Source organism: Macaca mulatta, chromosome 15 (assembly GCF_049350105.2).
Source record: "Macaca mulatta isolate MMU2019108-1 chromosome 15, T2T-MMU8v2.0, whole genome shotgun sequence".
NCBI lineage: Eukaryota > Metazoa > Chordata > Mammalia > Primates > Cercopithecidae > Macaca > Macaca mulatta.
Genome location: NC_133420.1, coordinates 12,682,353 through 12,754,441, shown reverse-complemented (window position 1 = coordinate 12,754,441; position 72,089 = coordinate 12,682,353). Strand labels below are relative to the sequence as shown.

The 72,089-nt window shown below is 49.3% G+C and overlaps 1 protein-coding gene across 1 annotated transcript; it reads right to left on the bottom strand.

Annotated features, from left to right (window-relative positions):
• Positions 1–30,706: 30,706 nt before the first annotated feature.
• Positions 30,707–69,865, bottom strand: LOC106996558 (SH3 domain and tetratricopeptide repeat-containing protein 1-like). The gene is given in 12 exon segments (XM_077966401.1): positions 30,707–31,064; positions 34,268–34,464; positions 35,428–35,584; positions 36,290–36,412; positions 39,465–39,624; positions 40,818–40,867; positions 40,869–40,996; positions 44,600–44,942; positions 44,944–46,256; positions 48,028–48,069; positions 57,145–57,169; positions 69,779–69,865. Coding segments are annotated over 12 exon segments (2,883 nt in total). The 3' UTR covers positions 30,707–30,806.
• Positions 69,866–72,089: the final 2,224 nt, after the last annotated feature.

The window sequence follows — 72,089 nt, the reverse complement described above, 5'->3', positions numbered from 1 at the left end:
AGGATGGTCCTGCGCAGTGGGTGTTTGTTGAACAGATAAGAGACAACAAAAGAGACTAAGAAGAGGTTTGTTCTATGAACCGGGGAATACGAAGCAATCGCAAAGGAGAGTCTCGCCAAAGGGCAATCCTGGGGAAAAGATGGAGAGGCATGGATTTTTCTTGGATGTCTCATCCTGGGGCTCATCCCGCTGAGCATCAAATATTCATTGCAAAAGAGGAAAAAAAAAATATGCTGCGGACAATGCTGGATGGTCTGATCTCTCCCTTGGCCAGAATTAACGGGGAAATTCCTAACCCCTGGTGGTCCTCAGAATCACCTGTCCTATGCACACCCCCACTAAACCACTGAAGTCCAGTTTCTGCCAGCGCAGCCAGGGAATGTATATTTTTAGACAAACCACCTAGGTTACTCTGATGAATGCAAAGTCAGAGAGCGCTGCTCTCATGCACTGAGCCTGAGCATTATTCTATTAAAAAAGGAGAGGAGAATCCTGGGTGTCTTAAGGTGGCAGTTGAGTGGCCTTTGCCTTCTGGCGGGCAGAAGAGCAGACCGAGGCTCTGAGCACCTGCACCCACCGCTGGACTCAGGACCTGTGCTGGAGAATAGAAGGGCTAATTTAATTATTCGTGCCTTTTTAGAGCATATTACATGTGGAGAAGGTAGGGCACACTGAATTTTACTTCAGCCAAATACCCCTTATCTCCTTATACAATTGATATTTTTATATTGAACATTAGGGGATGGGTCATTTGTCATCAAATTGTCTATAACACAGAAAACCATAGACACAACCTAACAGTTCAAACATGATGAGTTAAATAAATGATGGTAAAAATAGACGCTGCAATAATATTTAGTTGCTGTTACCGCTACGAAGATAAGTGTCTACTGAAATGGAAATATGTTCAGGACATACAAATAAGTGAAAAGGCAGGCCTAGACGCAGTGCGAGCCTGTGCGTGCGAGTGTGCGAGTGTGTGTGTGTGTCTGCATATATATGTAAATGTTTCTGAGCATTTTATTTCCTTTCTTTTGCTTAGTATAGGTAATGCCATTTTTTCTCTCCGATGAACAGGTATTGCTTAGGGAATAGAAATAGTTAATTAAGCATAATAAAATTTAGAGTGTCAAGACCCCCAAGGCTACAGATTATGTTCAAAAGTTTGTCTGTGTATAAGGGCTGAGGTCAGGGTGGTCACTGACGGTCCTCACACATCTGTTCTTATGAGTTTGGCCCATTGCTCAGTCAGTCAGGGAATTAACATATATTAATATATACCGGTAGGTAAGATGGAAAAGAATGGCTATGGCTCTTTTTTTTTTTTTTTTTTTTTTTTTTTTTTTTTTTTTTTTTTTTGCAAGTCATGTATTTTAATGGTGCTACAATTAGAGGTTCTCTTTTTTTTAAAATCTTTGGCCTTAGCAATGAATCTTCTAATTCAACTGGAAGATATTGTCATGCTCGTCCCTGCGAAGAGACCACCAAAGAGGTTTTGTGTGAGCAACATGGCTGTTTATTTCACCAGGGCGCAGGTGGGCTGAGTCCGAAAAGAGAGTCAGCAAAGGGAGATAAGGGTGGGACCGTTTTATAGGATTTGGGTAAGTAAAGGAAAATTACAGTCAAAGGGGGGTTGTTCTCTGGCTGGCAGGAGTGGGGGTCACAAGGTGCTCAGTGGGGAAGCTTTTTGAACCAGGATGAGCCAGGAAAAGGAATTTCACAAGATAATATCATGGCTTAAGGCAAGGACCGGCCATTTTCACTTCTTTTGTGGTGGAATGTCATCGGTTAAGGCGAGGCAGGCCATTTGCACTTCTTTTGTGATTCTTCAGTTACTTCAGGCCATCTGGGCCTATACCTGCAAGTCACAGGGGATGCGATGGCTTGGCTTGGGCTCAGAGGCCTGACAGATATTACATGCCGTGCTGACCGTACAGCTTCCACCCAGTAGGACCTGAGGTGTGTGTTTGTTCTTCATTGTCCCTTGACAGGTTACTCCAAACTGTGGCCCACACCAGCACACAGTTATACCCCAGGAATGATTACTCCTTGGGCAGGGAGTTCAGGCTTCACTGGGCCCTCTGCCCCAGGGGCTCTCCGCGGCTGCAGCAGATGTCTGCCCAGGGCTGCTGTGTCTTCTGAAGGCTCAGGCTCATCAGGGGAGGAGCTGCTTCCACGCTCGCTTCTGTGTTGCTGGCAGGATTCTATTGCTTGCAGGCTGTTGGACTGAAGGCCCCAGTCTCTCCGTGGCATCAGCTTAAGGCCTCCCTCTGCCCTGGGCAGGTGACTGGCTATGCCAGAACTAGCACCTATGAAGACCCAGGGGGAGAGTACCAGTGGATGGAACCTGCAGCCCTCCCAATCCAATCTCAGGAGAGATCGCCATCTCTTTTGCCTGCTTCTATTCATTAGAAGTGAGCCGCTGAGTCCAGCCCTCTTCGAGGGTCTGGCTGTGAACACTAGAGGCAGGGGCCAAGGTGAGCCACTTGGGAGGGGAGGTGCTGCCTGGGACCTGCCTAGGACCAGGTGAAGGAGAACATGCATAGGGACAGATGTCCTTCCCGCTTCCCCTCTGTGGTGAGCGCAGGAGATGCCGATGTGCTCTAAAGGAGTTGTGGCATCCCAGGAGGGAAGCAGCTCCCAGCCATGAGGGCACCATGACCCAGTGCCCCAGGATGTCGGGCTGCACGTTCCAGGACTACCTGAGCTGCAGCCTCTTCCCCTTCCCTGCCGTCTCTGCCTGTGCATGGAGTGGGCATCTCAAATCTGCAGGGGCCAAACTGAGCTCAGGCCTCTGCACCCCCGCACAACCCCCCACCACTCAGTCTTCCTCACCTCAGCTCCTGGTGACTCCATCCTCCCAGGGACTCAGGCTGAAGCCTTGCAGTGCTCCTCCGCCCAGGCATCTATGTCCCCCAGGAAAGTCCCTCTTGGCTCTTCATTGAATCTGGAGCCACTGGGGCCAAGTCACTTCCTCTGACCTGGACCGGAACAGGCTCCCTCCCCATCCCCTGCTCTGCCCCCACATCCACCCCACCTCCATGCCTCGGATATGCTCAACTTCAAAGTCAGGGTGCACCTATCAGGAGGTAATTCAGGCATCTTCTCTGCTGACTTGGAGTCACAGGCCCCACACATGGTACACTGGCCTGTCCTCTGGTCCCTTCAGATCCTGGTGTTGCCCAGAGGCCGATGCAGGCACCCGACAACCTCAGGCCCAGCCTGCTCTTTCCTCAGCCCAGGCCCTCCTCTCCCTACCCACTCTGCCCACCTTCCTCAAGTCTGTCCTGCAAGGTCTTCTGCAGTGGTGAGGCGTCCCCAGATCACCCTCTTAGAAATTCTGGGCTCCATGCACACTCCTGTTCCCTCCCTGCTTCTCTTAAAACATCCTCATCAGTGTCACACATGGGGCATTTCACCTATCTACTGGGCTTCTCCAGAGGTCCCCCTGCTGAACTCTGAATGCCGTGGATTCAGAGATCTTTGACTATTCCCTGCTGCAGGCCCAGGGCAACAGCAGAGCCCACGACAGAGTGAACCTGTCACGGATGCTGCTGAATGAATGAATGAAGGAGTGAGTGAGTGAGTGAAGGAGTAAATGAGAGAGTAAATGAGTGGATGGGTGAGTGAGTCAGTCAGTCAGTGAATGAGTGAGTGAGTGGATGAGGGAAGGAGTAAATGAGTGAGTGAGTGGGTACATGAGTGAATGAGTGAACGTGAGTGAGTGAGTGAATTGCTAAGTGAGTGAATGAGTGAAAGAGTGAGTGAGTGAATGGGTGAGTGAATAAGTAAGTGAATGAATGAGCGACTTAGTGAATGAGTGAGTGAATGAGTGAGTGACTGAGGGAATGAGTGATGAGCGAGTGAGTGAATGAATGAGTGAGTGAATGAATGAGTGAGTGAATGGGTGAGTGGGTGAATGAGTGAGTGAACAAACGAGTGGGTGAGTGAGTGAATGGGTGAGGGAAAGAGTGAGTGAATGAGTCAGTGAGTGAACAAGTGAATGAGTGAGTGAAGAAGTGAGTGAGTGAATGAACGAATGAGTGAGTGAATGAGTCAATAAATGAGTGAGTGTGTGAGTAAAGGATGAGTGAATGAGTGAGTGAGTGAGTGAATGAATGAAGAGGTGAATGAGTGAGTGAATGATTGAGTGAGTGAATGATTGAGTGAATGAATGAGGAAATGAGTGAGTAAATGAATGAGTGAGCGAATGAGTGAATGGCTGAGTGAGTGAATGAGGGTATGAATGAGGGAGTGAATGGGTGAGTGAATGAGTGAGTGAATGGGTTAGTGAATAAGTGAATGAGTGAGTGAATGGGTTAGTTAATGAGCGAGTGAATGGGTGAGTGAGTGAATGGGTGAGTGAGTGAATGGGTGAGTGAGTGAATGGGTGAGTGAGTGAATGGGTGAGTGAGTAAGTGAATGGGTTAGTGAATGGGTGATTGAATGAGTAAATGAATGAGTGAGTGAGTAAAACGGTGAGTGGATGAATAAAGGACTGAGTGAGTGAATGAGTGAGTGAGCGAGTGAAGCAGTGAATGAGTGAGTGAGTGAATGAGTTAACGAGTGAGTGAATGAGTGAGTGGGTCGCTCAGCGGAGATGAGGACCGGAGCTGCCTTCTGACTGCTACAGTAGACAGGAGCTGAGGGAGGAGTCTGAATGGTGGGATGTGCCCACTCAGTACATATACCCTACTCCACACATCCCCAAGAAACCCAATCTCACCAGAGTGGTCTCTTGAGAATTATTAGTAATAACCTTTTTTCCCAATGTTTCATATATGCAGGATGATTTCTTACTTTCCTTAAAATGCCAATCGTTTTTTGGACTTGGAATTCTCCACTGCTGGTCCATGCCACTGTATTCTCCCAGAGGGGCATCCCCCGAGTTGGAGAAAGAGTCATTCCCAGGAATGGATAAAAGCCAGAAGGGCATCATCAGATGGGGCACCTTCTCCTATCATCCTCTCCTTCCTGCTTGGGTAACCCTGAGTGACTTGGTTTGGAGGTCTACAAAATGCGGACATACCAAATTTGGATAAAAGCCTAAGCAGTTTAAGAGGTTGCAATGCTAGCAGGAAGGTCTTTGGCTCCCGGCACCCTCCTCCCCTCCAGTCTCTGCTGGACCCAGGACCCTGTCTCTACCTTCGGGCTTGGGAATTTCCTTCCTTCCTTCCCAGCCACTGAGCCGCCTTGGGCTAATCTGCAACCTCAGAGGCGCAGCCCTCCTCCTTTCCTCCCGCCTCTTCCTCCCTTCTCACTTGCCTTCTGCTTCTTTCGGGACTTTGGAAAGTCCAAGAATAAGCAAAACCGTAGACCAAAAAACGCTGCCTTCAGCCCATTCCCCTCCCACAAGCTTCCCTTCAGATTCCTTGATCTTTAAACGTTATTTTGCTTTGTATCTGGATGCTAAACTTTATACAGAAAACAGGTGGAGCTGATTTCTGGCCGGGTACAGTGGCTCACACCTATAATCCCACCGATTTGGAGGCCAAGGCGGAACGATTGCTTGGGGTCACATGTTTGAGACTAGCCTGGGCAACACAGGGAGACCTCGTCTCTACAAAATTAAAAAAAAAAAAATTAGCCTGGAGCGATGGTACATCTGTAGTCCCAGCTACTTGGGAGGCTGAGGCAGGAGGATCACTTGAACTCAGGAGTTTGAGATTACAGTGAGTTATGCTTATATCACTGCACTCCAGCTTGAGTAAGAGAGTGAGACACTATCTCTTAGAAAATAAAAATAAAAAGTGCTGGAGTTCATATCCAAGCCCACAGTCAATTGCGACATGTGGATCTTTTATTTTTATAATCCGCCTCTCTTGTCTAAGTGCCAAATGACACTCACATGGTGTGTAACTACTTCCACCTTTGTCTGGCTTCTATTTCCTTATGTATTAAGAATCAGGTCGCATAGTTCTGAGAAAATAAATAAATAAATCAGCTGTGTGCCGTGGCTCATGTCTATAATCTCAGCGCATTAGGAGGCTGACATAAGTATTGTTTGAGACCAGGAGTTTGAGACCGGCTTTGGCCACATAACAAGATCCTGACTCTACACAAAATAAAACAATAAAAATAAAACATTAGCAGGACATGGTGGCACACCTGCAGTCCCAGCTGCTCAGGTGGTGGAGGCCTGAGGATTGGCTTGAGCCTGGGAGGTTGAGACTGCAGTGAGCTGTGATCACACCACTACACTTTGGCCTGAGTGACAGTGAGACTGTATTTCTAAATAAATAAATAAAATAAAATAAAATAAAATAAAATAAAATAAAAACAGGTGGAAGCTTCCCAAGACTTTGATGCAGAAACAGGTTGCCCTGAACCAATTAATAGTAATATCTAAAAACTGGAAAGAAACGAAAGAAGAAAGTTGCATTATTTCTGTAAAGTATGAGGCCATTACAAGTTTTACTTTCTCTAGGACATTTTCTCAGTGGTGTTAACTGAAGTCCACTTCACAGAATGACTTCATCTCCTGAGCACCTTGGAGAACGATGATTAAAGAGACTTCCTGGCACTCCTGATACTTTTAGTGTCACATGGAAGCAGCAAGAGTCATATGTGTGAAATGGGTGGTATTACAGCGGAAGACATTGGTTTGTTCTTTCACAAACATCATCGGAACATTTCCCTAATGACTAGCGTTATGTCAGAAAATGGGGGAGAGAGATGGTTCTTTATTGGCAAATCAGTTACATAAATTTCCCAGTTAGAAAAACAATCATGATTTTAGCCTTGTCAGATGAGGTCAGATATGCCCTAGGCTTCAGTTATGGAATGTTACCTCTGAATATTGATTGACAGGCATCTTCCACAGACCTGTGACCTGTCGCTGTGTACAAGCTTGAATTCGTAAGTACCAGTCCTTGACGCTTCCTTGCTGCCCACGCTGAACTGAAGTGGCTCCCGACAGAGGCATTCAAGGGAGAACTCACTGAAATATTTGAAACCGCCGCCATGAACAAGAATACTCTTCCTGTGTGCCAGGATGTACACCCACAGTGTTATCTTGTTAGCTGTATATGCCAGCATCCTGCAGGAGCTTTTACCTTTTTTTGGGTGTCAGCATTGAGATTCTCAAGTAAGCCCCACACCTCTTCCTCTGCCTGCAAGCACGCCCACCCACAACCACGTGTTGCCTGGGTTAGAGAACTCCTGAGCCTGTGGCCGCGGCCGCCTACAGGAGGAGGAGTGAAGCCCAGACCAGGGACAGGGTCAGAGCTGCGGTCACTCATCCAGGAATGGACAGCTCTGCATTCTTGGGAGGACCCAGATACCTCTTCTCTTGGAAGGCCAAGCCCAGAGCCTAGGTGATCTTTGAACCCAAATAGACTTTGTGGTCTAGGGAATGAGAGCCCCACTCACCAGGTGAAGAAATTGGGGATCTTGGTCCTGAGTTTGTGGGGCAGACTTTTGCCATTTTCCGCCCCCTTTCCCTGCCATGCCCTATTTGAAAAGAAGTCACTTCCATTTCAGTGAGCCAAGATCAAGCCACTGCAGTCCAACCTGGGCAACAGAGTGAGACTCTGTCTCAAGAAAAAAAAAGAGGTCACTTCAAAACTTCCCTGTTCAAACAGTTGACCCTTGAACAACAGGGTTTAAACCGCGTGGGTCACTTACTTACACTTGGACTTTCTTTCACTTCTGTCACCCCTTAGACAGCAAGACCAATCCTTCCTCCTCTCCTCCCACCTCCTCCTCCTCAGCCTACTCAATGCAAAAATGAGGAGAAGAAACTCTATGATGAGCCACTTAATGAATAGTAAACACATTTTTCCTATGATTTCCTCTAGCTTACTTTACTGTAAGAATACACTATACAATACATACAACACACAAAATGTGCGTTAACCGACTCTCTGCGTGATCACTGAGGCTTCCACCCAAGAATAGGCTATTAGTAAATTCCTTTTGGTATAGCCAAAAGTTATTGTAGAAATTTCAACTGTGTGGCGGCTTGGTGCCGGAATCTCTGCATTGTTCACGGGTCAATTGTATTGCTTAAGAGGTGGTCATTGGAACACTCCTTAGGGGCTATTTTTTTTTTTTTTTTTTGAGACGGAGTCTGGCTTTGTCGCCCAGGCTGGAGTGCAGTGGCCGGATCTCAGCGCACTGCAAGCTCCGCTCCTGGGTTTACACCATTCTCCTGCCTCAGCCTCCCAAGTAGCAGGGACTACAGGCGCCTGCCACCTCGCCCGGCTAGTTTTTTGTATTTTTTTAGTAGAGACGGAGTTTCACCGTGTTAGCCAGGATGGTCTCGATCTCCTGACCTCGTGATCTGCCCGTCTCGGCCTCCCAAAGTGCTGGGATTACAGGCCTGAGACACCGCGCGTGTCCCAAGGGGCTATTTTTTTTGTTAAAAAAGTTTTTGCCACAATGAGCCACTCATTTAAGGCCCTAGGATTCCTCACTTCTGAGCTCCTGCTGCCACAGACCAAGTGCTGGTCATTTTTGTTGCTCAACATACTTGTCACTTCCATCCATCACAGGACCCACTCTGACCTTCCAGGACTGCTCCTTCCACTGCCTGTGATCCTGAGGGTCAGCACGTCCAGCCAGGCCAAGTAGCGAGATCAGTCCTCTCCTCTGCCCCAGTTCATGGATGGGTACAGGATGCGGGTGGTGGGGGTAGTCCACCCGGTTCCTGCTAATACTACTGGATCATCAGGTGGGGAAAGTCAGCTTGCATAGTGAAACCAAAGAGAGCTGCGAGATGGAGAGTGAGAGTGAGAAACCAAGAGAGTGAGACACACACACACGCAGAGAGAGAAAGAAAGAAAGAAAGAAAGAAAGAAAGAAAGAAAGAAAGAAAGAAAGAAAGAAAGAAAGAAAGAAAGAAAGAAAGAAGGAGAGTGAGAGAGACAGAGAGAGAGAGACAGAAAAAGTCAGAGAAGCAGAGACACAGAGAGACATGGAAAGATGGAGAAAGAAATGAGGGGAAGAGAGAGACACAGACACACACAGAGTCTTGAAAAGAGACAAAGAGAGACAGAGCAACCAGGAGAGAGGCACAGAGAGGGAGAAACAGAGACAGACAAAGTGAGAGGCATAGAGAGATGGGGAGAGGGACAGAAAGAGGGAAGCAAAAGCACAACATTCCTTGAATTCCTTCTGCCTGAAGTCATCATTCTATTTCTGCACTTCCAGTTGCCACCAAGAATCTTTCTAAGTCACCTGTCCTCCTTCCTTGCCCATCTTCCTCACACACTCTTACGAAAGCCTCCTGAAATCTGCCTTCCCAATGACAACTCCTCCTTGAAATGTCACCACTGACTTCCAAACAACCAACAAATAAAAAAGGTTTTTAAAACAATTACTTCCACCAGTTTCTCAGTTTAACTAAAGTTATGGTGCTGTTTCTTAATACCTCTCTCAAAAATCTTTCTCTTTGTTTTTTATTTCTTTGCATAAAGTAACATGAAAATAGAGCACAACATATTATAGTGAATATAGACTATAAATGATGTTTTGTGCATATCTTATTATTAGTGATAAACACTGTCTAAGTAATTTATTTTTGCCATTTCTTTCTTACTATGGCTTGAAAGTGTCCCCCAAATTTCAAGTGTTGGAAACTGAATCCCCCATGCAGTAGTGCTGTGGGGAGGGATGTTTAAGGGGTGATCAGGTCATGAGGGTTTCGCCCTGGTGAGTGGACTAATGTTGTTATTGGGGGAGTGGGTTCCTTATCACAAGAATTGGTCTGTTACAAAGGTGAGTTTGACCCCTCTTACTCCTTCATTCTCTCTTGCCCTTCCACCTTCCTGTGGGATGACACAGCACAAAGGTCCTTGTCAGATGCCCACCACCCCTTCACCTTGTACTTCTCACTTCCAGGACTGTGAGAAGTGAATCTCTGTTTTTGTAAATTACCCAGTCTCAGGCACTCTGCTAAGAGAAGCAGAAAACAGGCTAAGACAAAATGTTTTAGGATTCTCTTCCCTCACAGTTGCAGTGAGAAGTTTATAGCTTTGTTTTGCTTTGTGGAAGATAAAATGCTAAATAATAGGCATCATTTTGAAGGTTTCTCCTTCCATCCAAATATTTTATTCATTTTAAAATTTCTATGACACTGAGTTGTTGACCCTTGCTTCTGATGCCTCAGAGATGTCTGGAAGAAAACCACGGAGGAAACCTTGAGTGTCATGTAATCTGTCTTATCTAAGTGCCCTCTGGACTTCAAGAAGGCTCTTTCTGTGAAGCAGAGAGCTAACAATGTAGCCCAGCTCAAGACAGTTTCCTGGAAACGCTTTCAGAAAGCAGCCATTCCTGGGGAGCATCACAGCTTTTAGACTTCACAACAGGCACCAGAGAGCAATCAGAAGACCATGGGACATTTTGCCTGAATTCCTTCCAGCATTTTGTTCCAGGAACCTTGAAACTCCCTCCCCCTGCACTTGGGTCTTAGGTTTCTCTTTCCCAACCCAAACGGACTAGTGTTTAAACAATCCCCAAGAAGACGACGTCTCAGCGTTACATATAATTGAATTGTAAATCTTCTAAATTCAGAAAGAAAAAGTATGGAAATAATTCAGAAGCCTTTGAGTTTTTAGCAAGAAGAATCTGCAGTGAGGGGGAGACTCTTTTTATCCTCCGAATTCCCAGCATGCTTCTTCCACACACGATCCTTGCTTGTGTCTCTCTCCAAGCCTGTCTGTGAATAACCCACTCATCCTTCCAAGCTCAACTAAAACGCCATGTGACAGAAACAGTTGGTTCAACATCCATTTCTTCCTCCTCTTCTGACCAAGGCTCTGCGCTAAATGCTTCGTTTCCCAGCTGTCTTTGTGCACCCATGTGGCCATGTTGGTACATTCTGGCCCATGTGATATAAGTGGAATTGTTGAGTAAGACATCCAAAAGGACTTAAAAGAAGCCAAACTACTGAGTACGACATTGTTTTATTTTTTCTTTTTCCTGCTGCTTTGAATGCAGCTGTGATTGCAGGAACAAAGCTGCTCTCTTGTGGTGTGAGGTGATCTAGAAGATACAACCACCTTCAGTCAAAGTGCCTGAGGGAATGATAGGAGAAGCTGGGCTCTCTGATAAGATCACAGATCCAGTGCACAGGGGAGGACTGCCTGCCTTCAGATTCCTTTCATGTGAAAAGACAGACCTTTCTATGTGTGAGCCTCTGTTAGCTTGTGTCTTCTGTTTTATGCAGCCAAACTTAACCCTAACTGCCACACACCGTCTACTTATATTTTATGACGCTCTCTGTAATCTCTTAGGTAATTGTGTCCCCCCAGAAACCTATGGAGAGCTGAAGGGGTTTTAGGATCATGGAATTCACCCTCCTTCTTTGGTAAAAGAGGACAAAAGCCAGGGAGCTGTGTGATGGCTGAGGCATGCGATTGTAAACCAAAAGGTACCTGAGACCAATCTCAATCCATTTAAAAGGTAATTCTGCCAAGGTTAAGGACATGCTTGGAAGAAAAAAACCCGGAATCGCAGAAACAGTCTGTGGTCTGTGCCTTCCTCCCAAGATGATTTTGAGGGCTTCAGTAGTTAAAGGGGAAGGGTGGTCTGGAGGGAAGGGTGGGCTGGAGGAAAAGGGTGGGCTGGAGGAAAGGGTGGTCTGGAGGGAAGGGTGGGCTAGAGGGAAGGGTGGGCTGGAGGGAAGGGTGGGCTGGAGGAAAAGGGTGGGCTGGAGGAAAAGTGTGGGCTAGAGGAAAAGGGTGGGATGGAGAGGAAGGGTGGGCTGGAGGGGAAGGGTGGGCTGGAGAGGAAGGGTGGGCTGGAGGGGAAAGAGGGAGCCTGTGGTCGTCCTCAGGTTGCAAGAGAAAGAGAGCAGGTGGGGAATGGTCAGTTATGTCTTCATCTCACATGCAGTAAATCAGTCCTTTACATAAGATAAGGTGAACATAGACCAGCTTCCTGTGGAGATATGTAACCCTTTATCTGTAGCTATCCGCTTAGGAACAAAAAGAAAGGCAGTTTCTTGCATGATTCAGCTTCCAGCTTAATGCTTTTTTCTTTTTGGCTGTGAATTGGGGTCCTGAGGCTTCATTTTTCCCTGCACACTATATTGTATGTGAAAATTGTTGTCCAGGACCTAAAGTTGTTTACTTACTCTAGCTACATCCCTTAGCTCAATTTCCATTTGGAGTGGCTTCTGGAAGGCTGGAATTGAAATCCACCAGTGCCCATTTCAAGGTGTTCCCAACATCGCCTGGAAAAAAGGAGCCCAGATACGCTTCCCTGTGGATGCAGGTCAGTCATCATAATGCACAGAAAGAGCATTGACCTCAGCCTGGAGCCATTGTCCTGAAAGGGGATTCTTCCCAGCTCAGGCCTGAGACTGATCCCTGAGAAGCGGCCGCTCCATCCCTGAACCCTTCCTGCTTGTGTCTCCTCACTTCCTAGTGATCACGGCATTCAGGTTCAGAATGCCACAAGCCCATCCCACTGGAAGCTGCCGAGGTGCCTCCTACCACACAGGACACCCGGCACGGCAGCAGCATCAAGGGACGAGCAGGGAAGAGGCTGCAGTGATTTTGGGGAACAGCCTGAAAATCACCTGGAGCCTGGTGGCAGGTGGTCCCACCTCCTCCCCAATATTGGTTCCCAGAGAAAATGGCAATATGAGCAGCTCATGTCGTCATTATTAGCAGAGTCTTTTTATTCTTTCCTTAAATTTTGCCATTAAATTGAGCTCTATAATAGGCCCATTTTCTTTTCTTTTTCTTTTTCTTTTTTTTAAGACAGAGTCTTGTTCTGTTGCCCAGGCTGGAGTGCAGTGAGACAATCTAAGCTCATGGCAAGCTCTGCCTCCTGGGTTCACGCCATTATCCTGCCTCAGCCTCCTGAGTAGCTGGAACTACAGGCGTCCGCCACCATGCCTGGCTAATTTTTTTGTATTTTTAGTAGAGACGGGGTTTCACCGTGTTAGCCAGGATGGTCTCGATCTCCTGACCCCGTGATCCTCCCCCCTTGGCCTCCCAAAGTGCTGGGATTACAGGCGTGAGCCACTCCACCACGCCTATAGGCCCATTTTCTGCTTTTAATGCCACCAATACATGAAATTCCAGAGCTGCTTCTGTAAAAAAAGTTTCATTTTCATTATTTTATTATTCATTACATTAATTCTATTCTTTTATTCTCTTTGTTTTTTTTAGAAGAACTTCAGCGAGAGAGGGGCTATCCCTGCTGCCTTGTGGCTGCAGAAGGAGAGAGAAGGAGCCTCTCCAAAAAAGGGTTTCATGAAAGCCCTGAGGCGAGATACTCACTTCAGAGGGTTCAGGACAAGGACACTCACTTTGTTCTCTGCGGTGTGGAGACACGGGTGAGCGTTCCTCAGTGGCACCAACTGGTTCCCTCTCGTCCTCAGCTGCCAGTGCCCTGGGGCATGTCATTTGGACAGAACACTTTTCCATGTCCTGCCATCCATTCCACGGAGGCCGGAGAAAAGGGTCTGGAGGCAGGAACATAAGGCCGATTCACCCTGACTTCGGAGAACCAAATCAAATGGAAACTCTTGGGCTATGACAGGAAATATCCTCTCCATTTACACAGGACATACACCGAGTACATGTCATTGTAATTGTACTTCCTCCTCTTCATTTACATAGGGTGCACACCAAGTAACCAATGGAAACCTCTAGAGGGGATTCCAACACCAGAGACTTCAGTAACGGGCTCCCTGTGCTCAGGCGCTCCCACCCTGTGGAGTGTGCTTTCCTTTTCCGTCAATCTCTGCTTTGCTGCTTCATTCTTTCCTTGCTCCATTTTTGCGTTGTGTCCAAGTCTTTGTTCAAGGCGGCAAGAACCTGGACACCTTCAACCAAACAAAACTGAATGCATAATACCAAAGATTAATAATTGCACTGATGTCATCATCCATTAGTATCAACTGTCTTGAAAGGCTACAATATGCCCTTCCTTGATCACCTGGGTCTCCCTTCTTCACCCAGACATAGGACTAATGTGTTAATGTTTGTCTTGCTTTTCATAAGGTTTATCATTTCTGTGTATATTATTAAGCAATGTCATATGTTATGGTTTGTGAACTGTATATGGAATAGCAGTGTATTTTTCAGTAATTTCCTTTGTTTACTCTAATTTTTCATTGTTGATGCTTCTAACTGCAGTTCATTTTCACAGCTGTATCATATTCCACAATATGACTATGCCAGCTTTTTTCCTTGATAGAGGTGTGTTTGGATGGCTTTCAGGTGTTTTCTATTTCTACAATCACAGCCTAAATATTCTTGTCCCATACGTGTCTCTTGGAGAAGACAGTGCAAGGGCATTTCTGGGGCAGACATGCCTGACAAGGCAAGTGTGAGGCCACAGAGGGGCGTGTTTACTTTTTTATGAAATACAGTCTCTTAACAGGAGCAACAGCAGTGGATCCTTTGCCAGCAGTTGATCTTTTCCACCTTTTGAATTTTTGTGGCTCTGTTGAATTTGTTTCTTGAATTATTGGATGTATCCACAGTACTTTGTTTACTTAAGTTTTGTAACTTTTTGCACACGGACTTATCTTCCTTGGAATTTTATGTGGGGAGATGTTTTGAGGACAGGGTTGCATTGTTTCAGCAAAGATGTTCACTCACATGGGGTAGAGGTGAAGTGAGCAGCCGCCTGGTGCCACGTCGATTTGACCCATGCTCTCCAGGTCTTCCAGCATGAACTCCTGGAGGACTGTTTCTCATCAGTTCTCAGGGTCAGGGTTTTCCCTCCACCCAGCAGCAATGCAGGGACAGCTGCTCTCCTCGCTGCTCCTGCTCTGAGGTGGGCTTTCATTTTAAGTCTAAGATGTCAGATTTCTGACCTGATTTTGGAGAGACATACAGTTTTGTTTCTGATGCCTCATCCTCTGTGCAACTGTCTAAAGGGAAAAAAAAATTCCACTTTAGTTCCTGCCAATTCTTTATTGACTGCTGTGAATTCTATCCCTCATTGCCAGCTGAGTAATGCACTTACAAAGATGCATTTTGGTAGGTTTTATCCAACATCTCAGTTGTTTTTGTTGGGAAAGCTATTTAGTGTCCCTTATGTTGAAAGTTTAAGTGCCTGGCCACACCATAGGAGAGAGAACTGCTCTTACTCCTTTTCATCATCTTCGTGCTGGGTCTGGGCCTTCTTTTCCTCTGTGATTAAGCTGCCACAATGGGCCGGGTACTGTGGCTCATGCCTGTAATCTTAGCACTTTAGGAGGGCAATGTGGGTGAATCACCCGAGGCCAGAAGTTCAAGACTAACCTTGCCACCATGGTGAAACTCCATCTCTACTAAAAGTACAAAAAATTAGCCTGGTATGGTGGAGCATGTCTGTAATCTCAGCTATTCGGGAGGCTGAGGGAGGAGAATTGCTTGAACCAGGACCCGGCAAGTGGAGGTTGCAGTGAGCCAAGATCATGCAACTGCCCTCCAGCGTGGGCTACAGAGTGAGACTCTATCTAAAATATATATATATATCTATATATATATATACACACACACACACACGTATATGTATATTTGTATATATATGTATATGTGTATATATATACGTATATGTATATATATACACACACACATATATTTGAAGTATTATCCAATGAGAACAAGTGTTCCGGAAGACCTCATCTAAATACAGAATCTGAATGCGGGCCCATGTCACACCTGCCATTTTTTAATCTTTGCAGCTGGGCTTTTCTCCTCTTCTCTGCTGGACTCTGCTATTTCCCACAAGGTGTTCAGAGAGTCTGCCCTGAATCCTACAACCAGGAGATGAGAAGCACAGAGTGACACCAGCAGGAGAACATCAAGATGTGGTGATAGTTGTCCTCCTCCTGCAGAGTCCAGAGCAGTGCACTCCTACTGCTGGTGACCTAGCTAAGCCTGCGGGCCAACATGCCCGATGATAGTCTGGGAGTGCTGCAGTCAGGGTCCCCACAATGGGCACCCAGCCTGTGCCCTTGCACTCTGCATGAGCGTGACCATTGTCACCTCAGAGCCCCTGGGTACAGATCAATGCATCCTACCAGAGCTGCATGTGAGGAAGGATCACGTGAGTCCCGGGAAAGAGCTGAGGCCCTGCAGGGGGAGGTGGCCAGGACCGAGATATGATGACTGTGTGGAGAATCGTCTGTGGGTGTGAGTGGCACTGTGCGGTCAGAGCCCGGGTTCTGCTGCTCCCCCTCCTCAAAGATCAGGGCCCGAGCAGGGGCTGGCGTATGTGTGGCACCTGGAACTGTAGGGCCACCACCCATGTGTGAAGCCGTCATGGGGACCTGAACACGGTGTCGTGTGCAGATCCCACCCATCCATTGGCCCCAATTCCTGGCCAGCTTCTGCCAAGGTGAGAGGGTGGAATTTGGAAGGTGGGTGTAAGCTGAAGCCTGTCCCCTGGTGGCTGACATATAGTGGTGACACTCTCTGTGTGGGGGAAAGAGAGATCAGACTGTTACTGTGTCTATGGAGAAAGACGAAGACATAAGAAAGTCCATTTTGATCTGTACTGAGAAAAATTCTTCTCCCTTGAGATGCTGTTAATCTGTAACCCTAGACCCAACCCTGTGCTCACAGAAGCATGTGCTCTATTGACTCAAGGTTGAATGGATTTAGGGCTGTGCAGGACGTGCCTTAGTGAAAATGTGTTTGCACCTCCTGGGCTCCAGGCTGCCAGCTGCCTGCCCAGGGTCTGAATGTCCTACGGTGACCTGTTTCCTCACCTGGCCCAGAGGACAGATAGGGAAGGCTTGTTTTGAGGATTAGGCAGGGTAATCCCAGTCAGCCCTCATTAGCTTGCCTATCCTCCAGGTCTTTTTGATTTCCTTTTTCTCTTCTTTGTTATGAAATTCTGGAGAATTGTCCTCCAGCATGTCTTCAGCTGGGGAGGTGGTAAGACTGGACCATGCCCTTGACTTCAGAGTCCCTTCTAGCTGCCCCCTCCTCCTAGGGTTTTTAAAAGCATATACTTAGCAACATACCCTGCACCTGAGAGAGCTGCAGAGAACCTCCTGCGTGTCCAAACCAGAACACTTTGTTCCCTGACCCCAGGCCCTCATCACACCCCAAAGCCCAAATACGTTCATGTGGCCAGTTTCACACAAGAGTCTGAACTCAATGCTGGCTTTCTGGGGTCTACACAGGCCTGTATGATGGGGCTACCTCCAGTCTACCCCTGTGCCTCCCTCAATCCATTAGGGGCCTCAACTCCAGTGATCCCTAACTGGGAGCAAGGTTCCCCAGGCAGGGAATGCAGCCCTCCCCAGGATGCTGGCCTGGCCATGTCCCAATGGACATCAGTCCTGGAGCAAGAGGTTCAAGACAGGGAGTTTCACCCCCATTTCACCAGGTGTGGTGACCTTTCTGAGTTCCTAGTCTTCAAGATGGGATTTTTACACTGCCACAGTGGGGGAAACGGAGACACAGGGCTGGTGAGCGGTAAAGAAAGAAAACCTCTGTGACTAGGAAATGTGTCCCTTGCCCAGCACAGCCACTCCAGGATAACACCCTTTGGGATGTACCGCTGAGCTATTCCTGGCACGTGGCATGGCACTGTGGTGGAGGTCAGCAGCTTGTGGAGTTGGGGGTGGGGGTGTTGGCAGGAACAGGTAATTTTGGACCCACCATGGGAAGGAAGGGGACATTGCCCCTTTCCCCACACCTTGCACACAGCAGCAATTTTCTTCTCTGATGTGTGTGGGCACCAATGCCTATGTGGGTGTGGGTGCGTCCTCTCCTTTTATTGATGAAGAACCTTCCTGCAGCCATTGGGGTGGGTATGGGCACCACACATGCCTGGCAGCAGTGTGGTGCCTGTGGAGGCTTGGCTACTATAAGTCTCACTGCCACCTCCCCAGGGGAAGCAGACCCTGTGCCCTAGTGCCCCTCATACCCAGTCCCTCACTTTCTTCACTTGGCATCTCCCTGCCTGATTCTCCCAACTCAGCCCCTGCCAGGTTTCTCCAGACCCTGTGGGCCCTGGGATGGGATCAAAGGAGGCAGCAACTGTGCTGCCTGCCTCTGCCTGAAGTCAGGGATCCCTGGCCGCTACTGACATCTGGTGGGCAGGGTAGGTGGGGAGGTCAGGGGTCAGCTTTTCCACTTCCCAGCCTGCACTGGTTAAGTCACCAGGTGTAACTGGTCTGGAGGCTGATCTGTGTCCTCCACAGTCCCTTGATGCATTATATTGAAGCCAATCCTTGTGTGAATGACTTTACCTGTTGTTACCGCCCAGATCAAACCAGAACCGGAAGACTGTTGCACTTGGGCCCGGAGTCTGGGACAGAGACTGCCATGACCGCTCTGTTCTCTTCCTTCTGTTGCGCTTGGGCGCAGAGCCTGGGGCTGAGGCTGCCATGGCCACCCTGTTTTCTTCCTTTTGGGGTCCCCAGGAGGCTCCCAGGACTGAATGATTCCCATAAAACACAGTGGCCAGGATGGGAGGGCTGGAGGTCAACACCCCCTCACCCCTGCCACCACAACCAAGAAAACCCCATGGAGGTTGGCCCCGAGATGTGGGTCCCTGTGGGATGCAGGCTCCCACAGATACTTCAGTAGATGAGCACGGGTCGTCCTGGCTGACAGGAGCCTGGTGGGCACTGGGTGTGTGGGACCTGTTTAGGTGGGTTGGACAGCACTGGGTCTAACCAGGGAGCCAGGGACTGGTGTGGCCAAAGAGGGCAGCAATATGTTGCCAGAACCAAAACTACAGTGCCGCCAGCCCAGCTGGTAGGGAGAAGGAGGCCTGGCTAGCAGGACCACCCACCCCTATCCTGGCCCCAAGCCCAGACTACCTGCCTGTACTGGACATTGCCTGGTCCAGGAGGCCTGGGCATAAGGGTCAGGTGGTGTGTCCCTGGGTTCCAGGCCTTGGTGGTCCCTTAGGAGCTGAGCATCCTCTGGGCCGGAGGAGGGCCCGCGGTCCACTGTTTGCATCGGCCCCTGGGGGTGTGCCCCCACCCCAGCTTCTCAGCGCACAGGGGGACGTAGCCAGGGCTCCTCCCCTGCTCTGTGGCTCCAGCTCTGAGCAGCTCACTGGGTGACTCTGACAGCTTCCTCCCCAAAGCTTGGGTCCTCCTCTGTGGGAATGGGGTGTCCCAGGCCCCCTGCAGGCAGGAGCCCACCCCCAGCGCCTCTGGTGGGCCCTCCTGGGCTTTCTTACCTACTGGCTTGTGAGACCCGGTTGGCCAAACTTGGTGTCCTATTTTTATTTTGGGCTTTTTCTTAGTGTGTGTTTTCTGGAACTACTGCTGTGTAGATCTTCTATTTGAGTTTTAGGTAGAGAATCTTGCCCACCCAGAGGTCCCCCACCAGAGAGCCTCCACTTCGGTCCCCGGGCTGGTCCTGCCTGTGCTCCGCTTGGTGTGAATGTTGAGTGTGATGGATCCACACGGCTGCTTGACCCTGCATCTCCTTCCTTCTTGTTGCTGAGGCCGGTTCTGTTCTCTTTCTCCACCTGAACTGCACTTGAAGCCAAGACGAAGGATGAGAAGTGGTTGCTACGAAGGACCCTCCTGCAGCGAATCCCCTGTGAGTAGGCTGCGCTGGCCCAGCCTGTCCGTACCTTCTCTAAGCTCATTCCAGAGGTCGGCAAGGGGCAGCCTGTCCCTGCCTGTTCTTGTGGCCCGTGAATCAAGAACAGATTTTACATTTCCAAATGGTTGAACAAATAAAAACCTAACACTTCATGACACTGAGAAATTTCCATGTCCATAAGTAAAGTTTGATGGGGGTGCAGTCATGCCCATCTCTTCACAGGCCACCTGCAGAAGGCAGCTGTCGTGCAGCCATGGCAGAGTTGCATCCTGGAGGCAAAGATCAGTTGGCAAAGCTGAAAATACTGACTCCTGGCTCTTTAGGGAAACAGTTTCCAGTCCCTGGTTTAAGGGCTGTGTGGCAGGACCCCAGGATCTTGGTCAGATTGTTCCTCTCTCAGGGCCTGCTGTGGCCTTTGCTTGTATGTCTGCAAAGTCTGCGTGCTATGGTGCCTCTCATGGGGCGTTGAGCTCTGTCGTGCTAGATTTCAGGGTGTCTGCCTCATGGTCATTTGTCTCACCAACAGAGACCCTGTATCCAGATTCAAACTAGCAGGAGCAGTTGGTCTTTGGCAGCAAGCATACCTTTGAGCTGAGCTGCCACCCACCCTGAGGTGGTCCCATGACACCCACTGTCTGGGTCAAGTTTGGGGCAGGGCTGGTGTCCTGAATTGCCCTGCGATGTGGATCGTAAGAGCCAGTGGGGAGAGGGGGTTGATATTACTCCCCATATAGTGGGGAGTTCCTCACCCCTTGCGATGTGGATCGTAATAGCCAATTACTCCCCCCTGCAATGTGTGTCCATTACGAGCAGTTTCTTTTGTTCAGGATATTAGGAAGAATTTCACAGGTTGTGTGTACACAGCCTGCGACAGGAGAACGAATACCATCCTCTACACCTCCGGATATTAGCAACCATATCACACAATGGGTGTACGCTATTTGGGAGATTTGGGGTAATGTCCTCCTGTGTTTCCCTGAATATTCGGAGACATATCAGAGGGCGGCTGTACACCCACTACTCTCTTGGCAGGAACATTGTACTTTACCTACTGGAAATTAGGAGCAATATCACAGACTGGGTGTCAAGCCACTGTCATACTGGAAGTAATATCATGCTCTCCCCCAAAGGTTATGAGGAACAATATTACAGGGGGGTATGTACCTCCTCCGGTAGTGGGAGTAGTATCATCATCTCTTCCTTTAGATGACAGGAACAATATCAAAAGGTGGGTGTACACCCCGTGAGTTTTTGGAAGCAATGTCATTCTGTCTTCTTCTAGGTTTTACGATTCACATCACAGGCGGGGTGTACACCCCTTGTTATATTGGATGGAATCTCATCCTCCTTCAACCTGTATCTTTAGAACAATATCCCTTGGGGGCTGTACATCACTTCAATATTGGTAGTAATACCATCTTCTCCTCTCCTGGATATAAAAAACAATATCACAGGAGGGGTGTACACCCCTTGCAATGTTGGTAGTAATATCACCTCTCCCCTGTGCTTATTAAGGACAAAATCCCAGGGTGGCTGTACGGTTCCTACTTTTTTGAGAGTAATATCCATTCACCCCCTGGATATCAGGAACCATATCACGGAAGAAGTGTCCACCCCCTTCGATATTGTCAGCCATGTCATCTTCTTCCCGCTTGGATATTAGGAACGATACCCCGGGGTTGGGGGCGGTGTACACCCACTGTGATATCGAAAGTAAAATCAGCCTCTTTCCCGCTGGATATTAGGAACTCTATCACAGGTGTGTGTGCACCTTCTGGGATATTGGGAGTACTATCAGCCTCTACCCCGCTGCATATAAGGAACAACATACAGGGGGCAGGGTGGTTACACCCCCTGCGATATTGACAGCAATATTCTTCTCTTTCCCCTGTACATTAGGAACTACATCACAGGGGTCTGTACACCTTCAGTGATATTGGGATTCAGGTTTTCCTCTCCCCAACTGAATGTCAAAAACGATATCACAGAAGGGTGTTCACCCCCTGCAATATGGCCAGTAACATCATCGTCTCTACCTTTGGATACTAGGGACAACATCACAGAGGGTGTGACACTGCCCCGCGGTATTGGGCATAATGTTATCCTCTCTTCCTCTGGATATTAGGAACGATATACCTGGTGGTGGGAGGTGCAGTACATTAAGAACAATATCAGGCCGGGCGCGGTGGCTCAAGCCTGTCATCCCAGCACTTTGGGAGGCCGAGACGGGCGGATCACGAGGTCAGGAGATCGAGACCATCCTGGCTAACACGGTGAAACCCCGTCTCTACTAAGAAATACAAAAAACTAGCCGGGTGAGGTGGCAGGCACCTGTAGTCCCAGCTACTCGGGAGGCTGAGGCCGGAGAATGGCGTGAACCCGGGAGGCGGAGTTTGCAGTGAGCTGAGATCCGGCCACTGCACTCCAGCCTGGGCTACAGAGCAAGACTCCGTCTCAAAAAAAAAAAAAAAAAAAAAAAAAACAACAATATCACTGGGTGGGTGTACTCCCCCTGCAATATTGGGTGTAGTATCATCCTCTCGTCCCTAGCATATTAAGAACAGTATCACAGGAGGGGTGTACAGCCACAGTCTCTGCGCTATTGGGAGCAATAGCATCTTCTCCCCCTCTCTATATAAGGGACAATATCCCAGTGTGGGTGTACATCCCCTGAGATATTGGGCATAGTGCCATCGTCTCCCAAAGTGGATGTTAGGCATAGTGACATGGGGGGTGTATGCCTTCTTCGATATTGGGAGCAATATCATCCCCTCCCCTCAGGATTACAGGCAAAATATCAAAGGGGTTTTACAACTCGAGCGGTATGGGCAGTAATATCATCCTCTCCCCACCCAGATGTTAGGAACTATATCACAGGTGGCTGTACACTTCTTGCGATATTGGGAGTCATATCATCCTCTCCCATCGTGGATATTAAGAACAATATTACAAAGTAGGTGTACACCCCCTACGATGTTGAGAGAAATATGATGCTCTCCCCTTCGGGATATTAGGAACAATATCGCAGGAGGTGTGTGCAACCCCTGCCATATTGGCAGTCATATCATCCTCTCCCCCTGAATATAAGAAACAATATCACAGGAAGATGTACACCCCCTGTGATATTGGGAGTCATATCATTTTCTTTCCCTCTGGATATTCGGAACAATATCACAGTGGGTGTGTACACCCCCTGCGATATTGCCACTGGCATCATCGTCTCCCTCCCAGGATATAGGAAACAATATCACAAGGTGGTGTACACCCCATACAATATTGGGAGTAATGTCTTCCTCTCCCCTGCTGGCTATCAGGAACAATGTCACAGAAGGAGTGAACACCCCCTGCTCTATAGGGGGTGATATCCTCTCCATCCCTGAATATTACGAACAATATCACCCGGCAGTGTACACCTCCTGCAATATTGAGACAATTTCTCTCGCTGGATGTTAGGAATCATATCACAGGGGTGGTGTACACCCACTGCGAAATGGGAAGAAATATCATCCTCTCCACCTTTGGATGTTAGGGAGAATATCACGGGGGAGGTCTACACCCACTGCGATATTGGGAGTCATATCATCCTCTCCCACCCAGAATATAAGAAACAAGACCACTGAGGGGATAGACACCCACTGTGATAGTTTCAAAAATGTTATCCTATACCTCCTGGTTATTGGGAATAACATCATAGAGGGGTGTACACTTTCTTCGATGTTGGGAGTAACATCATCTTCTTCCCGCCGGATATCAGGAATAAGTCTATTAATTATTAATATTAATAAATATAAAAATTAATCATAATTATGGATATTAATAATCATAATAAAGATATTAAAAACTAATACTCGTTTAAAACTTTAATTATTAATATTAATAATTAATACTAATATCATTATTAATAAAATAATGATATCAGCAATTAATGTCGCTGAAATAATTACTAAGAGATGTTGGTAATAAAATAATGATTCTTATTAAGAATTAATAATACTGTTAAATGACATTAATATTAATAATTAATTTTAAGCGTGCATAATCATATATATAAAAGAGTTATCCAAAATTAATAATGGTATCTTATTAATTAATAGTGTCATTGATAATTATTAAAATCGATCATTGATGTTTAATAATTCACCATATTATTACTGCTAATACCGCAAGGGGTATACACCTACCTGTGATGTCGTTCCTAATATCAAGGGACGGAGATTATGATATTAGATTTAATAACGCAGTAGGTGTACACTAACGCTGTGATAATAATCCAAATAACTATGGGGAAAGAGTATGACATGACACCCAACATGACAATGAACGGACAGCCACCTGGTGATATTCATCCTAATATTCACGGAATAAGCGTATGATATTAATCGCAATAGCCCAGGGAGGGTACAACTCTTCTGTGATATGGTTCCTAGTATCCGGAGGGGGAGAGGATGATAATAATTCTAGTATCACAGGCTGTGTTCACCCGAAATGTGATATGGTTATTAATACCCTGGAAGGGAGAGGATGATATGACTCCCGATAGAGCAGGAGGCGTACACCCAGCCTGGGATAGTGTTCCTAATATTCATGGAGAGGAGAGGCTGACATTACTCCCAGTATGGCAGGGGGGTGAGCCACCCCCCGCGAGGTGGGGACCAATAGCCACCCCCTCTCCCCCCTTGGCTATTGGGAGCCACCTCGCAGGGGGGTGAGCCACCCCCCGCGGGGTGGGGACCAATAGCCACCCCCTCTCCCCCCCTTGGCTATTGGGAGCCACCTCGCAGGGGGGTGAGCCACCCCCCGCGGGGTGGGGACCAATAGCCACCCCCTCTCCCCCCCTTGGCTATTGGGAGCCACCTCGCAGGGGGGTGAGCCACCCCCCGCGGGGTGGGGACCAATAGCCACCCCCTCTCCCCCCCTTGGCTATTGGGAGCCACCTCGCAGGGGGGTGAGCCACCCCCCGCGGGGTGGGGACCAATAGCCACCCCCTCTCCCCCCCTTGGCTATTGGGAGCCACCTCGCAGGGGGGTGAGCCACCCCCCGCGGGGTGGGGACCAATAGCCACCCCCTCTCCCCCCCTTGGCTATTGGGAGCCACCTCGCAGGGGGGTGAGCCACCGCCCGCGGGGTGGGGACCAATAGCCACCCCCTCTCCCCCCCTTGGCTATTGGGAGCCACCTCGCAGGGGGGTGAGCCACCCCCCGCGGGGTGGGGACCAATAGCCACCCCCTCTCCCCCCCTTGGCTATTGGGAGCCACCTCGCAGGGGGGTGAGCCACCCCCCGCGGGGTGGGGACCAATAGCCACCCCCTCTCCCCCCCTTGGCTATTGGGAGCCACCTCGCAGGGGGGTGAGCCACCCCCCGCGGGGTGGGGACCAATAGCCACCCCCTCTCCCCCCCTTGGCTATTGGGAGCCACCTCGCAGGGGGGTGAGCCACCCCCCGCGGGGTGGGGACCAATAGCCACCCCCTCTCCCCCCCTTGGCTATTGGGAGCCACCTCGCAGGGGGGTGAGCCACCCCCCGCGGGGTGGGGACCAATAGCCACCCCCTCTCCCCCCCTTGGCTATTGGGAGCCACCTCGCAGGGGGGTGAGCCACCCCCCGCGGGGTGGGGACCAATAGCCACCCCCTCTCCCCCCCTTGGCTATTGGGAGCCACCTCGCAGGGGGGTGAGCCACCCCCCGCGGGGTGGGGACCAATAGCCACCCCCTCTCCCCCCCTTGGCTATTGGGAGCCACCTCGCAGGGGGGTGAGCCACCCCCCGCGGGGTGGGGACCAATAGCCACCCCCTCTCCCCCCCTTGGCTATTGGGAGCCACCTCGCAGGGGGGTGAGCCACCCCCCGCGGGGTGGGGACCAATAGCCACCCCCTCTCCCCCCCTTGGCTATTGGGAGCCACCTCGCAGGGGGGTGAGCCACCCCCCGCGAGGTGGGGACCAATAGCCACCCCCTCTCCCCCCCTTGGCTATTGGGAGCCACCTCGCAGGGGGGTGAGCCACCCCCCGCGAGGTGGGGACCCATAGCCACCCCCTCTCCCCCCCTTGGCTATTGGGAGTCATTGTGGTCTCAGAGCCTGTTTTGCATAATGTGAGTAGTATCGTCTCCTCCTGTGGAAATAGTAAACTCTTTCACAGATGGGTTTGCACCTTCATTTTATTGCTCAGGTAACAATGATATAATTAATTATTAAACATCAAGAGTCGATGGTAATAATTATCAATAATACTGTCAATTAATATTTTCCCATAATATTGATAATTAGTTTAAGTAGATTATGATGTATGGCAAAAATTAATTTTTAATAATTATGTCATTTATTAATATTAATTTTTAATATTAATGATTGCTTTTCTGCCAGCATCAGTTAGTATTGTTTTGAGTAACATTAATTGTTGATATCATTATTTTATTATTAATAGTGTTATTATTATTAATACTAATCATTAACTTTTTAAAGCAGTGTTAATGTTTAGTATCTTTCTTGTCATTGTTAATGTCGATTATTAATATTAATTATTATTATATATATTAATATTAATAATTAATAGACTCATTCCTGATATCCCGTGTGGAGAAAATGATATTCCTCCCAATATAGCAGAAAGTATACGTTCCTCTGTGTTGTTATTCCTAATAACCAGGCGGTAGAGGACGACATAATGGAAACTACCGCAGTGTGTGTACATCCTTTCGGTCATCTTGTTCCTTCCATCCAAAGTGCGAGAGGATGATATTACTCCTAATATCGCAAGGGGCGTGGACCTCCACTGTGATATTTTCCCTCACATCCAGCCGGGAAGAGGAAGATATTATCCCCAAGATCACAGGGTTGTACATCCCCTTGTGATACTGTTCCTTATATCCTGGGATGGGGAAGATAATACTAGTGGCAACATCGCTGGGGTTTTACACACCCACTGTGCTATTGTTCCAAATAACACGATATGACGCCCAGTATCACAGGGTTGGTACATCCTCCTGTGATATTGTTTCTTATATTCAAGGAGAGAGAATGCTATTACTCCCATTATTTCAGGGGTTGTACACACGTCCTGTGATATTGTTCCTAATATCCCGAAGAGGAGAGCATATTACTCTCAATATCTCAGCGGGTGTACACCTCCTTTCTAATATTTTTCATAATATCCAAGATGGGAGAGGATGATAAGACTCCCAATATGCCAAGATGTGTACAGCCGCCTGTGATATAGTTCCTAACATCCAGGTGGGGATAGGATGATATTACTGCCCATATCGATATTTAGCCTACGATCCTGAGGGGAGTGAATGATATTACTCCAAATATCGAAGAAGGTGTACACCCCCCTGAGACACTACACCCAATATCCACGTTAGTACTCCCAATATCCCAGAAGGTGCACACACACCTGTGATAGAGTTCCTAATATCCAGCGGGAAAGAGGCTGATTTTACTTTCGATATCGCAGTGGGTGTACACCGCCCCCAACCCTAGGGTATCGTTCCTAATATCCAGGCGGGAAGAAGATGACATGGATGACAATATCGAAGGGGGTGGACAACTCTTCTGTGATATGGTTCCTGATATCCAGGGGGTGAATGGATGTTATTACTCCCAATAACGTAGGAACCGTACAGCCACCCTGGGATTTTGTCCTTAATAACCACAGGGGAGAGGTGAGATTAATACCAACATTGCAAGGGGTGTACACCCTCCTGTGATATTGTTTCTTATATCCAGGAAAGGAGAAGATGGTATTCCTACCAATATTGAAGAGATATACAACCCCCATGGGATATTGTTCTAAAGATACAGGTTGAAAGAGGATGAGACTCCATCCAATATAACAAGGGGTGTACATCCCACCTGTGATGTGAATCGTAAAACCTAGGAGAATGACATTGCTTCCAAAAACTCACGGGGTGTACACCCACCCTGTGACATCGTTTCTGTCATCTAAAGGTAGAGATGGTGATACTACTCCCACCACCAGAGAAGGTACACACCCCCCTGTGATATTGTTTCTCATAACTTGGGGGAGAGCATGATATTACTTCCAGTATGACAGTGGCTTGACACCCAGTCTGTGATATTGGTTCTGCACATCAACTCTGTGCCCCTCGTTTCCCATGCGTCCTCCCCACACTTTTGGAACCTCGGGGAAGGCTTTGTCTTTGGGTACAGATGAAGAGACGAAGGGTCTGAGAGGTGAAGCAAGTTTGTTACTGGAAAGTGGTTCCGATCCAGACCCCAAGAGAGGTTTCTTGGATCTCACAGAAGAAAGAATTCGGGGCGAGTACATAAAGTGAAAGCAAGTTTATTAGGAAAGAAAAGGAATAAAAGCATGGCTACTCTGGCCGGGCGCAGCGGCTCACTCCTGCAATCCTATAACTTTGGGATGCCGAGGCAGGTGGATCACCTGACGTGGTAAGTTCGAGACCAGCCTGGTCCAACATGGCAAAACCGTGTCGCCACTAAAATACAAAAGATTAACTGGGCGTGGTGGCAGGTGTCTGTAATCCCAGCTACTAGGAAGGCTGAGGCAGGAGAATCGCTTGAACCCAGGAGGTGGAGGTTGTAGTGAGCCAAGATCACGCCACTGCATTCCATTTCGGCCAACAGAGCGAGACTCCATCTCAAAAAAAAAAAAAAAAAAAAAAAAAAAAAAAAAAAAAGAAAAGAAAGAATGGCTGCTCCATAGGCAGAAAGGCACCAAAGGTCGCTGGTTGCCCATTTTCATGGTTATTTGTTGATCATACGCTAAACAAGGGTTGGACTATTCATGAGTGTTCTAGGAAAGGGGTGGGCAATTCCCAGAAATGAGAGTTTCTGCCCTCCCTTCTTCTGAGACCATGTAGGGAAACTTCCAGATGTTGCCATGGCATCTGTAAACTGTCGCGGTGCTGGTGGGAGTGTCTTGTAGTAGCTAATTCGTTATAATTAGCACATAATGAGCCGTGAGGACAATCAGAGGTCACTCTCGTGGCCATCTTGGGTTTGGTAGGCTTTGGCTGACTTTACTGCAACCCGCTTTATCAGTAAGGTCTTTAGGACCTGTATCTTGTACCGACCTCCTATCTCATCCTGTGACTAAGAATGCCCAGCCTCCTGGGAATGCGGCCCAGCAGGTCTCAGCCTCCCTTTACCCAGCCCCCATTCAAGATGGAGTCGCTCTGGTTCTCGTGCCTCTGACAAGTTGGCCTGGGTTGAGTGTTCCCTAGTGTGTGGTGGTTGGAGCTGTTCCTTAGGAGTAAGAGGTATTGTCAGTAGGAAACAGGCCTCTGTTAGCCCGGGGGCTGGCACTCTGCCCCATTATATCGGCCTCATTTTAGTGGTGACAAAACTGGGGCTCAGAGACATCAACTCCCTCATCCCGAACCCCCAGACTGTCAGTGGTGGGCTGGGGTTTGAATGTGGGGCTTGAAGACCCATCATCTCCTCTGGTCCCCCAGACTCTGCTGCCCAAGAGGAACAGGATCCCAGGATCCAGGCCCCTCATGGCACCAGCCAGGGTGGGCGTAGATGGGGAGGCAGAGGTCCAAAGCCCCCCGGACTCTGAAGCAGGTCAGGGACCAAGAGTAACCCGGACCTACGGGCCCCACCCCGAGAAGAATGGCTGCAGGCCCGGCCCAGCGGACAGGAGGTCTGTGTCCTCAGTCAACGTGACGGCGCTTCCGGCTGCTCCAGCCAGGCCGTGCTGTCTTCACGTTTCCAATCATGCGGCCTCCTCTCCAATTCCCAAACCCAACCCACAGAGACAGCGATCTGGGGTCCACGTGAGGTTTGTCAGCAGCTCTGACCCGCTGCTTCCCGCCAGCCCCGCGGCCGGTTCTGGAAAGCTCTCTGCTGCCCCCTGGTGGGGAGGCTTAGGGTAGGGCTCTGGCTGCAAGCATGGGGTCCCAGAACCTCCTGGTTCTGTCACTTCTGCTGAGTGGAAAACCAACCCAGGGCTGAACCAGTGACACCTGTGGCGCTCCCAGAACCTCCTGGCTCTGTCACCTCTGCTGGGTGGAAAACCAAGCCAGGGCTGAAGCAGCAGATGGGTGCCTGATTCCTTATTATCAGAGCTCCGCCCACTGGCAAGTCTCTCTCCGGGCCTCAGCTTCCCCTTCCATTAAACGAAAGGCTTCGGGATACCAAGGAGGGGTAACTGCTTAGTGAGGATGGGAGGTTTCTTCTGGGGAGATGAATACGTTTTGAAACTAGATGGCGGGGGTGGTTGCACAGGACTGTGAATGTACAAATGCCACCACATTATTTGCGTTGAAATAGTTAATTGCATGCGATGTGAAAGTCACCTCATTTAAAGTGTTTAAAAGAGGGGTCTGGGAGAGTGCAGTGTATGTGAGAATCACGTGGGACACCCACAGTCTCTGAACGTCAGTTTCCTTGCGTAAACTGGCAAAGAGACAGTGTGAACTGTATTCCCTGGGGCCAAGAGATTCCAAGAAGGGAAACCTGGGATTCCTGGGATTCCTGGGATGAGGGCCGGGGCCGGAAGGGGAGGGGGTGGGTGGGGAGAGCTGGGGGGAAGCCCAGATAAGGCTTTCAATACTGGGTAGCAGCGTCTACACAGGCGGAGATTCTTGCATCTCACTTCCCGCAGGGCTGACCAGTGGCCAGAGGTGAGACTGGCCAGGCTCGGCCCAACCAAGTCTGGGAGCAAAGGACACTGAGTGAGGGATCCCCGGGGCCACCCTCACTGGCCTGCGGCTCTCCTGACACCACGAGAGAGCTCCAGGAGCTGACCTTGGGTCCTAATGGGGGACACCTTCCTGGCTCCAGGCTGGCAGGGTGGTGTGGTGGTCAGTGTACTGGACTCTGCGTGTCCGCCTCTACCTGCTGTGTGACGGTGGGCCAGACTCCTAACCTCTCTGTGCCTCTATTTCTTCAATGGCGAACAGGGACACTAACAGCCCCCACATCCGGGCACAGTGGCCTGAAGGTTAAAGGCAAGGGTGGCACGAGACCTACAGCAATAACTCTGAGCAGGGAGAGCAGGGAGCTGCCCAGAGTTCAATCACCATCTCCCCTCTGGCCGCCGAGGAAACCGAGGTTCATGGTGACCTGGCCCAGGTCTGTTGGACTCACGGTCCTTCTCATCCCCAAGATCAGAGGGCTGCCACCAGGGAAGGAGCTGTCCCCTAGACACAGCCCAGGAAGCACACAGGGAAGGATGCCATGGGGACTTCGGTATGTTTTTGCAAAAAAAAAAAAAAAAAAAAAAAAACTTTTATTGCTATTTGAACCCTGCTGTTATGCTTCCATTACCCAGAAAATGAGCTATGGGAGACACCAGGACAGGCAGGAGATCATCCTCCTTGCACAAAACCCACTCCCTCGGATACTGTCCTCAGCGAGGGTGGCTGGAGGCCAACCAGGGGGCCCACCCGCAGAGTGGCAGAGGAGGTAGGTTGACCCTGTGGACGCTGAGCTCTGTGGCGAAGGTCCTGGCCTTCTGGTAGAAGAAGAGCCACTTCTCGCAGTCCAGGAGGAAGTGGTGGGAGATGGTGGCCGGCCGCGTGTAGATCTTCAGCTGTGCCTTCTTGTTGCCCAGGTCCACGGCGGCTGCCAGTGCCAGCTGGTAGTACCCGGCTGCATCAAACGGATCCTGAAGGGGACAGGTCATGGTCAGCAAAAGGGGGACTCAGAGCCCGTCTTCCCAGAGGCCGTTCCTGTCTCCAGGTCATTCCACATGTCCATCCGATGCTGGCTCACCCCATGAGCCCCGAAGCCTGTGACACTGCTGTGGTCTCAGCTGCAGGAGGTGGGGACGACCCTGACACCCCTGGAAGCCTTCCTGACTGTCCCTACGCCCCACTCACCCCAAGCCTCCTGCCCCAGTGCCACCCTCTCTGCAGGCAGTGGCTGCTTTCCCCATGGGCTGAGGTCAGGGCAGATCCTGCCTGCTCTGAGAGTTCCATGCAGGACCCGTGGCTCCAAGCCACAGCAGGGGCACTGCGTTGAGTGACCCAGGCTCCCCTCTGGCCCCTGTCCATGCTGACCATTTCTGGGCCCTCCACGGGCCAGGCCAGGTACAAAACCATGTCACAGATGTCCTCTCTGGCAATGTTCCCTGAAATATTGACGGAGTGTGACTCCCCAGACATCCACTCCCATTTTCAATGCGTCTTTGGCTCAAACTCACCATCCCTGGATTGGGATGCCGCCTCCCAGACCTCCTCCTTCACCCTCCCATCCCCCACCCGGCTTCTCCCCAGGCACCTCCTCCACATGGGGGTCACCCAAGGGACCTCTCTAAGACCCATGCCTGACCTGTCCTTCTTTATCATCTCAAGATGGCTCCCAGGGCCAATGACAAAGCCCAAGATGCAGCAGTCCATTCCCTCACTGCCCCGCCCCAAACACGGAGCAGGGGCGTGAGAAGGCCCCGAGTCACCGCCACTGCTCATCCAATGCCCCCTGGCCCAGCCGAACACTGGACTCTGTGCTGGGTGCATGGTTGAGCCTAACGCCCTTGCTTCCAGTCTGAGGGACCTGGGAGTGAACACCGACCACACAGGGTGGCCCGGGCTGTGGCAGAGGGAAGCCCAGGAGGCCCCAGACTCAGCCGGGTGTGGAAGGCAAAGGCTTCCTGAAGGGGTGGGGGCTTCCCAACTAAACAGGAAGGAGCCAGCCAATGCATATGTCTCTGTGTCTGCCTGTGCATGTGAATGTGCGTGTTTGTGTTCCTGTGCGTGCATGTCCCTGTGTGTGTGCCTGTGTGCATGCCTGTGTGCACGTCTGTGTGTGCGCGCCTGTGTGTGCGTGTGCCTGTGCCTGTATTTGCGTGTGCATTTCCATGTGCCTGTAGTGAGTGACAGCCTGAGCCAGTAAACACCTAATCCACCCTATTCCAGGGCTCACTCTCATGTGTAGACTAAAGGGGACCCCATTTTAGAGGAAATTGGCAAAGATGCCCATTTACCCCTGCTTCTCTGCCAGCCTTCCAGGTCCCATCCAGCCTGGCTTTTTCTCCCACTCCTCTGGGCCCTGGGTCCAGAGCCTCCTATACAAGGAGGAGGGTGCAGCCTTGCAAAGACAGCCGCCCTTGGGGAATTCCAAGGGGGCCTCCCTGTGGGAAGCTGGCCTGTGCTGACAGCATAGTCACGATGAGGCCCGGAGGCCTGTGCATGGCAAGGAGGACTGTGCATGGGAAGGAGGACTGTGCATGGGAAGGAGGACTGTGCATGGGAAGGAGGACTGTGCATGGGAAGGAGGGCTGTGCATGGGAAGGAGGACTGTGCATGGGAAGGAGGACTGTGCACGGGAAGGAGGGCTGTGCACGGGAAGGAGGACTGTGTACGGGAAGGAGGGCTGTGCACGGGAAGGAGGACTGTGCACGGGAAGCAGGGCTGTGCACGGGAAGGAGGACTGTGCACGGGAAGGAGGGCTGTGCACGGGAAGGAGGACTGTGCACGGGAAGCAGGGCTGTGCACGGGAAGGAGGACTGTGCACGGGAAGGAGGACTGTGCACGGGAAGCAGGGCTGTGCACGGGAAGGAGGACTGTGCATGGGAAGGAGGACTGTGCATGGGAAGGAGGACTGTGCATGGGAAGGAGGGCTGTGCATGGGAAGGAGGACTGTGCATGGGAAGGAGGTGAAGGAGGCCTCTGCCCCTCGACCCCAACCGTGGACTTTGGCCTCTCGGGTACTATTTGGCGCTTTCCTTTCTCCTGGACAGGCGGAGTGGGCGACAGGCTTGACCAAGAGAGATAAAGGCCTCTTCTGGGAGGCCCGTCCCCCTGGGTCCCAGGCGAACCCCTGAGCGGTGAGCAGCGTCCCCCTGGGCCTGACACCTGGCACCTCCCTGTCTGGCTGGGACTTGGGAGGCCACAGAAACCAAGTCTGACCACCAGGTGTAGCCAGTACTGGGCGGGGGCCTCCCGGGCAGCCCCAGGCCTGCGGTGGGGTATACGGGGCAGGGTCTTAGGGCTGCCCCAGCTCCTCATGTTGTTCTAAGGCCCCCAAGATCTCGGCCCCTGGACTGGAGTGCCCTGGCCCCTCAGCCCGTAAGGAGCACTGACACGAGGCTGGTGTGATGCTAAGGAGGGGCGGTGCCCGCTGGGCAGATGGGTGGAGACACCACAGGTCTCAGTCTGCCAATCCCAGCTCTCCACCCCTGCAGGGCTGGGGGCAGAGGGAGCACAGCACCTCCCCTCGAGACACACCCGACCTAACAAGGCCTCAGCCTGGCTGTATGGGGCCCCGCCCCACTGCACCTGCCCTGAGCTGGGGTTTCCCTGTCTGTGAACTCAATGGTAAGACACTGGTCCCACCCCACCCTTCCTGGGTGATGTGAAGATTCAAGGTGTCTCCGGACTCCAGGAAGGAATTGCTCAGTGCAGGCTGGCACCCTGGGCAGGCTTCCTAGAGGAGGCGCCAAGATTTGGGTTGGATCTTGCAACGTGGATTCAATGTGAGGATGATGTCGTCCTCTGAAATGTCACTCTCTCGACCCTGTTTTCTTTGTTAAATGCACCTTGACACTTGACTGTCAAGACTCAGCTTTGGTGTCACCTACTCCAGGAGGGCCCCCTGACTACAATCCCCCTTCTTTACCCAGAGGCCACCATTGCCCACTCATGTGTCAGCCTCCCTGGCTGAGACTGAGTTCTTGAGGGTGGGACCCGGCCATCTGGGGAGCTGGGTTTTACCTGCTAACCTTGCCGGCTCCTCCAGCTGGGTGTAGAGCTCCAGGGAGGCCACTGGGCCATTCCTAAGAAAGGCTGGAACCCAGGCCTCTGGGGTCCGGGGGGAGATCCCACTCCAAGGGGGCCAGGAACACCCCGAGCCCTGTCCCTCCCCACCCACCTTCAGGCCGTAGAAGATGATGTCACCGAGCACCAGGTACACCTTCACGTAGTAGAGGGTGTCCTCGTCGAACTCCAGCGGCGAGTTGCAGAGCTAAACGGCCTTGAGGTAGAAGTGCTCCGCCAGCTTGCCATGGCCCAGCCGGTGGTGCAGGGCGGCCAGCCGGTGGTAGGCCACGCGCTCGTTCAGCCGGTCCCCTGGGGTGCAGGCCAAAGGGGCAGGTGTGAGGATGTTGCTCCCTGGGGCAGGGAGGGAACATGCCCCTCAGGAGCAGGTATACAGACCCCAGACAGCACACCTGGCTTGTCTCCAGGCACCTGTGGTCACCTGGGCAGCTCTGGCCATTCCCTTCCAGGTTCCCAGACTCACTTTCCCATCTGCAAAGCAGAACTAATAAGGCCTGCTCCTGTCTACTGAGAGGCTTTGGCAAAGTCGGACTTGGATGGCCCAGTTCTGTGCCTACACATAGCCACCTGCCTTTGCTCACTGGTTTTAACCAGGGGAGCCCAAAAGCCATGCAGTGCAGGTGCTCCCGGGCTCCCCGGCTCCAGGCAACCCACAGACGTGACATCCGACTCCTCCTGGGTGTGTCAGGATCAGAGCCCCCTACCTTGGGGAGTCAGCTGCACACCTACTGTGTACTGGGCTACGGGGCACAAGGCGCTGGGACATGTGGCCTGCCTAGGGTTCCCTGTCTCTGGAGGGGGACAGACGACCCTGGCACAGCACCAGGGGATGCACGGCCTTAAGGGGCAGACTGCTGGAAGGGGAACTGGGATTTTATCAGCCAGAGAGCCATGTGGTTGGTGAGGGTGGGAAGGGCATAAGAGAAAGGGAATGTGCCACTCAGCCTGACACATACAGGGACCAACGAGATGCCTGGGATGTCTGGAAGGCAGAGGGCACACTGGGCGGCCCTTGTGGTCAGCAGCGGGAACAGGCAGAGGAAGCAGAGCTCAGTCAGGCAGGGAGCTCTGCACTGCGTGAGAGACCTCGGGCTGTGCCCCACAGCCGGACGGGGAAGCCAGTTGGGCAGATCTGCCTGCCTGGACAGGAGACCAGGAAAATCCAGCAGCTGTTTCAGCTCCTGGCCTGCAGACCTGGAGGCTGGGCTCTGGCAAAGTGTGGGTCCTGGCAGGGCGGGGGCTCAGGGGACTTACCCAGAGTGATGCTGAGTGCTAGGACGATGTGGGCAACCTCCAAGTCCTCCTGGGGCTCCTCCAGTGTGGCCAGCAGTGACACCAGCTTGTGGCACAGCTGTAGCTGCAGCTCCACTTTGCGGTTGCCCGTAGTCACTGCCAGGGGCAGGGCCCGGTCCTACCACACAGGCAGGTGGGGTCAGGTTTCCCGCAGCACCCACCTTGCCCAGCGCCCTCCTCAGAGCTCAAACATGTGCTTGGAGCTTCCCACACCCCAGCTACCCCTGCACCTCGACACAGCTCTGTGCTCTGGGATAACACACAGTTCAGACATCCAAGTTGGGGGCTGAAGAGTCACCTGAGGCCCATCCAGCTACACCGGATAGCCTCAGACCAGCCTCTCCCACCTGGGCACCGGAGGTCTGACTGGGGGGAGCCAGCACTCCTCTCTGCTCTAGAAACACCGCATTGATCTGTGCCCAGGGCTGAGCCACACCGTGAGCTCAGAGGAAGGGAGAAGCCGTCCCACTTCGGGGTGCATGCAGACCTGGGTCCCCCACTGATATGCTGTGTGTCTTTGGCATGTCCCTGTGCCTCTCTGAGCCTCAGTTTCCTCATCTGGAAGATGGGGACAGGACTTCCCACTCGTGGTTGCTTCAGGTCATCAGGTACAAGGGTAGAGCCATTGTCACGTCCAGGCCCCGAGCGTTTGTCCCAGGCAGGGGCATGGTCAATATCATTCCCGGTGAGACCACTTGGAAATTAATCATGTGCATGGGTGGCCCTGCCCTCATTTGGGAGGCCTCTACCCTGCCACACCTGTGCCTCAGCCCTCCAGGTGCCCCACTGAGGCCCACCCACATCAGCCCACAGGCCAGCTCACCCGGTAGAAGGACATGCCTTCCTCCCGCTCCCAGGCCCCATTGAAGAAGATGTCTCCAGCTGCCTCAAACAGCTCCAGCCCCAGGTTGGGGTCGCCTGTGTACAGGTCCACATTCTGTGCCACCTGAAAGGAGACAGAAGTTCCCTCAAGACCCACACCTAGCGAGGTGGCTACGCGCACCTTTGCCAGGCTCCTTCCTCTCACACAGTACAGGTACACTTGAGCATTTTTCAGACCCTGTGCATTAGGGCTGCCCCCACCACTGGCATGAGGACAATGAACTGATGCTCCTGAGTGCCAGGAGGTGACTGAGCAGCTGCAGCCCAGGAGCCTGACACCTGTGAATCCTACCAACAGGGCTAGCCCTAGCCCACTCCCCCTGCATTCAAACCAGTCTCCGTGGCCCCCAGATTGCTGGGAGCCCAGCCCCTGGCTCCTTTCTGCGTTGCCACATCCCTGCCACATCAGCAGTGTTTGTGGGTGGGCCTGGTCCCCTCTTGGCCATGAGCTCTTCATCCCTCTCCTCAGCTCAAGGAGGTATATAGCAGGTGCTCAATAATGAAAGCTTCATCAGGCTCGTGGGCTTCACAATTTGTTCCAGATCACACTGTGTTTGGGAAAGCCTCTGAAAACAGCCACTATGATAGATTCATTTTATAAGGAGATGTGCCACATGTCGCTTGGAGCAAGTTCTTCTGTGTGTTAATTGAGTGGTCACATTATTTGAGCATGTGCTGTATACCAGCAGGTGCTGTGCACTGTGAGGGGCCGTGCCTCTGCCCTCAGGGAGAAGATGCTGGCCACCGGCGGAGGATGTGAGGGAAGCAGTTGGAGGGAGGGAAAAGGCACACAACAGGTGCTCAGCAGTGGCTTAGGAATGAGTGGATGGATGGATGAATGGATGAGGAGATGTAGACACATGGATGGATGGAAGGGTGTGTGGATAGATGAATGCTTGGATGGATGGATGGATGGATGGATGGATGGATGGATGGGTGTGTGGATAGATGAATACTTGGATGGATGGATGGATGGATGGATGGATGGATGGATGGATGGGTGGGTGGAATGATGTGTGTATGTCTGTATGTATGTATGCGTGGGTAGCTAATGTATGGATGGGTGGAGGGTAGATGATGTATGTACATGTGGATGGATAGATGGTGGATAGACGAATGTATGGATAAACAAATGGACAGATAGATGTATGGAGGGATGGATTAATAGGTAGATTGGTGGGTAGATGGATGAATGATGGATGGATGAATGGACGAACAGGTGAATGGATGGATGGGTGAAAGGATGGATGATGGATGGATGGATGGGTGAATGGATGGGTGGATGGATGATGGATGGGTGGATGAATGGATGGGTGGATGAATGGATGGATGATGGATGGATGGAAGGATGAACAGGTGAATGGATGGATGATGGAAGTATGGATGGATGATGGATGGATGGATAAATGGATGGATGATGGATGATAGATGATGGATGGATGGATGGATGATTGATGGATGGAAGGATGAACAGGTGAATGGACGGATGATGGAAAGATCAATGGACGGATGGATGGATGAACAGATGAATGGATAGATAGACCGGTGAATGGGTGGATGATAAAAGGATGGATGAATGATGGATGGATGAATGGATAGATGGATGAATGATGGATGGATGGAAGGATGAACAGGAGGTGAGCGGATGGATGATGGAAGGAGGGATGGATGATGGATGAATGGATATATGGATGAATGGACAGATGGATGGATGGAAGGATGAACAGGAGGCAAGTGGATGGATGGTGAAGTATGGATGATAGATGCATTCATAATGGATGAGTGGATGGATGGATGGATGGAAGGATGGATGAATGATGGAAGGATGGATAGATGATGGAAGGATGAATGGATGGATGGATGTACAGATGAAAAAGTGAATAGATGGATACACGGGTGAATGGATGGATGATAAATGGATGGATGAACGATGGATGGAAGAATGGACACGAATGGATGATGGATGCATGGATGGATAAATGGATGGATGGATAAATGGATGGATGGATAAATGGAAAGATGGATTGATGGAAGGATGAACAGATGAATGCATGGATGATGGAAGAATAGATGGATGGATGGATGAAAAGTGAATGGATGGATACATGGGTGAATGGATGGATGATAAAAAGATGAATGATGAATGAATAGATGGACAGGTGAATGGATGGATCATGGATGGATGGAAGATGGTTGGATGGATAGAAGGATGAACAGCTGAATGGATGGATAATGGAAAGATGGATGGAAAGATGGATGAAAGGATGGATGGATGGAAGGATGGAAGGATTGAAGGATGGATGGATGAATGGATGGACGAACAGGTGAATGGATGGATGAAGAAGTGAATAGATTAATGAATGATGGATGGATGGATGGATGGATGGATAGAAGGATGAACAGTTGGATTGATGATGGAAAGATAGATGGAAGGAAGGATGGATGGATGAACAGGTAAATGGATGGATAAAAAGATGGATGGATGATGGATGATGGATGGATGGATGATGGATGGGTGGAAAGACGAACAGATGAATGGATGGATGATGGATGGATGGATGGATGGATGGATGGATGAATGGATGGACCCACAGGTGTATGGGAAGATGATGGAAGAATGGATGGATGATGGATGGATGGAAGGATGAACAGGTGGATGGATGATGGATGGATGGATGGACAGAAAGATGGATGATGGAGGGATGGATGGACGAAGGGATGGATGGATAGATGATGGATGGATGGACGGAAGGATGGATGATGGATGGATGGATGACGGATGGGTGAATGGAAGGACCCACAGGAGTATGGGAAGATGATGGAAGAATGGATGGATGGATGGTGGATAGATGGATGAAAGGATGAACAGGTAAATAGATAGATGACGGAAGGATGAATGGATGGGTGGATGGACAGGTGAATGGATGGATAGACGGGTGAATAGATGGATGATAAAAGGATGGATGAATGATGGATGGATGAAAGGACAGATGGATGGATGATGGATGGATGGATGGAAGGATGAACAGGTAAATAGATGATGGAAGGATGAATGGATGGGTGGATGGACAGAGAGTGAACAGCACAGGGGTCCTCCTGCATCCCTTGCCACTCACCTGGATGTACAGGTCCACCAGCTCACTCTGTCGCAGGAGGTAATAGATCTTCCCTGCTTGCAGCCAGGCATGTGCCTCCTTCTCTTTCTTCTGGAGGTCAATGAAAATTCCCAGACTTCGTTTGGTGTAGTCCAGAGAGGATTTGTAGGCCCTGGAATCACTGGAATCAGACACAGGTGTCAGAACAAGGGCTCTTATCCTCCTGGAACCAGTCTGCCTCCTCTCGTGGGTCTGGTGACAGATGAATCTGGAATGTGGGGACTGGGAACGGCCCTCTTGTGTGTGCAGTGTTCTGCCCTTCCCAGGCTGCTGGGAGGGCCAGGGTGAACACACACGGCATGGAAAAGATGAAGGACATCCTTCTGAGGGAATCGAGCATCATGCTGCCCTGTGGCAGGAGGAATGTGCTAGTCCATCTCCCCTGCCTCCCAGACATGGCCTGTGTCTTCTCCAGACGCACCAAGAGCCGTTAGTGTTCAGAGGCTATCTAGGCCGATGGTTCTCAAGGTGTGCAGGCATCACAGTCACCCGGAGGCCTGTCCTTATAGCTTGCTGGCCCTGCCCCCAGAGCCTCTGGCTCCACAGGCCTGGGGCAGGCCCTAGAACTCCCACTTGCCACAGGCTCCTAGGTGACATGGATGCTGCTCTGCTGGTCCAGGGACTACACTTTGAGAAGCATGGCTCTAGCACACTGGCCCATTTTCCTTCTGTGAACCTGAGGCCAAGACTGGAGCCAGTCTCCCGGGTCCCCATGGAATCTGGCCCCTTCCCTGCTCTCTCAGTAAGTCCAACACTTGAGGGGCTGTGACTGCAGCAATGTCACCAGGCCCTGTGGGTGGGGTGGCCAGGGCCATGGTTACCCCACCAGGTCAGCATGCTCGGGGGAAGCCGAGTGGGCCACATATGGGACGTGAGACCTTGAAACCCTGCCCCGGGGAAGCAGGTGACACAATTGGCTCTGTCTTCTGTGGGAGAGAAGCCACAGGTGGCTGCTGTGGTCACATTTAAGGGGACAGATGAAGGCCAGGAGTCAAGACTCGGGGCAGGCAGAGGTCAGATGACAAAGGCCACCATAGTAGGAAGAACAGCCCAGAGTGCACGTACTGCCTCTGCTGGGGTTGAGATGACCTTTGACCCAACAAGGGAGACTCAAGCTGGGACTCACAAGCCAGCAGCAGCCCTGGGACGACCCCAGACCCACCAGCTCAAAGCATCTGATGCCGAGGAACCAAATGATCCAAAGGAAAGGGGCTGAGGAGGCCCTGGGCCAGCTTCCCTGTGCCCCCCTCCCTGCCACCCCTACCCCCTTGCACCCCTCCACACCCCCACCACTGCAAAGCCAGTCCTCACCACTAGGTGCCCAGGGACAGGTAGAGCTGACTGGTGGTGTCCAGGAGCTGCCCTCTCCAGCACCTGGTCGGCCACCTTGCGGGCAAGGGAGAGCTGGAACTCGTGGTAGATGACACACTGGGTCTCACTGGGCATGACGACGCTGTAGAAGCAGCACAGCCGCTGGACGGCCCGCAGCTGGCCTGGGCAGAAGACAAAATGGAAGACGTCAGCCTCCCAGCATCGAAGCGAGGCTGGCTGGGTTCAGAGGCCCCTGCTCTGTGCTTGTCTCTTTCACACCTCTGTGAACCTGGGCCCCATAGGCGGGGAGCCTGGGCTCAGACAGGCCATGCACCTGTGCAAGGGCAGGCGCCGAGCACACCGTGACATGGGCACAGCTTGGTGCACATGCTCATGGTACAGGCCGGCCTTCTTTACAACTCCCAGGGCCGAGGTCCTGGCCAGGCTCGGCCCCTGCACCAGGCCATCTATTTCTGCTTCATAAAGCCCCTCTGGCCAGGACCAGGGCCACCTTCAGCCTGAGATGATGAGACCAGGGACACAAGTAGCCCCTCTCGCAGATGGAACCCTGAGAGAGCAAAGCCAAGCATCACGTCTGCCACACACGGCATCATGTTGGGGGAATGGGGTTCAAAGCCGGCCCCTGGCATTTCCACACATACTTCTCTCATGCAACAAGGCTCCAAACCCACAGGCTCACTGGCCTCTCCCAAAGCCAGGGCGCTGGGAACGGTGGAAAGCTTCTGATTTTCTAGTGTCAGAAACATTCCGAAGATTAACAAAGGAAACCAGGTACGCCGAATGGACATCTGTCACACACGCCCCCCAACAACAGCTGAATACACAGTCCTCTTGAGCACCCATGGGACATTCCCCATGACAGACCATGTGCCAGGCCACAAAATGAGCCTCAGTGAAGGGAGAAGGACTGAGACCAAACCAGAGGTGTTCTTCAGCTGTACTGGCACGAAACTGGAAATCGACAGTGAAGGAAACGTGGGAAATTCAAAAATATGTGAAAACTACACACTCCTAAACAACCAGTGAGTCAAAGAAGAGACCATCAGGGAAACTGAAAATTAATTTGAAAAGAATACAAACAAATGCACAGCCCGGGCCAGCACGGTGGCTCACGCCTCTCATCCCAGCACTGTGGGAGGCCGAGGCGGGAGGATCGGTTGAGTCCAGGAGTTTGAGATCAGCCTGGGAAACATGGTGAAACCCTGTCTCTATAAAAAAAAAAAATACAAAAATTAGCCGGGTGTGGCGGTGCACATCTGTAATTCCAGCTACTCAGGAGGCTGAGGCATGAGAATGACTTGAACCTGGGTAGAAGTTGCAGTGAGGCAAGATTGCACCACTGCACCCCAGCCTCGGCAATAGAGCAAAACTTTAAAAAAAAAAAAAAAAAAAAAAAAAAAAAAAAAAAGCACAGTGTATCAAAAACACCAAGATGTAGCTAAGGCAGTGCTGAAAGGGAAATTTATAACTGTAAATGTCTACATTCAAAGAAGAAAAATCTCAAATCAAAAGCCTAACTTTCCACCTTGAGAAACCAGAAAATGAACTAAACCCAAAGTGAATAAAAGGAAGAACATAATAAACGTGAGAGTGGAAATGGGAAGTAAAAATACAGAGAATGGAAAAACAAAAGAGATAGTCAACAGAACCAAAAGTGGGTTTTTTGAAAATAATAACAAAAGTGACAAATCTTTCACCAGACTGACCAAGAAAACAAAGATGGGGCACAAACGACTAAAATCAGAGACTGAGCACCATGGCTCACGCCTGTCATCCCAGCACTTTGTGAGGCCGAGGGGGAAGGATCGCTGAGGCCAGCATTCAAGACCCCCCTGGGAGAACATGATGAGACCCCATCTCTAATAAAAATAAACAAACAATTACAAACCCAAGTTTCTAAAATCAGAAATGAAAGAGGAAACATGATTGCCGACCTGACAGAAATAAAAGGATTCCATGAAAACACTACGAACAATTGTACACCAAGAAGCCAGACCATCTAGACACAACAGCCAAACTCTTAGAAGGACACAAACTACCGAAAGTGACTCAAAAATGACCCCAAGGAAGCATGTGGGGTATCAGCCCCGCCCTCGGTCTCCCGGACCGTTCAGCTCAGGGTGGGGAGACAGGGAAGCATGATCCCCGTTCCCTGGCCTGCATTTCCAAGTCTGAATCCCCCAGCACCCAGGGGAGGGCCTCGTCGGAGGAGGTACCACAGGCTATTGTGCCAGGAGCCACCGGAGGCTGCAGTGGGGGCTGGGGCGCAGGGTTCCTGGAGGGTCTCCTTCCAGTCACAGAATGTCCCTGGGGAAGAAGCCTGGGTCTGAACCCCCCAACCCTCCTTGGGCAGATGTGTGGGACCGGGGTCCCTTCACACGGTCCTTTCCAAAATCTCATCACTCCTAGGGCCAGGAGTGGGTGCCAGGCCTGTGCTGGGAAATGAGCAGATTCAGATTTGGGCACAGCCCCTGCAGCTCTGGTCCAGGCCACAAGAGGCACCTCTGAGTGGTGTCACTATGTCATGACAAAGCGCTGCAAGGCAGAGGGGACTCAACAGTATCCCTTGTCTCAGCCATTTCCCTGCACTTAACTTCCTCATCTATTCTCTACGGCCTAGATTTTGGACAGCCCTGCCCAGCTACTGTCGGTTCACTGCTCGGTCTGCAGTGACTGTTCGATAGCACTCCGTGGCTCCCCAGTGCTCTTGGGGAAAAGGCCAAGCCACAGCCTGAGGCCCCAGGCCCTGCTTAGCTCTCCAGAAGAGCTTCTCACCATCCAGCACCCAACCCACCCACTCCCAACTCTGTACCTCCCTGCATAAGCCCTGTTCACTCACCCCTGCTGACACTCCCGCTCACTCACCCCCACTCACTCACCCCCGCTCACTCACCCCCACTCACACCCCACTCATCCCCACTCACACTCCCACTCACTCACCCCCACTCACATCACACTCATCCCCACTCACACTCCCGCTCACACTCCCGCTCACTCACCACTACTCACACCCCACCCATCCTCGCTGACTCACCCCCACTCTCTCACCCCTGGGCCTTCACACAGGCCACACCATCAACCCCTCATCCACACCTATTACTTGACTAAATCCTCTCAACCCTCTGGGCCCAGACTAAAGAGGCTTCCCTAACCCGGGGCCATGTGCTGCCCCGCCATCACGCCACTCACCCTTTTGTGGCTTCTCTGGCCTGAAGCTCACATTCCCACGCTCAGCACCTCCCTCCCGAGGACCCCACAAGCCCCTTTTGTGGGTGGGGCCTGGCACACTTAGCACGAGCTGCTTTTGCGTGAACTGTTCTGTGGCTTTGGGCAATCACCCGCCCCTGTGTCCTCTGTGAAGTGGGATGACCGGTGCACAGGGCTGCCGAGATACCAAGCAAACACAGGCACAAGAACTGGCGTTCAGGGCCTGGCTCATGGAGGGGCCCCAAGTCCCAGCTCAGCACAACATGCCTTGATCCCAGGGTTATGTCTAGGGATTCCCAGCACGCAGGACTTTCCGTGCTCAAGGCAGGATGGTCCCTGGGCAAACCAGGAAGAGCTGCCTGCCTCAGTAGGGCACAGAGGGCCTGGCCCTGCATGGGAACGGCCTGTCTCCAGGGCATTTGCCAACATCTGCTGCTGGCCATGACTCAGCGCTTTCGATGGTGGAAAAACCACCACTTGTTTCCGAATCACAAACCCCAGGTGTGCCCTGACCCAAGTGGCCCCAGAAGGCTCACAGGAGGAACTGGGGCACTTACTCTCCACGTGGTCCATCTCCACGGCGACCAGAAGGGCCCACTCGTAGTAGCCCTTGCACTGCTGGGCCGGGCCCTGGCTGGTGAAGAGGTAGCCCAGGAGTATGTGGGTGAAGTCCCGGCCACACTCCCCACAGGGAAGCCTCGAGAACAGAAGTACAGCCTCCAGGAGGTAGTGCTGGGCCAGCCTGCTGGCACCCGCGTGCAGGCACAAGGTCCCAAAGTTGGCCAGCACCACTGCCTGGTTCCTCCGCTGGCCCAGGTGCCAAGCCACCCGTAGGGTGTGGTAGTAGCCCTCAGCTGCCTGCCTCGTCTGGCCCGTCCTCTTCAGAGCCACGGCCACCAATGTTGGCAATCACACCCTCCTGGTCCTCGCTGACCACCACTGCATCCTGGACAGACTGCAGGATGTTCAGGGCCACCAGGCTCTGCCTATGAAGCACATGCAGCCAGGCCAGGGCCACCAGGAAGTCCACGATGACACGTACTCCGGCAACAGCACTGGCTTCCACCGCCTGCGTCATGAAGGTGATGGCTGGGCCATGGTAGCCATGGTGGCTGTACGGTTGGGCCAGGCTGGCGTGGAGAAGGCCGCGCAGCGCCTGGCCTGTGCCCGGGTTTAGGGAGGCCAGCGCTCGCCTGAGGTAGTGGGAAGTCTGGGTGGGGAGGCTCTGGGGCTGGAGGGCGTTCTGGAGCACCAGGTTCACATTCCTCAGCGAACCAGCCAGCGAGTCCTGTGTCCTCAATGAGGCCACCTTGACACAGCTCAGCACCAGGTGGGGCAGGCACTCGCGGCTGTAGATGTCAGCCAGGAGTAGGCAGCAGTCTGAGAGCCACGCAGCGTCTGGGGCTCCCGAGTCCCTGTGCAAAAACAACAGCTGCTCTAGGAAGGGCAGGGCCTCCTCAGGCTGCTTGAGGTGCACGTGGTGCCTGGCCAGCAGGAAGCAGGCCCGGGCCTAGGCCTGCTGGCTCTGGCCACCCACCGCCCACTGCAGCACCAGCTGCAGGAGCTCCCCGTCCGCCTCGGTGCTACAGATGTGGCCAGGCGTCCCCAGGAGCAGGGCCATGGCTTTGGGAACCACCTGTGTACACTTCTCCTGATTCTGCTTCCAGTAAATGCTGGCCAGGTTGGCGTAAACAGCCACCACCAGGAACAGGTCCCCGAATCTGCCCTCCAGGGCCCCCAGTGTTTCCTCCAAGTACACCCGGGCCTGGGACAGCTTGAGCCTCCTGCTGCACAGCCGCCCTAGAAGGAAGCAGAGCCTGGCCAGGGCCATGAGGAGGCCACCTTTCTTGGCCGCCCCTCGGGCCTGTGCCAGGCACCCAGTCAGCTCCTCCTCGTCGCTAAAGCTGCTGAACATGCTGCTCAGCCATGGCAGCGCCAGGTTGTACAGGCCACAGAAGCTGGCCTTGAATCCAGAGCTGTTCAGGAACAGCAGCAGTGAGCTCATGGCCTCTGGATCCTCCCAGTTGTCCTCAGCTTCCAAGCAGAAGGAGGGCTCCTCGGGGTCCTGCAAGCTCACGTTGCTGGATGCTACACAGAGACCCCAGGACGCTGGCTCCTGGGGGCAGCCTGGGCAGGTCTTGCATTGTTCCAGAACATTCTTCACCTTCGGCAGGGTCTCCTGTGGCTCCAGGCCCAGGCAACGTGGAGGTATTTCTGCAAGTCACAAAAACACCTAGACAGATTAGAGTCCAACAGTGAGTCCTTGGTCCACTTGGGGCAGGATCCCCGCATTCCCGTCCTCTGTGTCCCTGGCGCAGCTTGCCATGAGCCCTTGAGAATTATGCGCAATGCAAACCCAGGGTCTGGAGCACGTATGAACTCCGGGGACCCAGAGAACACGCAGGCCCGTGGCCCTGCTACAAAATCACCTACAAAATCACTCTCCTACAAAATTGACTCTCCTACAAAATCACCCTCCTGTCCTGCTTTGTCGCCCACCTGATAGCATGGTTTTAGGAGACTATGTCAGCTCAGTGATCCCTCAGAGACGCCTTTCCCTTTAGATAGAATCAAAGCCTTCTAACTGGACCCATGTATATGCAGCACTACAACTACAAATGTAACTTTTGTCAGCATATTGGGCCCCCTGGTGGGGTACAGGAATCCATGAAATCCTCAACAGTCAATCAGAGCTATTGATCAGCTCAAAAGCTGCTATGCAAAATTGGTAAAGCCACCGACGGAACAGGACAGGGGTGTTGTACCCATGTACCCAGCTCCGTGCAGGGAAACGGACCATCCCTGCAGGAAGGATGGGAAAGCTTCCAGGCCCCTGTGACCACCTTCACCTTGGATGGTCTGAAAACCTGAAGCCCACGGTTCCTAAAGGGTTAACAAAGGCCAGACTGCTCAAGCAGCCCACTGGTGCCTGCTGGCTTTGGTGGATTCCTAGCCAAAGCCCCCTCCCAGAGGTGAGCAAACAAGCGCATTTCCTGTTGGAAAACCTGGGATGAAAGGAGGCATTAATGGGAAGGAAAAAACTAGATTTAAACAGACTCTCTGTTTCAAGCTCACATGTAAAAACTATTTTCAATACAAACTGTCTCCTTATTCAACTGTAAAGCCTTGGAATTAAAAAAATAAATAAATATGATTTAGAGGCTAATGTGACTTGACAACACTAGATTAGCTAAGAAATCTTCCCGACCCGGCAGAGGCACACAGCCCCTCCCAGCCACTACCCTGGCCTCCAGGGCAGCTGCAGAGCCACGTGCCTTTGCTCCAGAGACTTTGGCAGAGGGTGGAACCACCCCCTCCCCAAGGCAAACCTACAACAGCCTTCCCTTCCCCACTGGCTTCCCGGGCCTCCTCTGGGACCTTGTGCCTGCATCCCAAATGTACTGGGATGGATCCCATTCCCAGGGAACTTCCAAGGGCCCTTGGTGCACCCACATCACCAAGCTGTCCACATGTGGACCCTGTGTGAGGGGAAGAGACAGAGCCGCAGAGGGGAGACGGGAGGGCCTCCCTGAATCAGCCCCTCAGGAAGGAGCAGACCCTTCAGGGACCTCAGTTGAGGCCCCTGCAACCTAAGGCTCTGAATTCTGCTCCCCGCTGAGGGCTGTGTGGCCTCCCATCTCTGAGGCAGAGCACAGGGCAGGCTGCAGCTTCTCCAGATCATGAAAAAGGAACCCACAGCTACATGTGGGCCCCAGCAGTGGAAAGGATGCCCCACCTCGGTCGGGGACCAGGCGGGGGTCAGCACGTTCATTGGAAGAAGTGTGGGACCCCACAGCCTCCAGTGCCAGAGTAGACGGGAGGTTCAGGCCCACCTCAGGCGATGTCCCTCAAGTCCCCGGCCCACACCATAGAGGTGTGACAGCCGCATCCAATGCCCACCGTACTCACCTCTGTCCCCTCCCCCAGCATTACTCCAAGGCCCAGCTCATAACCAGAGGAAGCCTGAGCCACTGGCAAAACCTACCTTGTTCCTGCGGCTGCTCGGTCTCAGCTTCCTCTACTGAGTCTGCCAAGGGAGAAAAGAGAAGCAATGAACACCCCCAGCCAGCACCTCTGGTCCTATGTCAGGTTGAGCTGGTGTCGGTGTTGCAGGGTGAGAGCATTGCAGGGTGCAAGGGTTGAAAGTCATATCATCCTCTTCCCACCTGGATCATGGGAACAACACCACTGTGCGGTGTACACTTTCTGCGATATTGGGAGTAACATCGTCTTCTGTGCCTTGGAATATTAAGGACAATATCATGGGGGGGCGTGTACATCTTCTGCAATATTGGGAATAATATTATCCTCTCTCTCCCTGCATACTAGGAAAGATATCACAGAGTACGTGTTCACCTCCTGCGATATGGGGATTAATACCATCTTCTCCTCTTCCAGATATCAGGAAGAGTATCACACGGCAGTGTACGGTGTCTGCAATACTAGGAGTAATATCAACCTCTCAGCCTTGGAATATTAAGAAGAATATCACAGGGTGGATGTACACCCCCTGCCATATTGGGAGTAATATCAGCCTCTCCTCTCCATGGATATTAAGAACAATATCCCAGGCTGGGTGTAAGCCTCCTGCTCTATGGGGAGTCATATCATCCTCTCCCTTCCAGGATATTAATAACAATATCACAGGGTGGGTGAACACAGCCTGTGATACTGGAATTATTATCATCCTCTCCCCCTCCAGATACTAGGAACCATATCACAGAAGAGCTGTACCCTCCCTGGGATATTGAGAGTAATATCATATGCTTCTTCTGTGAATATTAGGAGCAATATCACCGGGTGGCTGTCCATTCATTGTTATGTTGGGAGTCATGTCATATTCTACCCCTCTCAATACTAGGATCAGTGTCACAGGGTGAGTGTACACCTACTGTGGTATTAAAACTAAAATCATGCTCTCTGTCCCTAGATATTAGGAACAACATCACAGGTAGGTGTTCACCCCCTGCAGTATTAGAAGCAATAATATGATTAATTAGTAAACATCAATCATCGATTTTAATAATTATCAGGCTAGTCTCGAACTCTTGACCTCAGGTGATCTGCCCGCCTCAGCCTCCCAAAGTGCTGGAATTACAGGCGTGAGCCACGGTGCCCAGCCAACACTTCTTCACATCCCTTTTTGGACCTCAAATTTAGCATGCCGAAAACACACTTTTGATTCCCCCTGCTATAACCTACTCCTCCCATAGTCTTCCCGATCCCAATAACAGCATCTCTAGTCTTCCAGTTACTCAGGCCAAAATCCTTGACATCATCCTTAAAACTTCTTTTTCTCTCTCTTGTCATCCAACCCATTTAAACTCTCCTTTCAAAATATATGCCAGACCTAACCACTTCCCACCTTCCTCATCATTTCCAACCAGGTCCAGCCCTCATCATAGCGCTCTGGATTACTGCAAAAGCCTCCCAATCGCCAGGCACAGTGGCTCACACCTATAATCCCAGCACTTTGGTAGGCCAAGGCAGGTGGATCATCAGAGGTCAGGAGCTCAAGACCAGCCTGACCAACATGGTGAAACCCCTCTACTAAAAATATAAAAAATTAGCCGAGCATGGTGGTGGGCGCCTGTAATCCCAGCTATCCGGGAGACTGAAGCAGGAGAATCACTTGAACTCAGAAGGCAGAGGTTAGAGTGAGCCGAGATTGTGCCATTGCACTCCAGCTTGGATGACAAGAGCGAAACTCCATCTTAGAAGGTTAAAAAAAAAAAAAAGAGCCTCCTAACCCACCTCTCTCCTTCCGCCTTTCACCCTGCTCTGCATTCTACCTTCCACTCTCAAACATTTCAGAAAAAAAAAAATTATATCCACAGAGAGAGAAAGTACAAATGGGGTGAAATGTTTGGGGAATCTGAGGGAAGAGTATATGGGAATTCTCTATACTATTTTTGCAACTTTTCCATAAGTCAGAATTATTTGGAATTCAAGAGTTAAACAAAGAAAAAAAAAACACACTATCTCCCTTTGCGAATCCATCCTGTCTTTCCCCTGGCAACTTAAGGACGCTCTCAACTAACACATCTATTTTTTCATGAACACTGAAAGAACTCTTGCCGAGTTTTGACTTTCTGTGCTTGGCAGTAGAAGAGTGTGTGTGTGTGTGTGTGTGTGTGTGTGTGTGTGTGTGTGTGTATGTGTATGGTGTGTATGTATATATAGAGAGGGAGAAATATGTATGTGTGTACATAAATATATATTGTATATTTAAAATGGTAATGTGTATATATATAAATATGTGTGTATAGATATATATAATACATACGCCATAGCCTGTCCTTAACCAGTTCTAAACTTAGTCGGAAAAACACATACCTAAGCAGAGAATTTCAAAACAATATGATGAATATTTTGATAGAGGGATGTGTTGCTATGGAACACGCTGCTAAGACACAAAACCTCCTAGATGGGGCAATGAATGAACGAAGTTTTGCACCTATAGGCAACCCCTCTGATATCCCCTCAAATGTTTATAGTTATATGCATTTGCTTCCCCCAGGACCCCTATTTCATAAGGGTTAGTCCTAGAGCCTAGCAAGTTCCTACTACAGCTGGCACACATATGCCATTCAAGAAACAGTGGCGGAGTGAATGACGAGTTAAGAACCATTTGTCAGCCAGTGCTCAGTAATACAACATGCACTGGTATGCAAATTATATTTTTGTTGAAAACAACTGCAGGATCACAAATTATCTTTCCAGAGAAAGCAAACCTCAAAAGCTTCTTTACCCTAGTAAAGCACGTTATAAGAAGCTCCCCTTATATAAAAGAAAACCTCATTCGTTATCAATGGCATGTAAACCTAATAGGCCTTCACCTCTGATGACATCTCTTCCATCCCCAGGAGTAGATAAAGGAGGTTCCAGAAATCCTGGTAGTTGTGAAGGTGGCTCCCAGCTCTGACAGTCTTGAACCCTGCGGGCACGGAGGTCACACAGCAGAAGAACAACAGAGGCAAGCATCATCAGGCTTCGAGTATGTTTGAACCACAGATGACAAATAGGCTGCAGCCAACTGAAAACACCAGAGATTCATGGTGGCCACCTGAGGGGTTGTGCTCTTAAAAAAAATAATAAATAAATAAAAATTAAAAAATTAAAAAAGGAAGGGGTCAAGAATCCATCAGGTCTGACTGAGACGTGTATCAGTGACTAACACCCCGTATGGCAAAAGTACTCCGGTGCGCTTTGGGTACTCACAGCTTCAGTAGTATTCAAAGGCGTGTGCTCCCCTAAGACTAAGCCACGGGAATACCCCCAGCAACACTGCCAGGAGAAACGTCTCCCATGGATTTGGCTAGAAACACAGTTGTCGTTAACAAATTAACACTGAATAAATCCTGACTTATTAGAGCCTGTGAGAATGACATTCTCAATGATAACAGTTATCACTACAATCTCCAAACATCTGCGATCCTGCAGGGAGGAGCTGTGACAGCGCAGGCCACATGTCCAGAATGCTTCCCAGACTGCCTGTTACAGAATAAAAGAAATAACCCCCCCCCCAAGAATGTCTTCACACACATTTAGCCAGTTGTTCCTTTGTGTGCATCTCTGTGCTAAAATGGCCATTCTTCCCCACAGCCTGAAGTCATATGCTAAAATAAATGAGACTCACATGAAGCCAGAACCATGCAGATGCCAAGGAAACCAACACAAATGAAATGGGCTGGAGAGTGTGGCCAGGAGGATGGTAGTTCCCAGGAAGCAATTACTTCATCTCTGCCCATGAAGCGGGCAGTTGTCACTGTCCCCCAGGCCCACACCAGACACTCGAAGTAGGTTCTAACCAAACTACCTCCAACAATCAACATAAATACACCACACAATTGGCTTCTGAAAGGACACCTTGCAACCAACAAGAAACTGTAAGCACAACTTTGACAAACTGGGCAACTAAAAACCTTGGAAAAGGATAAACACTGCCACATTTTGACTCAAATAGTGTTACGTGGTAGCACTGCAATAATTCACTGAAACAGAAGAATGAATGAGGAATACATTTATATAGGAATCAGAGGAAGCATGACTAATCATTTAAAGAAATAGGTCAAGAAACTGTTAGGTTCAAATGCTACTGTGAGACATTGTTAGGGCCTTAGGCAAATTCACTTCTCTTGGTCCTGTTTCTAGGTTCATCAAAAATCAGCTTTGGACTAGGGAATCTGTTGCTTTCCAATGCCTTCCTTCTGCGATTCCAGCCCAGATTTTAGGACTGCTCTCCCACTTGGTATATGAAAGCACTTTCTATGTAGAATAGCAAGAGTACATTTCTGTGTTGAATGTGGTTTGGGACCTACTCTATGAGGCAGAATATCATCATGGAACTTTAAGCATGACGACAAGGCGCACTCTAGATAAGGATAACACATAAGATGTGGCCATACACCTGTGCGTGCCTGGCAGGGAGATGGGGAAGTCTCATTTAATGAAGCCGGGGTGCATGTTGCACCTGAACATCCTCAGTCCACGTCAAGTTCACAACGTCCTTCTGACATCAAACCACAGGTATCACATACTTTTCCATACTTTCCACCCAAGATTAAAATATGCAGAGCACCGTGATAAAGATGCCTCCATTCCCAGCATGTGGGCTCTCATTCCGTAGAATTACATACTTTCGGTGCAAAATGGTGACCAGGTTGCAGCGGCAAGCAAGACTGGGCTCCGTGGGAACAGCAGGCCCTGCAGGAGCCACCATGCCTGTCGCCACAGTCTGATGCAGCTGCAGAGAAGCTGTGGCTGAGGCCATTCACTTTGTGAGAGAACCGCACAGGAAGGAAAAGGTAGGGAAGGTCAGGAAGACAGCAATGTCATGCTTCTGAGCCCAAGCCAAGCCATCGCATCCCCTGTGACTTGCATGTATACACCCAGATGACCTGAAGTAACTGAAGAATCACAAAAGAAGTGCAAATGCCCTGTCCCACCTTAACTGATGACATTCTACCACAAAAGAAGTGAAAATGACCGGTTCTTGCCTTAAGCGATGATATTATCTTGTGAAATTCCTTTTCCTGGCTCATCCTGGCTCAAAAAGCTCCCCCGCTGAGCACCTTGTGACCCCCCACTCCTGCCCACCAGAGAACAACCCCCCTTTGACTGTAATTTTCGTTTACCTATCCAAATCCTATCACACGGCCCCACCCTTATCTCCCTTCCCTGACTCTCTTTCTCGGACTCAGCCCGCCTGCACCCAGGTGATTAAAAAACCTTATTGTTCACACAAAGCCTGTTTGGTGGTCTCCTCACACGGACGTGCATGACAGGCAGGTGCAGAGCCAGGGAAGGACCTGTGATGAGAACAGAAAGGAATGCGTCTCCCTGTACACACACTCGGATTTTATGACAACGTGCGCAGGGGGCTGAACTGGATGCCTGAGAACATTCCTAAAAGTTCTTTTGCAGATTTTCTAAATATTGGTGTAAAATCTGAACTCAGACAAAATTTTTTTAAATCACTTCAATCAACATCTTTGTCTAGTGCTCAGCATCATGTCTACATGATCATCTAGAAAACCAACTTCTGTTCTAAGGCTCACATCCTCCTACAAAGTCCCAGGGATTTTACAAGGGAATGCACGTCTCATTCGCATCAAGAACACACACAACTACCATCCAAGAAATGCTTAATTTGCTTATATAATTTTTTAAACACCCAGATTTGAAATACAATAGAGAAGATAACTTTTTGATAGCTCTGCTTTCCAACTGCGAACTGCGGGTGGAGAAAATAACCTGCCATGATTTCTAACCAGTCAACAACCTGTCTTCCCTGGCTGCAGTAGGAGCAATCTTTTTGAGCTCAGGATGAAAAAGAACCCAGTTGGTTAGGGGACAGATAATCATCAGTTCTCAGCGGGCTTCCCCGGTCCCAAATCCCCATGTGATACGTGGAAGTAAAAAGCTATCCATGACCAGGCATCTGAACACTTATCCCACCTCGCCAACTGAGAAGGGCAGAGAGGGACTCTATCTCGGTGGCCTGCAGCACTCCTGGGCCTTGGCCTTTATTTTTCTATCTGTACAAGGGATCTAAAGGCCCGTGATTCTAGGCCACGACAGCTCTTCATACACACATACGCGAACATCACTGTGAAAAGCTGTGACACTTGGCTGATTTTCTGAAGAAATTATCTTGTATCATTTCTACTCAAGTACTCCACCTCCTTCCACACAAGTATCTGAGGATCATGGGCTATCCCACAGCCATGTGTATAACCTCTCCTGCTTACGATCCCTGTTCACATAGCATTTTCCAAAAGCATTTGGTGTGAAGGGACAGAAGAATAAGGTTCTTTCAGCCCATTCATTCATTCATTCAACAAATATTGACTATCTATGTGCCAGGCACTGGTGATATAACAGGGAACACATATTTTTGTAGGTAGAGACAGACTATCAAAAAGTATGTTAAAGAGTGATCAATACTGTAGAGGAAAATACACCAGGAAATAGGAAAGAAGAATATCCCTAGCCACCCTACAATGGGGTGATGCTAGCGTTACAAAATGGAAACAGCGGCCAGGCGCGGTGGCTAACACCTGTATTCTCAGCTCTTTGGGAGACTGAGACAGGCAGATCACCTGAGTTCAGGAGATCAAGATTAGCCTGACCAACACGGAGAAACCCTGTCTCTACTAAAAACATAAAATTAGCTGGACGTGGTGGCACACGCCTGTAATCTCAGTTACTCAGGAAGCTAAGGCACAAGAATCACTTGAACCTGGGAGGCAGAGGTTGGAGTGAGCCGAGATCACGCCACTGCACTCCAGCCTGGGTGACAGAGGAAGGATCTGTCTCAAAAAAATAAATAAATAAATAAAAAGAAAATGTAAACAGAGAATAAGATACCAAAAGAAAGAACATGAACGATTAATTGTAACGAAAGCCTTTGTAAGCTGATACTTTCCTTCCTGGATCCTTGTCCCTTACAAATGGAAAAAAAGGGCAGGCAGGGGGTAGCATCCAAATGATGTTTTAAGATGGCTTCGGGTTTCAGATGTCTGACAGCCATACTCATTTACTTCAAGGAAAAAGTTCTAGCTCTAGAAGCCATCTGGGCAATGGTTTAATGTCTTTTTTCTTTTTTCCAGAGAGTTTTAAAATACAGGAAAACGTGTGTGTTTATTTGGCTGCTCTGTGCCCGCACACGTGCAAACTGTGCTAACAGGTTTTTCCATGTTTTGCTGAATTTGCCAGCTTGCCATAAACAGGCTTCCATGTCTTAATTGTCTATAAAGAGCACAGACACACAAAAATGCAAATCAAGACTAGGACAGACACGTCCTTTGTTCTTTGAATAAATACTGCCAATGCCCAAAATACTTTCTCCATCACACTCTCTATATGGAATTCAAGTTCCTTCCAATACCATGAGTAACGTCAGTGATAGACTATGTTTAGCCATAATGACCCATTAGCATTCTTTTTCCTCTAAAATGTTGAAATAATAACATCGAGTGTGCACTCACGAGGTGCCAGGCTCTGAGTTTGATCTCATTTGGTTCTCGTTGAAATCCTGTAAGATCAGTACCATATTCTCTCATTTTTCATAGATGAAGAAACTAAGGCAGAGAAAGGCTAAGTAAGTTGTCCATGGTCACAGGTATTTAGGAACTCTTCTCCAAACTTTCAAAAGTTAACTACTGCCACTATTACACATGGTTTTTGTTTGTTTTTGTTTTTTTTGAGACAAGGTCTTGCTCTGACCAGGCTGGAGTGCAGTGGCGTGATGATGGTTCACTGCAGCCTCCACTTCCCAGGCTCAAGTGATTCTCGCACCTCAGCCTCTCCAGTAGCTGGGATTACAGGCATGAGCGACCACACCTGGCTAATTTTTTAATTTTTATTTTTTGTAGGGATGGGCTTTCACCATGTGGCCCAGACTGGTTCCAAACTCTGGGCTCAAGAGATTCTCCCAGGTCGGCCTCCCAAAGTGCTGGGATTACAGATGTAAGCCACTGTGCACAGCGCTACACATGTGACTTATACAAAGTCAGAGCAGTGAGCAGGAAGAGAACAGAGACTTCAGCGAGTCTCCTGGCTGTGGCAACGCCATATCCTTCCTCCATACCGTAATGTGTCTACACCCACCAAGCTCCTAGACGTTGAAGGCAGGCCAGCTCAGAGACGAAACAGCAGTCAAGAAAGAGAAGATGCAGACATGCGTCTTGATTTCAGCTCGAGCGTGCCTCTCTGCCCTGCAGCTGCACAGGCAGAAACCAGGGGCCGTGAGTCTCAGGCAGTGTGTTTGGTTCCTGGCTGGTTATCTTTTGGGAGACCATCCCATACAATTAGTGTTACACTTCTCAAAAAGGAAGTGTGAGTTTTATAGAAAAATCGATTCCATTTGGGAGAAAGGCCTAATAAAACCACAAAAGGATAGCACATTCATACAACAACAAATTCAATTCATCTGTCACAAACTGAAATCCCAAAGCCCTCTGGGCACACAGCTGTTTTTCTGAGCTGAAATTCAACTCCAGTTGAGAAAGAGGTCAACTTTTCTAAAAAGATTCTTTTTCACATGCCTTCAATAAAAATTCCTTTCCCTCACTTGTCATTTTCCAGATTTAATGACTCTGTTGGCCTTTCTCTCATTTAGGCCATGAACACTGACTGCATGTCTAATACGGCCAGGACTCCAAGGGAGGCACCCTAGGGAACACAGATGACCGCAGCACAGCGACAACCTCAAGGAGCACACACGGGGAAGGCAAGATGATACAATCGCAGCCTTCACACAGAAAAGAACTTGGCATCCATACCCCGTCCCATTTCTAGAAAACAACGATGCTGACTTAGGAACATTTACCGAACAGCCTGCAGTGTGGAGGCAGGCACGAGGGGGTTCCATGCGGGGAAGAGCACCTTCAGAAGGGGGCGTGCAAGCAACATGGAGGCAGGAGACGTCCCCATGCACAAGGGCCAGCCTGGGGGCCTACAAAAATGCCCATGCATCTGGGAAGAGGGAGAGAGGACAAGATACTTCAATGCTCCAAAACGAATAGAAGCCTCCCAAGAACCTCCCCCGAAATGGGGCAGGGATTTACAAAAGACCAAACCGATCATGCGCAGTTACCTGAACATAGCGCCACCAGAGCGAGCTATCAAGGAAGAAACAGGGTCACTAGAAGCCTGAGCCTCTACTCCCAGCTCTGCGACTCATTCACCCGATGACCTTGGTGAAGGCTCTTAGCTTCTGTGAGCCACAAGAGAATCACGGGAAAACAGAAGATATGAAAGTGCTCTACCTTTTTCACAGAACTGCTGAGGGAATAAAATCAGATAATGGATTTTAAAATTCTCTGTGAATTACAAAGCAAAATGCAACCATATGAAATCATTCTTAGCATTAATAACAGCACTGTCAAATTAAGAGAAGAGTTAAGACCACAGCATTTTCCATCCCCCGACTCCCGAGACAAATAGTGAGTCCAGCCAATGTATTTGGGCAACCCCAGTATCTAGGCTTTGAGAGTCTCAAACAGCTCATGAACTTTGACAGTATCACTCCAGCCCAGTGCTCATTAAGTTCTCCAAGACAGCCAACTGACATAAAATACTACAGCTTTTTCAGCTGGGCTTGAAGGCCTCCAAGCTCACAGCACAGCTAAACAATGAAGAAGAGGTTTTCTGCCACTAGACTCAAAAGCTGGCTTTCGTAGATTCCCATAGAAAGAACATTCAAGGCCAGACATGGTGGCGCATGCCTGTAATCCCAGCAATTTGGGAAGCCGAGGCAGGAAGATCACCTGAGGTCAGAAGTTCAAGAACAGCCTGGCCAATATGACAACGCCCCATCTGTACTAAAACTACAAAAATTAGCCGGGCATGCTGGCGGGCACCTGTAATTCCAGCTACACAGGAGGCTGAGGCAGGAAAATCCCTTGAACTCAGGAGGTCGAGGTTGCAGTGAGCTGAGATCACGCCACTAGACTCCAGCCTGGGTGACAAGAGCGAAAGTCCATCTCAAAGAAAAAAAAAAAAAGAAAGAGCATTCTCTTTTGCTGATGTTAAATTTCCTGTGCTTAACACAGAGAAATCATACCACACTGAAATCCTGAAAAACATATCATAAAAAGCATTTAGTGACTGAAAAGACATTCAATATGACCTGTAACAGTGAGTTCCCCTCCTCTTTCCAGCCTGCTCCACTAACGCTGTGACCCTTAACAATGCTTTCACTAACACAGAGGAAAATTAATAGGACCGCTTACCCCTCTCAGCTGACAGCTAAACCACTGTTTCTCCCTGGGCTCACTAAAGATGACCTTTACCCAAAACCAGGCTGCAACGACCCTGTAGATGTTGACTAACAATTTCAAAATTCCCATATTCTTTGTCCACTCCTAAGGAAGATGAACTGAAGCCAGGTGTCTCCAAGTCAGAACTAACAGAGGCCTTAAACATCAGATGGCCCATTCCGTTCTTTGACAACCGGGGGATCTAAAGCTGAGCTTATGGAAGAAAACAGCCTGTTTAGTAACAAAGCGAAAATCAAAGCCTAGTCACCCAACCTCTGGTCCGGAACTCCTGCAACAATCCAGCACCCATACAGGATGAGTCTCCCTAACCAGAAACTCCAAAATCCACAACTTTTGAGTGCCGACGTGACGCTCAATGAAATGTTCATTGGAACAGCTCAGACTCTGGATTTTTGAATTCAGGATGCTCAACCAGCAAGTATAATACAAATATTCAAAAATCCAAAAATGTAAAGAAATCTTAGACACTTCTGGTTCCAAGTTTGGATGAGGGATATTCAACGTGCATTTTTTTTTTTCCTCTAATGAAGGAAATTAAAAACGAGGCCCAAGCAAAGTCATTCAATCCATACTAAAGTCATTCAATAGTTTAATTAGTACCCATTTAAAGTTAAGTTCTACCCGCAGATATTTAAAAGGATGAATACATACATGCCTATAATTCCAGAACTTTGGAAGGCCGAGGTGGGAGGATCACCTGATGTCAGGAGTCCAAGACCAGCCCGGTCAGCATGGTGAAACTCCATTTCTACTATAAATGCAAAAATTAGCCAGGCGTGGTGGCGCACACCTGTTATCCCAGCTACTCAGGATGCTGAGGCACGAGAATCGCTTGAACCTGGGGGAAGCACGTTGCAGTGAGCCGAGATCATACCACTGTACTCCAGCCTGGACCACAGAGCAAGACCCTGTCTCAAAAAAAAAAAAAAAAAAAAAAAGAAAATTTAAATTGTGTTTTCACATGGAGCTCATGTTCCCAGAACACAAACCCTGCTCTGTGCTCCAAGGGCACACAGGGTGCCCCTTTATCTTAATGCTCACCATATTCCATGGCAGCCATTGGCACGTGCCCATCCATCACACTAGACTTCCTGTGCATGAGGCAGGGATCATATATTATTACCTTTCTGTCCCCAATATCTGGCCTAGAAGACACTCAGTAAATGATTCCTGAACTAAGTCAGTTACTAAGATATGTTAAACTTGTATTAACAAAATTGATTTAATAAGTTTGCCAATGCAGCGTTCATACTACACAGCTTAAATCTCAACCTGCGGATTTATCTTGTGTTCTGCTAGATTATCACCTATTAACATTCAGGAAGCACCTAGTATGTGCTAGGCATTACTAATTGCTGGGGACCTAGCAGTGACAAAACAACATTCCTTGTTCAAAGACAAGTTCTAGTATAAAGAGGAATAGAAGGAACAGGCTAGATTGATGAGAGAGCTAAGAAAAGGACAGGCTGCCATGGGAAGCACCTGGTCTTGTCTGGATGGTACACAGTTAACAAAGTCTGAGTGCTTCATATAGCACAAGATCATCTCCTCCAAAGAAGCGAATGAAGCTTTGATTCCCCAGTACCAGAAGTCACCATAAAGGTGTGCACAGCCACATGCTTAGTGTAGGAAGTGAAACCAAACGAACAAACAAAGCTCCAACTTCCAGAGGCAATGGTCCAATTATGAAATCCTCTGGCTACGTTCAATTGAAATTCAAAGTATTCAAGAGGCCAATATTTAAGGGATAAATTAACCCAACCACTTAAAACTAAAGTAGTCAAGGGGTAAAGGTATAGTACCTTTTACAAATTTATTAGCTCTTAATATTTACATTTAAATATGACGACGATGGTGTAATAACTTTACTAACTAGTTATTATGTGTTAGGCACGAAACTAAGCACTTTACACACACATTTGCACGATCCTGTGAGATGATAATGACCCCTTGTCATCCCATTTCATAGATGAAAGTCAGGTTTATATAAGCTTAAAAACTTACCCCAAATGACACAACTACTTAGCAAAACCCAGGCAGCCTGACTCCATAGGCCTTGTTTAAAGAAGTAATATTTATAAACTGTCCAGCACAGCGGTGGTACAAACAAGAGTTCAATAAATGCCTAAAGGGCACTTCATACCCAAAATCGTTTCCTGCCAATCAAACTAGACTTACTCTGGTTCTGCATAACCAACTGTCAAATTATTGTTCCATGAAGAAAAGGTGGAATGGGTAGAGATCAGAATAGAGTGAATAACTGCTAAATATACTTCATGACAGGATGTGGCATTTAGGCTGTTTCCACATTTGTTTGGGTAACAATTTTTTTTTTCACAGTTCTAAAGCACAAGAGCCATTCTAAGCTGGTGAAAGCATAAGGCATGTCTATGATCCAGGCCTCCAATTCACTGTGGATCAGTGGATCTCAACCTTTACGGTATATCAGAACCACCTGGGGGTTTTTAACAGCACTAGAGCTGCCCAGGCTCCATTCCTGCAGATTCTATTTCAACTGGTCGGGAGTAAGCAAGCATGCTTTTTTCACAGCCATCCAGATGCAGCTACGTTTGCAAACCACTGTCCAAGATGCTCTCACACTTCCACTCAGTTCAACACACACTCACTGAGATTCTAAGCACTATGAATCGGGCTAAGTTAACAAGTCAGGCTCCACTCCCTAATAATATTGCCAAAGAAACCAACATCACAGGTTTATTCCAGTCCAAACCAAACAAATTGCCGGGTGAAAAAAATGCCCTGGCATCGTTTGCCATACAGAACAGCTTCCTGTATCTTCCCGGTCAGTAGCCTAGACACTGACTCTGAGCCATGAGAATTCAGAGTCAGAGAAAAATGCCAGTCTGAGGCATCTGCCATACTTCTATCACACCCCCAAAAGCGCCCAGCTACATTTCACATCCACTGTCCTAACAGGGGTCGAAACAGGAAAGAGCAGTGCAATACAGAAAACAGAGCCTGCTGGGCATCAAAGGGCTGGAGAATTCCGGTCCTAGCCCTGCTATCAATCGGTCTGGTCACTTCTCTCTGGTCCTGGTGTGGCCAACAGTTACGCGAGAGTGTGAGGCATAAAAACACAGATGTCAGGCAAGCTCCAGCATCCAAAATACATCGAAATTAAAAAGCATTAAGGTGATATCAAGGAATGTATGCCATCAACCAGAAAAGTAACTGAAGTATTCCTTTTCCCATTCTTAAGAAATCAAAAGTGGAAGCAGAAAATTGAGCAATCAGCCTACCAAGTTGACTGGGGCAACAGAATACACTCACGGATTCTGTTCACAACAGCGGGGGTGACAGACCAAAAGGAGAACGGCAGAGCGTCCCTCTCTCCTCTGTCCACCCATACCACCAGCACGTGAGTGCGTCCACATGCAGCTCCCAGTCTCCTGTTCCACTGACACCAGCGTCCACTCACCGCAAGCCTACTAAGTGCCACATGTGCTAGGATGCTCCTTCATCTCATTACCATAGACGTCCCTGCTGGAGGTGAGTATGTGACAGACGAAAATCACGGAGGCCTAGGGAGGTTGAGACCCGCATTCCCACTGAGGTGAGGGTGTGCTTGAGAGGGACCCCACGGCTGGGCCCTCCATGCCGCTCTCCTCAGTAATCACTCCCAGACCAGAGCAGCGAGGGGGAATTTTCTTCCTCTCACTATTTTCAGCCCCTTGGTTGACCCACCGTTCCCCAGAAAGCTATCGAGTTCTGGCAGCTCTGAGGCCACAAAGCCATAAAGGCACGGGACACACAGCCCATCTGTCTCTAATGGGTCTTTTACTTGTCATGCTGGTCATGTCAAAGAGCAGATGGGTTAAGAAAGACTTGGCAAGTTACCACGAAATGACCCCTCCACTCCTTCCTGGGGGAAGGCTGACTAGTGAGCAGTCAGGCCGGCTTTCTTCCCCCACTCCCTGCATTCCTGTCACCAAGGAGCCAGAGACAATCCCACCAAATAGAGGCAGGAGACAGCCACTTCCTTCCTACAGCTGGAGGGGGGAAGGGTCCTCTCGGGCCTTTCTAACTGCATGAAAAGCAAACTGTGAGCTGTACTGACCCGGGCCTCACCCATGTTGCAGTCACGTACAACACAGGTGCCCAGTGCTATCATCAGGCAGAACTATGAATGTGCTTTCCATCGTTTTCATACAATGATTCCAGAACCGTTATCCACACAGTTCCACTTCTCACACATACGACGTACTTCACGGATTACACAGCATGTTCACCATGTCCCTCATCTGCTCCTCCCAGTATCCTTGTGTGATCCCTTGAGTATGTTTTCTCATCTCCATTTCTTAAGAAATGGAGTTTCTGAGGTTATGAAATCAAAACTTTCCCAAGAACATCCAGCTAGTGTTAGAACCAGGATATGAGGGCTTCTGATTCTAGAACCGGTATTTGTGCCACTATTCCACATGGGCCCCTCCAGGGATTTCTGCCTGATCTGAAAATGCAGACAGCAAATCCGTCTCTCTACAGTCCTGGGGTTCCCTATAGACAAGAAGTCAAACTTCTAACAGAAAGCTTATACTTATTTGGAAGGCTACCTGGGATATTTCTTTTAAGTTAGTTTGTTCATGTTTTGGAAAGATTGTTCCAATGACAATGCGGGGCATGAAGTGTAGAAAGGATTCCATGATGAGGCAGAGAAACAATTCGGTGGCTCTTACAATGGTTCAAATGAGGCATGAGGTGCAACCAGAAAGGACAGAGGGAAAATGCATTGGAAAGAAATGCAAAATGAAGTCCACTCAGACCCAGGATGGAAAAAAGGGGAGTAAACATGATGGTGGTTTCTAGTTTGAAAGACGGTTTCTAGTTTGAAAGACTGATGAACAAGGATGTCATTAACTACTGCAGAGTGGTATCTGGGGCCTGGGTGCACCAGTTTGTTTAACCATTCACCTGCTGAGCAGTCTCCAGGTTGTTTCCAGTTTCTAGCCTTTATAAATAATGCTGCTATGAACAGATACATATAGGCTTTTGTGTGAACATAAGTCTTCATTTCTCTGGGATAACTGCCCATGAATGTGAGTGCTGCATCCTATGGCAATTGCACATTGAGTTTAAGAAACTGTCAAGCTGTTTTCCAGAATGTCTGTACCGTCTTCCATTCCCACCAGCCAAGTGTGAGTGATCCCGTTTCCCTGCGTCCTCACCAGCATTGGTCTTGTTACTACTTTTTATTTTAGGCATTCTGATAGGTGTATAGTGACGTGGCTTTAGTGTGCATTTTTCTGATTGCTCATGATGTTGAACAGCTTTTCATGTGCTTATATGTTATCTGAAATGTCTCTTCAGGTCTTTTATTCATTTTCAAACTAGATGATTCGGTTTCACTGCTGAATTTTGATAGTTCTTTATATATTATAGATATGAGTCCTTTATCAGACATGTGGTTCGCGAATAGTTTCTCCCAGTCTCTAGCTCCTCTTTTCATCTTTATTTTGCATTTTACATTTTAGTCCATGATCCATTTTGAGTTAATTTTTGTACTAGGTATGAGGTTTAGAGCAGAGTTCAGTTTTTTTTCCTATGAATAATCAGGTAGCCAGTAACTTTTTTTTTTTTTTTTTTTTTTTTTTTTTTTTTTTGAGACGGAGTCTTGCTCTGTAGCCCGGGCTGGAGTGCAGTGGCCGGATCTCAGCTCACTGCAAGCTCCGCCTCCCGGGTTTACGCCATTCTCCTGCCTCAGCCTCCGGAGTAGCTGGGACTACAGGCGCCCGCCACCTCGCCCGGCTAGTTTTTTTTTGTATTTTTAGTAGAGACGGGGTTTCACGGTGTTAGCCAGGATGGTCTTGATCTCCTGACCTCGTGATCCGCCCGTCTCGGCCTCCCAAAGTGCTGGGATTACAGGCTTGAGCCACCGCGCCCGGCCACCAGTAACTTTTTTTAAGAGACAAGGTCTCACTCTGTCACCCAGGCTGGAATGCAATGACAAGATCAGAACTCACTGCAGCCTTGACTCCTGGGCTCAAGTTATCCTCCCGCCTCAGCCTCCTGGAGTAACTGGCACCACAGGCAGGTGCCACCATGACCAGTTAATTTTTTTAGTTTTTGTAGAGACAGGGTCTTGTGCCATGTTACCCAGACTGGTCTGGAACTCCTAGGCTCAAGTCATCATCCCACTTATATGGGGCCAGGCAGTGGCACGTGCCTGTAATCACAGCACTTTGGGAGGATGAAGCAGGAGAATCACTTGAATCCAGGAATCCCAGACCAGCCTGAGAAACAGAGGGAGGCCCTGTCTCTGCAAAAAATGTTAAACATTAGCTGGGCATGGTGTCGTACACCTGTGGTCCCAGCTACTTGGGAGGCTGAGGTGGGAGGATCTCTCGAGCCTATGAGGCTGAGGCTGCAGTGAGCCATGATCACACCACTACACTCCAGCCTGGGAGAAAGTGAGACCCTGTCTCAAAAAAAAAAAAAAAAAAAAAAAAAAAGAAAAAGAAAAGCTAGAGCATCACCCATATTAAAGACAGGTATTGTCTTTTTGATAATTTAATTACAGTTATATAATGGACATGTAAAATATCCAGCTTGAAAGTTTGAAAAATACATAACTTTAAGTATTCTTACCTTAAAATTCTGATTCCTACCTAAGATATCGCATACAGTTTACATAAGTATCACAATGCCGGGACAACAACTAAAAATGTGTACGAGGGAGAAAACTGAGCATGTATGCGTATTAATTAAGGTATATTTCCCCCTTATTACATAAAAAGGTCATCACGGCAAATCCCTGTGACTGTATCTAAAGCAAGTCTACAGTTTTACTTCTCTGTATTATAAAATGCAAGGCTAAAATTCAAATACTAAACATTTCCTGAAGCCAAGCCTAGTTTACTTAAAATAAATGCCTAGGGTCTATATAAAAAATATGAAAAAGCTAGCTACTTCATAGCCATTCCAATCTAAGTTCAGTTTTTTCTTAATTGACACATAATTGTGTACTGTACATATGTATGTAGTACACATGGTGATGTTATAATACATGTATTGTAGGTGATCAGCATAATTAGCATATCCACCATCTCAAACATTTATCATTTCTTTGTGTTGGTAACGTTCAATACCCTTCCTCCAGTTATCTGGAACTATATATATAAATATATATATATTTTTTGAGACAAAGTCTTCCTCTGTTGCCCAGGCTACAGGGCAGTGGTGTGATCTCAGCTCACTGCAACATCTGCTTCCCAGGTTCAAGCTATTCTCCTGCCTCGGCCTCCCTGGTAGCTGGGATTACACAGGCACTCACCACTATGCCCGGCTAATTTTTGTATTTTAGTAGAGACGGGGTTTCACCACGTTGGCCAGGCTAGTCTCAAAATCCTGACCTCAGGTGATCCACCCACCGCAGCCTCCCAAAGTGCTAGGATTACAGGCATGAGACACCACTCCCAGTCTGAAACTATATATTCCTGTTAACTATAGTCATCCTATGTTATAGAACACTAGAACTTATTCCTATCCAGCTATAATTTTGTATCCTTTAACAAATTTCTCCCTATCTCCCTCTTCCCACACCCTTCTCACCCTCTAGGATCCTCTGTCTACTTTCAACTTCCATGAGATCCACTCTTTTTTGCCTTCCACATAAGAGAACATGTGCTGTGTAACTATCTGTCTCTGGCTTATTTCATAATATCTTCCAGTTCCATCCACATTGCTGAGAATAACAGGACTTCATCCTGTGTTATGGCTGAATAGTATGCTACTGTGTATAAAGACCACATTTTCTCTATCCATCATCTGCTGTTGGACACCGAGGCTGATTCCATATCTTGGCTATGGTGAACAGTGCTGTAGGAAACGGAGGTGTGGATGCCCCTCTGACAATGATTTCCTTTTCTTTGGGTATCTACACTGTAGTGGGACTGCTGGATCACACTGTAATTTCATTTGCAGTTTTCTGAGGAACCTCCATACTGTTTGCCATAGTGGGTGCCTTAGCTTACTCTTACTCTTTCTCTTTTTTCTCTTCGAGACAGAGTCTCACTGTTGCCCAGGCTGGAGTATAGTGGTGTAATCTCGGCTTGCTCACTGTAGCATCTGCCTCCCGGGTTCCAGTGGTTCTCATGCCTCAGCCTCCTGAGTAGCTGGGATTACGGGCACCCGCCACTGCACCTGGCATATTTTTGTATTTTTTAGTAGAGATGGGGTTTCACCACGTTGGCCAGGCTGGTCTTGAACTCCTGGCCTCAAGTGACCCACCCACCTCAGCCGCCCAACAGTGCTGGGATTACAGGTGTGATCCACCGCTCCCAGCTAATTTTTATGTTTTTAGTAGATACGGGGTTTCACCATGTTGGCCAGGCTGGTTTCAAACTCCTGACCTCAGGTGATCTGCCCGCCTCGGACTCCCAAAGTGCTGGGATGTCAGCGTGTGCCGCACGCCCAGCCAGCTCCTCTAGTTTACACCCCCCTACAGTGTGTAAGAGCTTCCTTGTCTCCATATCCTCGCCAGCACTTGTTATTTTTTGTCTTTTTGGTAATACTCATCCTGACAGGTGAGATGATACCTCACTGTGGTTTTGATTTGCATTTCTCTGATTAAAAGTGATACTAAGCATTTTTCTCACATATTTTTTGGCCATTTGTATGTCTTCTTTAAAGAAATGTCTGTTCTGTTGGGTGTGGTGACACAAACCTGTAAGCCCAGCACTCAGAACGCTAAGGCAGGAGGGCAGCTTGAGCCTAGACCAGCCTAGGCAGCATAGCGAAATCCTAGCTCAAAAAAAAAAAAAAAAAAAAAAAGAAGAAGAAGAAGAAAAAAGAAATAGCTTTGTCTGTTCAGCTTTTTGACCTCCAAAAATTAAGAGCCCATTTTGGAATCTGACGACCTGCCTGATTCAGAGACAATCTGTGTTTGGTTCTACTCTGCTACTTCCTATTTGACTTTGGGAAGTTCCCTTAGCCACTTTGAGCTCAACTTCCTCAACATTAACCAGGAATAAGTGCCACCTGCCTCTGCTGGTTAACGCTGAGGACTGAAAGGAGAACCTCCACAACGCCACTTGACAATGCCGCCTGGCGGAAGCCCCTCAATGCGGGGCTGGTAGGATCATCTGAAGCTAAGTACAACTTTTTTTCCACTTTCCCAGGCTCATTCTGCATACGATTAGCAAGGAATAGCGAATAAAGGAAACCAAAATACTTGCTTAATTTTTTATAAGAAATTTTTAAAAAGTGGGGGTGGTAGAAAAATAGGAGGGAGACGAGGGGAAGGAAAAGCAGCCGGTCACAAGTTCTAGTCCAGGGCTCATCCCCAGCCTCCTCACTCAGACAATCACCAGTCCCCACCTCCTGGGGGTGGGGGACTTTCTCGGCAGGCTTCACCCACATGGAAAGCACTGCCACAGGTGTTCAGAAACCAGGAGCACCTTGAAATGGGCAATGTGCTTTGGGTAGGAGACCTACAATTTCCCCAAAGAAACCACGGCACAAAAGTGACCCACATAGGAGGTAACCAACGGCTGTAAATACTTGGTGGCAAAAACTGATGCGATACTTTCTGTACAGGAGACACACACCCAAATAAAACTCGCAAAAATAGCAGAGAAAAAAATACAGCAGACATCCAGTGCCATTCTGTTACAGAAATATTTATATCCCAAAGCCAAGGACCTCTCTGGAACACTGCCTTTATTTCCATGTTTCATGGAAGATGTTTGAGTGCACTCACGCGTGTCTCAACAAACTTCCAGTCCCTGCTCTAAACTCTGTGGCTCCTCAGCAAAACCCAAAAACAAGTATCCGTTTTCCTTCCAAATGGGAAATTTCCTGACCTAGCAAAACCAGCATCAAATCCACTTATTATGAGAAAGCTGATTACAGGCGAAGCCCCCTAGTCCCAGGATGACTCCTCTACTGCAGGAGCGGGAAGGATGGCCATAGCACTGGCCTTCCAGACCACATCTCCAGGCAGTTCGAAACCATTGCTGCTCAGGTGAGCCATGATAAAAATAGAAATCAAGTATCTCTGAAAAGTGTACATGTCAAGAACCAGACCTCGGACCGGACTCAGCAGAAATGGATGTTGCAAGGTTTGTTCAGAGACCTCCTTTCCATGCCCCCTTTCCCTGGGACTCCTAAAGTGCTGGGATTACAGGTGTGAGCCACCACACCCGGCCTGGTTTCTCTTCTTCTAAGGGCACTAATCCTGTCAGACCAGGGCCCACGCTCATGACCTCATCTAACCCTAATCACCTCCCAAAGGTCCTACCCCCTAATACCATCACACAGGCAGTTAGAGCTCCAGTACAAGAATCTGGGGGAGACATAAACATTCAGTTTATAACAATATCTTTTCAATCCTGTTGAAAAAAACAACCAAATGAGTAGGCGACAAAGTACCTTATATGTAAACAAGTCAAGACTTTTCATATTTCTGCTAACACATTTAGGTCAATTTAAAATGTCTGATAACAAGAGTCAGAAGCAGAGATAAATGAAAGTTAGTTACTCTGCATTTTAGGCCCACATTGAGCTGTCTTCCAATGACATTGTGGCACAAGGAACACTGCTTTCTATTCCTGGTTTTGCCACCAAAAAAGCTGGAACATTTCCCTGTATTTCCGTTTATCTCTAAAATCACTTGGTTGACTTAGCAGACCTCCAAGGTCCCTTCCATTCACAAATTCCACAAATAACTTCCTACCAACAGAGGCTACACAAATAAACTACACTGACGAAGGGGAAAGGTAACACTAGCAAACAATGAGATACACACAAGGTAAGACGTATAGAGAACTGGATCAACCACAAACTGGTGGACGATGAGCTGGCGGTGCATAAAAACACATTCCCTAACGATGGACAGAGAGGCAATGGCGCCGAGGTAGTATTGTTGAAGATTTCCTCTTTTAAATCTTCAAGATAAATGGTCCCATTGTTTATATTCATTCTGATTCAATGTGAATGTGAAAACTTCCTCCAGGGGACACAGACATCTAAAATCTTCCCAATGTATCCAATTTGTCACTTGATATTTTTACTGACAAGAAAAATGAGGGACTGAATATACAAACAGACCATGCCTGATCATATGTAGAAAGACAGAACTCAGATCACAACCTGTAGCTGCCCACCCAGGAAACCAATCCCCTATCTACAGTCAACAGCCAGGAGGCCAGCCAGGCTAGCACATCAGACAGAAAGCCAGACTGCTCTCTCCACAACCCAGAAACTAAACCACAATTCTGTCCCAGGTGACCAGGACTTGACTCAAAACTGACAGCCACCCCAATTTTGGCCCAGTGTTTCCAGTTAGGATCATTCAGAGAAAGCCAAATATGCCCCTACCCAATCACATAGGACACCCCACCTCTGCACAGCCGCCTCCGGCCCCCACAACAGCCTCCACTGGGAGCTATTCTTTCCATCCTGAAGCTTCCCCACTCCTCATCCGCCACTCACTTGCATGTCAGTCTCTGCCACACGCAAGTGACGGTGCCGACTCTCTTGCCACAGCAGCTCTGAGAAAGTCGCCTCTGCCTGTCTCATGTGGGCAGCTTTCCTTCATTTTCCCCAAAGAATAAGTCTTAAATGAGGGGCTTCTCTATATGGTCAAGCTATACAATTCAGAAGCCCAGCATGGCAGATTCCAAGCCTGGAAAGACCATACACCCCTCAGGTCCTCTTTCCAAAAACACAGCTTCCTGGAGTTCTTCAGTCACTCCCACCAACCAGGGAAGGAACCACGAGTTATGGAAAGATCAAGGGCCTTGAAGTCAAACTTCTGAGTTCATCCAGTACTTCATCTTTCAACTTAAGAAATTACATGGCCTTGGCCAGGCGTGGTGGCTCGCATCTGTAATCCCAGCACTTGGGGAGGCTGAGTTGGGTGGATCACCCAAAGTTGCGAGTTCAAGGCCAGCGTAACCAACCTGGAAAAACCTCATCCCTACTAAAAATACAAAATCAGCCTGGTATGGTGGCGCATGTCTGTCATCCCAGCTACTCGGGAGACTGAGGCAGGAGAATCACCTGAACCTGGGAAGCAGAGGTTGTGGTGAGCCGAGATCGCACCATTGCACTCCAGCCTGGGCAAGAAGAGCAAAACTATCTCAAAAGCAAAACGAAACAAAACAAATGATGTGACCTTGAACAATTTTCTTAACTTCTCTAAGCCTCTATCTTCATCTTCAATAACATAATTTTACCTCCAAGTTTGCATTAAATGGAATCCCACATGTAAACCAGCTGACAAATATCAGGGGCCCAACAGCTGTGCGCTGCTACTGCCGCCCCACTTTACCCCAAGGGAGAAGCGCAAGATGTCCAGAAAAAGCCTGTTGATCCCTACACCTCAGCATCCTGTGTTCACACAAGGCGCAGTGACATCCAGACTTACCGGGGTCACCCAAATACAAGACATGGTTTGATTTTTCAACTTAGGTACACATGGCTTCTAACGTTCACCATATATGATCCATAATTTAGAAGAGATTTTCCTACACTACCCTGTGGTTCTATTTTAGCAGACTTAGATGTGCCATAATAGCTCACTCTCTTAAGCCCTCTTCAGTGTCAAAAACAAAACTTTAATCTGTAACACAGTTATCAGCAGTGAAAGTGGAAAAGGTACCTATGAGTCAAAATGACCCTCTGCCCCACCCCGCCGCACCCTACAAAAAGCTAGCTGTTCAGGAGGATTTGGGCTGCTTATGAGAATGCTGTCTGTATTCCCAGGGACAGACAAACGCCTACCCTGGTTAGAAGCTGCGCTGCTCAGCCTCCGGGCTAGAAAGCTCCCCACGCCCTCTACCCAAGGAGAAGAGAAGCAAATGGGGTGGCCAGGCTCCAGGATGTGGACTGTTTAGTGTGGTTTCTGCAGTCCAGGTCACCGCCATGGGTGAAGCTCTTCCTTCCTTCTTTTCCACCCAAGTGGCCAAGGTCCTACGGCTGCTGTAGGGCCTCTTCCCTGTGAGTCAGCCCAGGCATTCCCCTTCCCCTTCCTTCTGTTTTTTTTGAGACGAAGTCTCGCTCTGTCACCCAAGCTGGAGTGCAGTGGCATAATCTTAGCTCACTGCCACCTCTGCATCCCGGGTTCAAGCAATTCTCTTGCCTCAGCCTCCCAAGTACCTGGGATTACAGGCACCCGCCAAAACGCCCAGCTAATTTTCATATTTTCAGTAGAGACATAGTTTCAACTTGTTGGTCAGGCTGCTCTCGAACTCCCGACCTCAGGTGATCCACCTGTCTCGGCCTCCCAAAGTGCTGGGATTACAGGCATGAGCCACTGCATCTGGCCGAGTCAGCCCAGCCATCCTGACTTTTTGTTCTGGTAAAATTACTCTCTTCTACATCTACCTTCCAAGTAGCTAAATCAGAGATCTAGCCCTTGGGGCAGGCTTGAAGAATCCCTGTTTTTGGTCCTCAAGAGGTCCTACCAGGGTCTGGGGCAATTCCAAGACTTGTGTTCTTAAAGAGGAAAGAAACCTCACATACACGGCTCTCGCAGAGCTCAGGCAGAGCTCAGGCAAGGCTTGGGAGGCGGCCCTAAGGTTTGGGTGTGCCATCTACGATAACAGAAAAGAGATCTGAAGCCAGCTGTCTGGGTTCAAACCTCAATTCCAACAGCACCGGCTGTGTGATGTTAGACGACGTCCCCAGCCTCTCTGTGGTTCAGTTTCCTCACTGTAAAAGGGCCACAATAATAGAGCTGCTCTAAAAATTAAGTCAATTGGTGCATATAAGGTATTCAGAATAATGCTTGGTACATGGG